This window comes from Rutidosis leptorrhynchoides, chromosome 2 (genome assembly GCF_046630445.1).
Source record: "Rutidosis leptorrhynchoides isolate AG116_Rl617_1_P2 chromosome 2, CSIRO_AGI_Rlap_v1, whole genome shotgun sequence".
Classification (NCBI taxonomy): Eukaryota; Viridiplantae; Streptophyta; class Magnoliopsida; order Asterales; family Asteraceae; genus Rutidosis; species Rutidosis leptorrhynchoides.
In genome coordinates this window covers 563,496,881-563,568,969 of record NC_092334.1, presented here as the reverse complement: position 1 = coordinate 563,568,969, position 72,089 = coordinate 563,496,881, and the positions used below count along the sequence as shown (strand labels likewise).

Below are 72,089 nucleotides of genomic sequence, written 5' to 3'. Positions count from 1 at the left end.
CTATCCCTATAGATCCCAATCCCCAAAATGTATTGTGCTTCTCCAAGATCCTTAATATAGAAGCATTTATTTAGCCAAGTTTTAACACCTTCCATTGACAGAATATCATTTCCAAATAACAATATATCATCCACATATAGTACAAGGAACATGATAGTGCTCCCACTAGCTTTCTTGTATACACAAGCTTCATCACCATTTTTAATGAAGCCAAATTTCTTGGCCTCCTCATTAAAATGATGATTTCACATTCTAGATGCTTGTTTCAATCCGTAGATTGACTTCTTTAACTTGCATACCTTTTAGGATATTTCGGATCAATAAAACTTTCAGGCTGAACCATATAGACATCTTCCTCAAGATGTCCATTTAGGAAAGCGGTTTTGACATCCATTTGCCATATTTCATAATCATAATGAGCAGCAATGGCAAGTAATATCCTAATAGACTTTAGCATTGCCATAGGCGAAAAAGTTTCATCATAGTCAACCCCTTGAGTTTGAGTGAAACCTTTTGCTACAAGTCTAGCTTTATATGTATCCAAGTTTCCATGTATGTCGGTTTTCATTTTGAAAAGCCATTTACAATCAACTAGCCTTGAGCTAGTAGGTTGTTCAACAAGTTCTCAAACTTGGTTGTCATACATGGATTGCATCTCAGCGTTCATGGCTTCCTGCCATTTATCCTTATCAATCCTTGATAAAGCATCTTGGTAGTTTGTTGGTTCATCCAAATCAACCACATAGCAACCATCCATGAGAAACCCATATCTCTCAGGAGGATTACTAATCCTACCAGATCTGCGAACGTCTTGTGTATTTTGATCATCCATTTGATCACTCTCCGCATTTTCATGTTGAGTGCTAGTGTCAACTAATTATGTATCATCTACTTGATCTTGAACCTCTTCAAGATCTATCTTCCTTTCACTATTTCCTTTCATTAGGAACTTAGTTTCAAGGAATTCAGCCTTTCGAGCAACAAATACATTTTGCTCGGTTGGATCATAGAAATAGTATCCCATATCATCCTTGGGATATCCTATGAAGATACACTTCGTGGATTGAGCATTCAACTTATTAGGGACGTAACGCTTAGGATAAGCTTCACATCCCCATGCCTTTAAGTATGATAGAGTTGGAGGTTTTCCAAACCACATCTCATGAGGAGTTCGTTCAACTTTCTTGGTTGGGGCCATATTTAGAATACGAGCCACGGAGCATAGACAATAACCCCAAAATGATAAAGGAAACGAGCTTCTAGCCATCATAGATCGAACCATATCCATTAGGGTTCGGTTCCTCCTTTCAGAAACTCCATTAAGTTGGGGTGTTCCAGGAGGAGTGAGTTGCGAGATAATCCCACAACTTTTAAGATGATCTTAGAAAGCATCGCTTAGGTATTCACCTCCTCTATCGGTACGAAGTACCTTGATTGTCTTATTGAGTTGATTTTGTACTTCATTTTGATATTCCTTGAATGCTTCGAAAGTTTCGTCCTTATGTCTTAACAAGTAGACATATACGAAACTACTAAAGTTATCAATGAAAGTGACAAAGTATCTTTCACCTTTCCTAGTCATGGGCTTAAAGGGTCCACATACATCCGAATGTATTAATCCCAATAAGTCTTTAGCCCTTTCATAGGTCCCTTTGAAAGGTGCTTTAGTCATTTTGCCTTGTAAACAAGATTCACATACATCAAACGAGTCTAGTTCATTTGATTTCAAAAGTCCATTCTTTTGAAGTGTATGCATTCGATTCTTGTTTATGTGACCAAGGTGACAATGCCATAAGTAGGAATCACTCAAATCCCTTTTGAGTTTCTTGGTGTTTGCATGGAACATTGAGTTATTGAATGATGTGTCATCATGAACCAATTCATAAATACCATTTAAAGGCGAAGCCTTAAAATAGAACACATTATCCAAATAAACATGGATATCATCATTAATGAAATTAAGATTAAAACCATATTATTTCAAACGGGATACAGAAATAATGTTTCTTGATAAATCGGGTGCATACAAAACATTTTTCAAAATAAGTTCCAAACCACTTGGAAGCTTTAAAACAAAGTCTCCTTGAGCTTTCACTTGCACCCTTGCTCCATTTCCCATGAAGAGACTTGTTGTTCTCGCATCTTGATTACTTCTTTTGAACCCCTGCAAAGAATTGCAAATATGAGTTCCACATCCTGTGTCTAATACCCATGTATTAGAAGAAGTAATACTAAGCTCAACGTATACCATATATACATTACCTGAGGTTTGCCCTATATCCCTCTTTTCTTTCAACTCCTTAAGGTAGATCGGGCAGTTGCGTTTCTAGTGACCCATCTCATCGCAACCAAAGCACGGATCTTCCTTGAGGTTAGCTTTACCAGCAACCTTTTGCTTCTTGTTATTGTTGGTTGGGGTAACCATCTTCCCTTTTCCCTTGCCCTTGCCTTTGCCTTGGTAGGCGGGTCCTTTCCTCTTAGCCGTCTTTGGCTTAGAAGTGTTATTGTTTTTGGACCCGCCTTCATTGATCATAAACATGGGTGAAGAACTTTTACCCATGCTCGCTTCGGTCGTCTTAAGCATGGCATGTAATTCGCCAATGCTCTTATCCCATCCATTCATGTTGTAATTCATTACAAATGTGCCAAACCTCTTTGACAAAGAATTAAGGATAAGGTCCGTGGCTAATTCATTAGACACGTTGCAGTTCAGACAGTTTGCTCGATCAATTAGGCTTTTCATCTTAAGGACATAAGATGAAACGGATTGGGAGTCGTCCATCCGACATGCATGAAGCGCTCGAACCGTTTCGAAGCACTCGACACGAGCTTGTTGAAGGAACATCTCCTTCAATTGTGTGATCATGTCATATGCACTATGATGCTCGAAATCCTTTTGGAGTTCTGGTATCATAGTCCCAAGCATGAGGCAAGAAACTTGCACCGAATCGGTGCAATATTTCTCCCAATAAGCCATGCCTTCCGTATCATCTTCGTCCGGTTGATCGAAAATGGGGTCTTCCAACACATACGCCCTGTCCTCTAGTTTGAGGACAATTCTTAGATTGCGAAACCAATCCATGAAGTTCGTATGGTTGAGTTTTTCCTTTTCGAGGATAGACCTCAACGATAGGTTGTTTAAGTTGATTGGTGCGTTTAGAATGTTGTTGTTATTGGCAGCCATCTACAAAATTTAACAAAGTTGTTTAAGTATCAATTTTAATTTAACAATCAATACCCTTTAAATCCAATTGATATTTAATATATTTTAGAATCCAACGGTAAACTAAATTTCGGTTAGGTGACCTTTATCCCGTCATTTGATTTAGCTAGGTAGTCATTATATGACAATTGCAATCCTTTTGCAACTTCTAAGTTATGGGATCATGCAATCCTTTTGCATGGCATATTTATCCCATCAACGCCTATTTGTTCCTCATGCTTCGGTGACCCTAAGTTCATGATTCCCAAATCAAGTCGTCCTACTTGTGTAAACGTGTAAATTTAACATACAAGTGGTTAGGTGACCTTTATCCCACAAGTGTGCGAAATTCACCTTAATCATATTAGTTTGTTCATAATGGTTAGGTGACCTTTATCCCATTAAGAGTTCCCTAATATTTTTAAGTGTCATACAAAAGGATGGCGTTTAACTTGTTTGCCTTGTTAATAAGGGATGTTGATTTTTCATTAATTCTAGTTTGAGAAAACTTTTACACCATACACCAACATGCATTTAGTGTATGGTACATTTGAAATCCATTTTCATGTCATGTAATAAAGCCAATTTTATTACTTTGATATAAACCATTTTATTATGTTTTAATAACCAATTATTAAAATCCATTTAGTCATTTTTAATTTAACCAATTAAATTATAGTTTGTCCTTTGCATGTTGTTAATAATTCCTAATTTAACCAATTAAATTGTCATTTTGCATGTCGATAATAATGTCTAATTTAACCACTTAAATTGTCATTTTGCTTGTTGTTAATTTGTGATTTACATGTAGCAACCAAACATACAAACACAATAAACAACCATGCATGCAAAACAAATATGTTCACAATCAAGCCAATTTGGTAGACATTTGTTTAGCCGAAAACAAATGCCATCGGTAAAGGGGTTATAACACAAAGTAGGAGATTTTAAATCTCCCACTTAAATCTTGCATCAAAATGCTTCTTCTTGTGTTCTTCAAGTCTTCATTATCTTCATCATTTTACAAAATATATCCTAATACATTTTGTCTAAAAAATGAAATTACAACCTAATCTATTTTACATACCAAATATAAAATAAATTACATAACCAAAATAATATTATTACAAACCAAATTGAATGAATATTACAACCACATGAATGAATTAATATTACATACCAAATGAATAATTAATCACCCAAACACGCAAACTTCCAAACACAAGGTCAAGGCTTGATTGTGAACTTCAACATACAACCAATATGACTAAAATGGAAGAGCCCAAACCTACTTTTGGGTCTTTCCAAATTCGGCCAAAATTAGAACCCACCCAAAACCCAAAGTGTTTGCATTTTACTTGCATGCATGTTCATAAAATGCAAAGATATAGTGGGTTTTAATAATCATCTCGAAGCATATTTCAACAAGTTCGGCTCTAGATACCATTGTTAGGATTTAACAAGTTACAAAATATACTTAAACATTTTAAGAATCAAATTAAAGCGGAAGCATGTAAGTACCAATTTTAGACTTGTTATACTTTAACCAATTAAAATTAAATCCCAATTAGGATCAAGTTGTGAAACATACTTACAAACTACAAGCAAGAAAAGAGTTTATACCTATTCCAAGCTTGGTAGTAAGTGATGAAGATGATGATGAAGAATAGAGCTTCAAATGGATGAAACCTCAAGTAGTTATACCTCAAGCTAACCACCAACACCTTTGCTTTTAGTTAGGATTTAATTGTAACACTTGAATGAACTTGCAAAATAAAATTGTACCCTTCTTTTCTCCTAAAAGGTCACGGCAGCAACATCAAAGGAGAGCAGAAAAATGCAGTTTTTTTGATGTGTTTTCTTGTGTACTAGCATGTGTGTGTGTTGTTACAAGAGCCAAGACACAAGTATATAAAAATATGGAAAGCATGGTCAAGGAATCTAAGTCATAAGCATGTGTACTTCAACTCCAAGGCCACTACCATCTTGCTTATAAAAAATTAGTTTTATAAAAGTATTAGTTTTTATAAAACCATTTTTATAAACTTCCATAATTAAATGTATATATATATATATATATATATATATATATATATATATATATATATATATATATACATTTTATATAAAACCAATTATATAAAATGTAACATAACATTATTAATTATTTAACCTATAAATAATTAAACTCTTATTATATAAAATATTCCATAATTTATATATACACATCAAGTAATATTTCAGAAAACCATTTTTCTTAAAGTTCAAGTGTCGCGTATTTAATCAACGATCTAATCGCTAAGATTAAATACTTATAAGGTGTCGGTAAGCTTGTTATTGGGTATGACCCGACTTGGATCAAAACATATTAGCCACGTTATTTTAATATGTCTCTCGGGCATACGAAAAACCTTCAATCTCCCACTTGCACAAGAAACATAAGAAATTAATGCAAGTGATGGATACCACCTAACGACCGTCCATCACCCCCAATATGTTATGACTTTGTGCCATTCAATAACATCATCCCTTTCGAGTTCCCATCTCGAATATGAATAGGTGAATCTTTCATTTATCCTTTCATCCTAGATGTCATGTTAAATCCAAGAGATACAGAGTGATCACTCTCTTATAGATTTAACTTTATCAGGCGTTAGACATCTGACTCTCAACGAATAAGAGGGATAAATTCCATCTTGACTACACACGTCCTAGATATATAATTTGTATCACACCTGAGTTCTTACTTATAAAGTACCATATTTCAGAATAGCGAAGGGAAGAATCAAGGCACAATACTTAGTAAATATCTGAAACCAATATGTATCTCAGGTCAGAGGATACAATGATATTCGCCTTTACTCAAGATTACATGTGATCAACTACAAAGGCTCCATTTAGTGAATCTTGAGGGCGGGTCTTCCAATATTTGTATCCCACAAATATCTATGAACCTTGGTTGCAACCTTGCCCCACATTCATCCCGTGAATGCATACCAATCCAAGTTCATAATAGTCTAAACCTCACACTTGTTCCCACAAATGTGATCGACTACAGAATTTAGAATAATTACTTATTCATGGATAAAATATGCAAAATAGGAACATGACTCAAAAAAAATTAATACCATAATTATATTAATGAGTTTGAACAATTTCGTTCCGTTACAATACTTAAAACAGATCATGGCCAATAACTAGAATATCGAAGCCCTAATGCACAAACATGTCCATTATGTTTTGCTCCATGTAAGAGCTTCGTGAGAGGATCTGCTATATTAAGATCCGTGTGAACTTTGCGAATACATATCTTTCCCTTTTCAACTTCATCCCTTATGTAGTTGAATCTCCGCTCAATGTGACAGGTCTTTTGGTGAGCACGAGGTTCCTTGATTTGAGCAATCGCACCCACGTTGTCACAAAAGATCTCAAGAGGGTCCTGAATGGAAGGGACTACTCTTAAGTCGCCAATGAATTTCTTCATCCATGCAGCTTCCTGAGCTGCCAATGAGGCGGAAATGTACTCTGACTCTGTAGTGGATAAGGCAACAACATCCTGTTTTGAACTCTTCTAAGAGACTGCACCTCCATTTAAAGTGAAGACATAACCGGATTGTGATCGAGAATCATCTCGATTAGTTTGGAAACTCGCGTCCACGTAACCTTTTACAGCGAGTTCTTCCTCACCAGACCCGTATATAAGAAACATATCCTTAGTCCTCCTAAGGTATTTCAATATGCTTTTAACCGCAATCCAATGACAGTTTCCTGGGTTATTCTGGTATCTACTTGTTAAGCTAAGAGCGCATGACACATCCGGTCTAGTGCATATCATTGCATACATGATTGACCCAATAGCAGATGCGTATGGGACTTTCTTCATTCTCTCTTGTTCATCTTTTGTGGTAGGGCACTGAGATGAACTGCGAAGCGTTCCCTTTTGAATAGGTACCAAAGCTTTCTTACAGTTCACCATCTTGAACCTTTTCAAGATCTTTTCAATGTATGCACTTTGATTCAAACCTATCAGTTTCTTGGATCTATCCCTATAGATCTCAATCCCCAAAATGTATTGTGCTTCTCCAAGATCCTTAATAGAAAAACATTTATTTAGCCAAGTTTTAACACCTTCCATTGCCGGAATATCATTTCCAAATAACAATATATCATCCACATATAGTACAAGGAACATGATAGTGCTCCCACTAGCTTTCTTGTATACACAAGCTTCATCACCATTTTTAATGAAGCCAAATTTCTTGGCCTTCTCATTAAAACGATGATTCCACATTCTAGATGCTTGTTTCAATCCGTAGATTGACTTCTTTAACTTGCATACCTTTTTAGGATATTTAGGATCAACAAAACCTTTAGGCTGAACCATATAGACATCTTCCATAAGATGCCCATTTAGGAAAGTGGTTTTGACATCCATTTGCCATATTTCATAATCATAATGAGCAGCAATGGCAAGTAATATCCTAATAGACTTTAGCATTGCCACATGCGAAAAAGTTTCATCATAGTCAACTCCTTGAGTTTGAGTGAAACCTTTTGCTACAAGTCTAGCTTTATATGTATCCAAGTTTCCATGTATGTCGGTTTTCATTTTGAAAAGCCATTGAGCCAGTAGGTTGTTCAACAAGTTCCCAAACTTGGTTGTCATACACGGATTGCATCTCAGCGTTCAAGGCTTCCTGCCATTTATCCTTATCAATCTTTGATAAAGCATCTTGATAGTTTGTTGGTTCATCCAAATCAACCACATAGCAACCATCCATGAGAAACCCATATCTCTCAGGAGGATTACTAATCCTACCAGATCTGCGAACGTCTTGTGTATTTTGATCATCCATTTGATCACTCTCAACATTTTCATATTGAGTGCTAGTGTCATCCAATTGTGTATCATCTACTTGATCTTGAACCTCTTTAAGATCTATCTTCCTTTCACTATTTCCTTTCATTAGGAACTTAGTTTCAAGAAATTCAGCCTTTCGAGCAACAAATACATTTTGCTCTGTTGGATCATAGAAATAGTATACCATATCATCCTTGGGATATCCTATAAAGATACACTTCGTGGATCGAGCATTCAACTTATTAGGGACGTAACGCTTAGGATAAGATTTATATCCCCATACCTTTAAGTATGATAGAGATGGAGGTTTTCCAAACCACATCTCATGAGGAGTTCGTTCCACTTTCTTGGTTGGGGCCATATTTAGAATACGAGCTGCGGAGCATAGACAATAACCCCAAAATGATAGAGGCAACGAGCTTCTAGCCATCATAGATCGAACCATATCCATTAGGGTTCAGTTCCTCCTTTCAGAAACTCTATTAAGTTGGGGTGTTCCAGGAGGAGTGAGTTGCGAGATAATCCCACAACTTTTAAGATGATCTAGGAAAGCATTGCTTAGGTATTCACCTCCTCTATCGGTACGAAGTACCTTGATTGTCTTATTGAGTTGATTTTGTACTTCATTTTGATATTCCTTGAATGCTTCGAAAGTTTCGTCCTTATGTCTTAACAAGTAGACATATCCGAAACTACTAAAGTCATCAATGAAAGTGACGAAGTATCTTTCACCTTTCCTAGTCATGGGCTTAAAGGGTCCACATACATCTGAATGTATTAATCCCAATAAGTCTTTAGCCCTTTCATAGGTCCCTTTGAAAGTTGCTTTAATCATTTTGCCTTGTAAACAAGATTCACATACATCAAACGAGTCTAGTTCATTTGATTTCAAAAGTCCATTCTTTTGAAGTGTATGCATTCGATTCTTGTTTATGTGACCAAGGCGACAATGCCATAAGTAGGAATCACTCAAATCCCTTTTGAGTTTCTTGGTGTTTGCATGGAACATTGAGTTATTGAATGATGTGTCATCATGAACCAATTCATAAATACCATTTAAAGGCGAAGCCTTAAAATAGAACACATTATCCAAATAAACATGGATACCATCATTAATGAAATTAAGATTAAAACCATATTGTTTCAAACGGGATACAGAAATAATGTTTCGTGATAAATCGGGTGCATACAAAATATTTTTCAAAATAAGTTCCAAACCACTTGGAAGCTTTAAAACAAAGTCTCCTTGAGCTTTCACTTGCACCCTTGCTCCATTTCCCATGAAGAGACTTGTTGTTCCCGCATCTTGATTACTTCTTTTGAACCCCTGCAAAAAATTGCAAATATGAGTTCCACATCCTGTGTCTAATACCCATGTATTAGAAGAAGTAATACTAAGCTCAACGTATACCATATATACATTACCTGAGGTTTGCCCTGCATCCCTCTTTTCTTTCAACTCCTTAAGGTAGATCGGGTAGTTGCGTTTCCTGTGACCCATCTCACCACAACCAAAGCACAAATCTTCCTTGGGGTTAGCTTTACCGGCAACCTTTTGCTTCTTGTTATTGTTGGTTGGAGTAACCATCTTCGCTTTTCCCTTGCCATTGCCTTGGTAGGTGGGTCCTTTCCTCTTAGCCGTATTTGGCTTAGAAGTGTTATTGTTTTTGGACCCGCCTTCATTGATCATAAACATGGGTGAAGCCCTTTCACCCATGCTCGCTTCGGCCGTCTTAAGCATGGCATGTAATTCACCAATGCTCTTATCCCATCCATTCAAGTTGTAATTCATTACAAATGTGTTAAACCTCTTTAACAAAGAATTAAGGATAAGGTCTGTGGCTAATTCATTAGACACGTTGCAGTTCAGATAGTTTGCTCGATCAATTAGGCTTTTCATCTTAAGGACATAAGATGAAACGGATTGGGAGTCGTCCATCCGACATGCATGAAGCGCTCGAACCGTTTCGAAGCACTCGACACGAGCTTGTTGAAGGAACATCTCCTTCAATTGTGTGATCATGTCATATGCACTATGATGCTCGAAATCCTTTTAGAGTTCTGGTATCATAGTCCCAAGCATGTGGCAAGAAACTTGCACCAAATCGGTGCAATATTTCTCCCAATAAGCCCTGCCTTCCGTATCATCCTCGTCCGGTTGATCGGGAATGGGGTCTTCCTACACATATGCCCCGTCCTCTAGTTTGAGGACAATTCTTAGATTGCGAAACCAATCCATGAAGTTCTTATGGTTGAGTTTTTCCTTTTCGAGGATAGACCTCAACCATAGGTTGTTAAAGTTGATTGGTGCGTTTGGAATGTTGTTGTTATTGGCGGCCATCTACAAAATTTAACAAAGTTGTTTAAGTATCAATTTTAATTTAACAATCAATACCCTTTAAATCCAGTTGATATTTATTAAATTTTAGAATCCAACGGTAAACCAAATTTCGGTTAGGTGACCTTTATCCCGTCATTTAATTTAGCTAGGTAGTCATTATATGACAATTGCAATCCTTTTGCAACTTCTAAGTTATGGGATCTTGTAATCCTTTTGCATGGCATATTTATCCCATCAACGCCTATTTGTTCCTCATGCTTCGGTGACCCTAAGTTTATGATTCCCAAATCAAGTCATCCTACTTGTGTAAACGTGTAAATTTAACATACAAGTGGTTAGGTGACCTTTATTCCACAAGTGTGTGAAATTCACCTTAATCATATTGTTTGTTCATAATGGTTAGGTGACCTTTATCCCATTAAGAGTTCCCTAATATTTTTAAGTGTCATACAAAAGGATGGCGTTTAACTTGTTTGCCTTGTTAATAAGGGATTTTGAGTTTTCATTAATTCTAGTTTGAGAAAACTTTTACACCATACACCAACATGCATTTAGTGTATGGTACATTTGAAATCCATTTTCATGTCATGTAATAAAGCCAATTTTATTACTTTGATATAAACCATTTTATTATGTTTTAATAACCAATTATTAAAATCCATTTAGTCATTTTTAATTTAACCAATTAAATTATAGTTTGTCCTTTGCATGTTGTTAATAATTCCTAATTTAACCAATTAAATTGTCATTTTGCATGTCGATAATAATGTCTAATTTAACCACTTAAATTGTCATTTTGCTTGTTGTTAATTTGTGATTTACATGTAGCAACCAAACATACAAACACAATAAACAACCATGCATGCAAAACAAATATGTTCACAATCAAGCCAATTTGGTAGACATTTGTTTAGCCGAAAACAAATGCCACCGGTAAAGGGGTTATAACACAAAGTAGGAGATTTTAAATCTCCCACTTAACCTTGCATCCAAATGCTTCTTCTTGTGTTCTTCAAGTCTTCATTATCTTCATCATTTTACAAAATATATCCTAATACATTTTGTCTAAAAAATGAAATTACAACCTAATCTATTTTACATACCAAATATAAAATAAATTACATAACCAAAATAATATTATTACAAACCAAATTGAATGAATATTACAACCACATGAATGAATTAATATTACATACCAAATGAATAATTAATCAACCAAACAAGCAAACATCCAAACACAAGGTTAAGGCTTGATTGTGAACTTCAACATACAACCAATATGACTAAAATGGAAGAGCCCAAACCTACTTTTGGGTCTTTCCAAATTCGGCCAAAATTAGAACCCACCCAAAACCCAAAGTTTTTGCATTTTACTTGCATGCATGTTCATAAAATGCAAAGATATAGTGGGTTTTAATAATCATCTCGAAGCATATTTCAACAACTTCGGCTCTAGATACCATTGTTGGGATTTAACAAGTTACAAAATATACTTAAACATTTTAAGAATCAAATTAAAGCGGAAGCATGTAAGTATCAATTTTAGACTTGTTATACTTTAACCAATTAAAATTAAATCCCAATTAGGATCAAGTTGTGAAACATACTTACAAACTACAAGCACGAAAAGAGTTTATACCTATTCCAAGCTTGGTAGTGAGTGATGAAGATGATGATGAAGAATAGAGCTTCAAATGGATGAAACCTCAAGTAGTTATACCCCAAGCTAACCACCAACACCTTTGCTTTTAGTTAGGATTTAATTGTAACACTTGAATGAACTTGCAAAAAAAAATTGAACCCTTCTTTTCTCCTGAAAGGTCACGGCAGCAACAGCAAAGGAGAGCAGAAAAATGCAGTTTTTTTGATGTGTTTTCTTGTGTACTAGCATGTGTGTGTGTGTTGTTACAAGAGCCAAGACACAAGTATATGGAAATATGGAAAGCATGGTCAATGAATCTAAGTCATAAGCATGTGTACTTCAACTCCAAGGCCACTACCATCTTGCTTATAAAAAATTAGTTTTATAAAAGTATTAGTTTTTATAAAACCATTTTTATAAACTTCCATAATTAAATGTATATATATATATATACATTTTATATAAAACCAATTATATAAAATGTAACATAACATTATTAATTATTTAACCTATAAGTAATTAAAGTCTTATTATATAAATTATTCCATAATTTATATATACACATCAAGTAATATTTCAGAAAACCATTTTTCTTAAAGTTCAAGTGTCGCGTATTTAATCAACGATCTAATCGCTAAGATTAAATACTAATAAGGTGTCGGTAAGCTTGTTATTGGGTATGACCCGACTTGGATCAAAATATATTAGCCATGTTAATTTAATATGTCTCTCGGGCATACGAAAAACCTTCACTATTACCCAAGTTCAACATTTGGAACAAGATAATAGATCACAACATCTAATGATTGAACATAAATCTGCTCAAATAGAAAAATTGATGTTGAGTGCATGAGGGAGTGTTTAAGAATGTTTATAGCTTTAATCTCCAGTTCGGTTTACCGTGAATAACCCTTATCGAGATGATGATCTACGAAAGGGTGATCAAAGATACGTTCACCATCGATGACAGTTGCCGCAACAATGGCCACTAAAGGTGGTTGCATAGGGTTTATGTTCATAGAACATACCTGTTACCGTAAGAGTGTTTTCTGGATGCAATCTAAAGTACGAGTAATATAGAAAACGTTATGTTGTGTGAAGGAGGTTTAAGGTCGTATTTATAATAAAACCCTAACCCTAGATTGCCTCATAATTATGTTCTAGATCATAACGAATAACAACCATAAATAATGGGTTTATAGTTGAAAAGGATCACGTTTAATTATGGATAAAATCATATCCGATTGCTTTCGTGTGCGCTAAGCAAAACCCGCGTGCGCACCTCCTAATCAGATACTCTGGCAATATTCTGGACGTGTGCCCGCACGTGATACGCACGAGCATCATGCGCGTAGGTACGCGTATTATTAAGTCCCCCCAGTTTAATATGATGTGCGATCACCATGGCGCATCATGTTAAACTACTACACAGGAGTACTGAAAATATCATATGTTTAATCTTCGTATTTGATTAAAATAATGATTTCAAGTAACCAAATCGTTTGGCCAAGATTTTACCATCATGTTCATTAATTACTTGACAGCCGTTGGCAATCAAACATCTGCTATTTAGTTTGGGAAACAGCTGCAGTGCAGATAATCATGACAAGCTGTCAAATCAAGGTTTGCGTAACCATCAGCCAATGCTAACCTGCACCACACCGTAACCTATCCCATACAACATTCTTATCGTTAACCGTTCATTTAACTTGTCATTTGTTCAGATCATGACACGTGTACGGTGCTTATTAAATCACTTGTTTTGGAGCCCTAATTGTTTCCGATTATAAATAGGATCCATTCTTTTACCATTTAGGGTAAAAATTTAAAATCAACTTCGTTTCCATCTTCGCTCCCAAAAATCTCTGATCAAGTTCCGGCAATCACACAATTACTCAAGTCAGTTTACTCTCCGCTTAAATCTCTTTATCATGTCAACTTCGTTTACCAGTGTATCCATTTTTCATGTTCACTCGATATTATCAACCCTTGACCAAGAGTCAATGAAATGCATCATCGAATGGCATCCACCCATTTTCGACTTTAATTTCACCCTTCCTAAGGCAAACGAGCGAGCCCACAAACTACCCTCTGACATGATTGCTGTGTATGATCAAACTCTCGAGGTAGGGAAAGTCTGAATTCCCCCAAACACCTTTTTCATGAGAGTTTTATCTGCTTACAACATAGGATTAGGTCAATTGCATCCGTACAGTGCTACTCGTTTATCCCTGTTTGAGATGTGGTGTTGGACTAACAATCGCGAGCCCTCTTTGGCGGTTTTTCAAAATATCTTTCATTACCAAGTAAGCGAGCATGACTGATACAGTTTTTCGATCGGTTGCCTTTACAGCCGGTCAAAAGAAAGGTTTGCGGAGTTCCTGGAAAGATTCCTTTTATTTTGTTGAAAACAAGTTTGTTCCCCCTGAATTTGCTAACATCCTACAACGGCACACCGGTTCAAACACCTCTATGAATTGACCCCCACCTATGGACCAGGCTGAGCAGGAACAGTTCAACCTATGCTATGGAAAAAAGTTGAAACTTCGCATCTATCCAAATGAAGTCATGTTTCTTACCAAAGTGTCATCCAACTGGTCGTTTGTTGGTACCCAGCCGGTTATCATGCTTAGGGAAAAGGGGATATTCTGAATTTGCCTAAATTAATTAATTTGGTGATGATTTACTGTAGTGCATGCTAACCTTTGTGTGCTTTTTTGTAGTGATGAATGCTCCTGGCATTATTTTTGGACGATGACTTTAAAGGCTATACCATCAAGAAGGAAGGTGTTGATCAAGACGCGGTCATGGGGGATGCTGATCTTCTAGTAAACGAGGAGGTAGCAGATGAGGCTACATCGAAGCGCAGCTCCTCTGTGCACCTCAACCATCCCATTAAGAAGATTAAAGTCGCAAGTTCTTCCGAAGGTAAAATATAACTTAATTTATTTTTCTAAAGTTAATATCTTTCATTTTTCATGCCTGATCGTGGAATTTTCTTGCCAGTTGTGTATATTGATGAGGATGTGGTACCTACCGTTCCTGCTATTGTTCCATCTACTGCCCATGCGCCCCCTGTGCCCTCAGTCGCTAACGTTCAACCAATCACCCCAGTTCCACTTATCATGATTGCTCCTTCTTCTTCAACTCCTGCTACCGGTCGAGCTACCACCACTCCTTTTGTCCGAGCGTCGATTTTAAACGACAATCGATACGTGCCAATTCAAGTGGACAACTTGGCTGCTATTTTAAATGTGTCCAAGCGCGTCGCGCTTGAGCAAAATCTGTATATGCAGGGATGTGCTCCTACCGTCATAAGGCAAGAGTTAGAGAAGATGATGCCGAATCAAAAGCTAAACTTCGATACGCAGCTATCATTTTTAACATGGGCAAGGGACTGCGATAGGTTAAGCACTGAGCACACTCATCGCGTAGATATCCACATGTCCGGGCAGTTGCAGAAGAGGGTGCAGGTTCTTGAAACACAGCTTAAAGTGGCCAAAAATGCGCTGAAAATAGCTGAGGCCACCATTGAATCTTTGAAAAAGGAGAAAGTTGATCTTCTATCCTTGTAGGTTGATTATGAAGAGGAAAACAGGGTACTAAGGGAAGAGCTTGCTGTTGCTACCTCTAATGTTGATTTGCTAATGTGACGCCCCGTACAAAACCATCATGTACGGTTCATCAACAACATGATTATTACAAGGTCAAACACTATATGCTGTTTGAAAACCAGTTTTGCATTCATAAAAAGATAGCATTTTATAAAAGATAACGTGCTTCCTATGAATAGAAGCGTTAACATAAGTATGTGACCCAAAGGTCGTTACAAAGTCATTGTTTGAAAATAACATAAGTTACGAATGCAAAATAAAAGTTTTGTGATTGAGACATCTCTAAGTAATGCAGTGGAAATCTAACACAGCAGGTCTATAACAGCAAGTCTATAACACCAAGACAGCAATTCTAACAGCGGAAGCAACATCGTCTAAGCACCTGAGAAATACACGCTTTAAAGTCAACACGAATGTTGGTGAGCTATAGTTTGTAATCAGTAAAGTAATGTAGACCACAAGATTTCAGTGCTTCAATCAACAGTTTAAATCAGTATGAAAAGTATATGCTTAACCGTGGGCACCCGGTAACTAGACTTAACGTATGTATATCACCCCCTAAAAGTGCACTTGGCGAGTGCGTTTGTCCTCGAAGTATTAAACACCCGTTGTCTGTTAGCGCGACTAGCCCGAGTGGGGTTGTCAAACCCTATGGATCCATATCTAAGATTCGCGTTCACGGTTAGGAAACCAATGATTAAACGTTATCGAGCTAAGGGGAATCTTTGTGCCGTTTTGTAACCCACACATATATAAAGTTTAAGTACTCGTGTCTAGTATGTAAAACGTAAAAAGCGCATGTATTCTCAGTCCCAAAAATAGTAAAAGTAGTAAAGGGATGCTATAACTCACAGTGAATAAGCAGTAAAAGTCGATATGAAACGTATGCAAGTAGTAAGTCGGTCCGAAAGGTCGTCAACCTAAGTCAAAGGTCACTAGGTCAGTATGTTATCCCCAAAAGTTTAAAAGTGAATAAATTACGTTTAAGTGTCATCATCAACATCATCATCATTCATCAAAGCTAAAGTAAGTTTAACAAGAATAGAGATCGAAACAAAAGGCTGACTTTGGACAGCTGTTATGACCTCTATACAAATCGAAAAGATGCGTAGTCAGTGGCCATGGCTCCGTATGTGAGTCCTATAACTGCTGACCAATTTTCAGAACCTAACTCATCTTCGTTTGACCGTGGAGACGGTTTAAGTGCGAGTAGGTCAAAAATTTCAGCATAACGTTACAAAGGCATAGTGACTTTCGGAAGGAAATAAATCCTAAACCGTATATCGGATTGATGTTCTGCGAGGTGTATATAAAATAGCTTTATTTTTACAACGAAATACTATTAAATATGATACAATTTTTATACAAGATATTTATTTATTTATAGAATGGATATACTTAAACCTTGCTACAACACTTATAGGCAGTGTACCTAATCGTACAGTATTGTAGTTTTTAGTAAGTCCGGTTCGTTCCACAGGGAAAAAAAATCTTTAAAGTAAAGCTTAACGCTATATTAGTTTTATTTTATAAAAATACAAATATATAAATAAGTAATATTGTTATTATAAAAAGGGGGTTTTTACCGTTTAATGACCGGTTTGTCGATTTTAAAACTTTAGTCGCAGTTAAAACAAAAATGTAAAATATTAAATAAATAAAAGAATTAATTTAAAGCGTAAAATAAATAACGATAATGAAATTTTGATAAATAAAAGTGCGATAATTAAAAAGTACGATAATTAAAAGTGCAATTAAATACAATAACAATAAATAAAAGTACGATAATTAGAAGTGCAATTAAATATAAAATAAAGGAAATTAAATATGAAATAAAATAATTATGCTTATTTAAAGTTCCGTAATCATGATGTTTGACGTGTTGATTTTAGTTTTATGCCCATGGGTTAATTGTCCTTTGTCCTGGATTATTTAATATGTCCGTCTGGTTTTTGTCCATAACAGTCCATCAGTCATAAATATAAAGTGCGAGTGTCCTCGTCAAATTATCCTTATACCTGAAGTTAAATATTCCAACTAATTGGGGACTTAAACTGTAACAAGGTTTTGTTACTTTGTTTAATAATTACACCAGGATATCGACTGCGTGTAACCCAAGGTTTTAATACTTTGTTATCAATTATGCCAAGTGTCCTTGTACATAATTTCACCCCTGTTTTAATAATTCTCATGACTATTAATCCATTCCCGTGTCCGGTTAAATGAACAATTATTCGTACATATAAATACCCCGCCCATCGTGTCCGATCGAGTGTATATGGTTATTTATAGGGACGTCTAATTGTAAATCTTTATATTAAAATTAACAAATTATCATTTAGTTAAACAAATATAAAGCACATTAATAGCCCATAGTCTAATTTCCACAAGTGTCGTTCTTTTGTCCAAACCCCAATTATGGTACAAAGCCCAATTACCCAATTTTAATATTTTTAGCCCAACATCATGATTACTTCGGATTAAATAAGCATAATAATAACTTAGCTACGAGACATTAAATTAAAAAGGTTGAACATAACTTACAATGATTAAAAATAGCGTATCGTTACACGGACAGAATTTTGACTTACACCCTTACAACATTCTCTAACATACCCTTATTATTAGGATTAAAATTAAAATTAAAATTAAAATTAAAATATAAATATAAATATAAATATTTACGTATAGATATAGAGAGGATGGATATATTGATATTTTTTTACGTCGAACTGCGCTGGCTTTTATAGGAATTTTCGTCCAGGGGAGCTCCGCGACTCGCGGCCCTTTCCTTTTTCAAACTCCGCGAGTCGCGGAGTTTGTTTTTACAGCTCACCAAGCCTTGGCTCCTAGCTTGTCGACGGATTATATAAATAAATATAATATATAAATAGTTTTAGTAATTATTTAAATATTATATTATATTTATGTGCATAGTTGACTTGTAATTTTTAGTCCGTTGCGTCGAGCGTTGAGAGTTGACTCTGGTCCCGGCTCCGGATTTTTGAACGTCCTTGCGTACAATTTAATATCTTGTACTTTGCGTTTTGAATCTTGTACTCTTGTAATTTCGAGACGTTTCTTATCAATAATTGGAACCTCTTTGATTGTATTTTGTACTTTTGAGCTTTTTGGTCATTTGCGTCTTCAATTCGTCGAATCTGTCTTTTGTCTTCACCTTTTATTATTTAAACGAATATCACTTGTAAATAGAACAATTGCAACTAAAAGCTTGTCTTTCTTGAGGAATAATGCTATGAAATATATGTTCGTTTTTAGCATTATCAAATATTCCCACACTTGAGCGTTGCTTGTCCTCAAGCAATATAGTCTTGAAATACTAGAATCACTTCTTTATTCTTCACACTTTGTACATCAGTGATTTCAATACGACGGTATAAACAATGGTAGTAACGATATGGTTTACAGTCTCACATGACTATAAAAATTTAGATCCATTAAGGAAATTGGATCTTTATGAAAGCATTTGATCTTTTGAAAATTAAATCTAGTTTTTTACCCTAGATAAGTTTTCCGGAATAACCCTTCACCGGTGTTTGCAAATTCTTTTTGTGGGTTTGGTGGGTTTTAGATTTGAAAATTTTGGCTCAAAACTTATGATTTTGTGTCACCCACTTGCTAACCTTGTATTAGGAAAGCAACACGTCCAGTATACTTGCTCCGTATATTACCTTTCGGTAAACTACCGTCCGGTTGTAAAGGAAAACGTTGAACAAGCAACTGTTAAGGCAATGTCCCATGACATGCTTTTGATTATGGTCTATAACGTGTCGGACGCAATTACTATCCTTTGTAGGAGCAATAGTAAAGCTCACCCTTATAATTTTTTGGTCTGGCACAAGGTCCTGTCTTCGACCATGCTATGCAACCACCGTTCTTACGGTTGACACCCGATTTGGTTCAGGTGACCTAATGAATTCCAGGTGAATTCCTAGGATTTTACGTTCAATGGTAATGAACGCATTGAAAATAGGTTTTCAGAAAACAAATCGGTTTGTAATTTTGATCAAAATATTTTCTCGTTCAAGCTCGAGTTTAGATATCATTGAATTCCATGAGTTTGAATTCTCAATCTTTAAGGTTAATCTCTAGGATTGAGTAATATCAGTCTTAAAAGCTGATTTTTAATCTTTAAGGAGATTATCCTTTCTGGGGATCTGATTCATTAGTCTTATCCAGCTAATTTGCATGGTGCCCCCCATTGTACGAGATAAATTCTTCTCATGGTTAGGATAAATCTGACCACTTGGCTACCCTGTTTTATGCTGAGGTCCGTGGATTTCCTGCTGATTTTAGTGATGAATTTTCTAGATTTTTCGTCAACCTACAGCTGGTCTGGACGACAACTTCATGACCTAAATCAAGAAGCGCGTTTCTTTTTCGAAAGACTTTACTTCCTTTAAATGATGGAATTGATTCATCGTGTAGATCCATCTTTCTTACAGTAAATTAGGTAAAACAGTTAATTATCGTCCAAAACAAAAGTATTTTCAATTATTTGTACAAAAATATGTGATATATATTTTGAATAACTTGGTGAAAATTTCCCACACTTGGCTTTTATTTTCCTTTTTGTTCTCCTCTATTCCATTCTTAAATGAATTCTAACATTTTTTTTTTGTTTCTCAATTTATGTCCTTTCCAAGGTAACAATAATTTCGGTGTTAACACCTAGTTTTATCGTTCGTAAATATGTATAAACATGATTTTGAGTTCATTTAATTGAAAATTTTTAAAAATTTTACTAGAATTGGGTAGTCAGTATATAAGACTAGGGCTGTTCTTTATTATCAGAGAGCACTAGATTCTAATACAACTACTGCTTTACTAGTATTTTTAATGGTAACCAAGTGTTTAAGATAAAAATTTTAAAAATCCGAAAGAATTTAACCCCTTCCCACACTTAAGATCTTGCAATGCCCTCATTTGCAAGAAATCAGTAACCATTTAAATTATTGAGGGTGATTAGCGTAGAAATGATTAAATTTTACCAAAGTTTCCAAACATATTTGTGTTTGTTTGCTGAATGATAAATGGTGCACATCATTTGTTCATTCCGTCTTGTTGTTATTTCACATATATTTTGTATCTTGTGGTCAAAATTAGTTGCTTTTGCTGAACTTAATGCCAGTCTTTGAAAATTCGTTGTTTTACCCTGTTGTGTACATAAGATAAACTGCAAACATATATACATATTTTTGAAGTTTGGTATATTACCCCACATTCAAAAATTATTAAAATCTAATAATAAAAGTTAGTAAATTATAAAAACTAATACAATTCCAACATAAGTATTAAATGTATCAACATTATAAATAATAAAATAAATAAAACTAAGTAGACTAGGGATGATACTGATACCAGTAGGGGTTCCATGCATAACTATATGTGTTATAAAATGCTTCAGCTGGGTTATAAGTAGGATACGGTGGTTGCATCTCTATAGACCAGGGAGGAAATATGGGCGATGGAGTAGGAATATAGTTTCTACCTACATATTGGCAATGAGCTATGATTTGGTTTTGATGAACTTGCCAATCTTCAAATGCTCGATGTCTAGCATTTTCATACTCTTGTGAAGCTATAAACCTTTGCATTTCTGTCATTTCATTTCCCCCTCCCACATTACCTGGCTGTTGATTTCTCTCAACCTGTGGATGTCTTCCATTATATCTTACTGCGGCGTTATTTCGCCTTTTCAAAACCTTTGCACCATGATATACATTTAAACCAATTTTATCGCGCGGTTCTGGTTCTTCGATTAATAATCCCCCCCGACTTATATCCACATTGAGATATTCAGCAATCAAAGTAATAAATATACCACCTCCTATTATACTGTGCGGTCTCATCCCTCTAACCATAGCTGATAAATAATAACCCACACAATAAGGTATACTTACAGTGCTTTGTGGGTCTCGAATACACATGTGGTAAAACAAATCCTGTTCATTTACCTTTTCCTTATTCTTACCTCGTTGTGTAATCGAATTGGCTAAAAACCTATCAATTACTCTTAACTCTGCTCTATCTATATCCAAATAAGAGTAATTTCCTCCTTTAAATCGGTGATGGCTAGTCATTTGACTCCATACACCATGCGTATCAAAATTTTCATCAATTTTCCTACCATTTAATATCAACCCTCGACAATCAGCAGATGCTAACTCCTCAGGTGTATATATACGTAAGGCCTGAGCCATGTCTAGTAAAGACATGTGGCGCATCGAACCTCCTAACAAAAATCTAATAAAAGATCGATCGGTTAAACTAGCTACCCGATCATTTATTTCTATACTACACAATAATTCTTCACACCATACTTTATATACAGGTCTACGCAGGTTGAATAATCGTACCCAATCGTTAAAAATAGAATTACCATACCTCTGTGTAAGTAATTCTCTAATTGGCTCGGCCAATTCTACAGCTTCTAACGGTTCCCATTCTATTACCCTAGGTACTTCAACAGCTTTAGAATGAAGAGTATGCAAGCCCCTTTGGTATTTTGGATAATCTATCCAACGTCTGTCAAATCTCAAGTTCGGGTGCAAATCTTCCACGTGCATATCTGAAAATGTCATAACTGGATGAGGTATATCTTGTTTGTAATAGTTATCAACATCCTGTTGTTCCGCATTCTCAGGAGGAGAATTGCGAGCTTGGGATGAAGATTCACCCCTTTCAGTCTGCAAAACACATCAAACACAATTTTTTGTGCATCCAACTATGCATTAGTGTCAGCAATATCATTAATCAAAATAATTACAATGACATGATCAATTTATATCAAACTTATGCTCATTTTCATATTTTTATCAATTCTACACTTTTTCAAATAAGCATATACGAAAATGTTCGCCAAGTTCATAAGCATTCAACTCAAATAACATGTCAAAATAATCATTATTAGCAAATAAACAAGTTTTAAATGGCATTATCTCTCAAAAATCAAGTTCATGAATTTTAGACTTGAAAAAGTCCACTTTAATTCTCAAAAATCATGTTTAGGCTCAAAGTTTGGATCATTTAACTACCTAAACATGTTACACTACTCAATTTAGCAATAATTCATGACAAAAATCGGTCATAACCTGTTTATATCAAAAAGCCCCAAATTTGCTCAAGAACACAAACCCTAGATTACTCAAAATTTGAAGTTTAATGCTTCTAATCATGTTAAATAGCATCAATCTAGGTTATACAAGCATAATACATAAGCAATTTAAGCATAATTACACTAAAAAGCATCAAAATCGAAATGGGTATAAAATTTGCTCAATAACACTAATTTTCGTATTAAATGGTGTTTAGGTGTAGAAATTTACCGTTTTCTTGAGTAATTCCTTGATAGCATCCTTCTCAACATTATTTTAGTAAAAAATTTGATGATTAATGGTGAAAAAATTCGGATTTTAGAGGTGATTTTCGGGTATTTTCGCAGTTTTTGTGGGTGGTAGTGTGCAACTGATCTGTTTCCAGCGTTTTTTTTTTTTTTTTCTGAATCTTGGTCTCTCCGCGACTTGCGGTGTTTGACCCTTACAAACTCCGCGTGTCGCGGCCTTTTTTTTTTTAAACCTTAACTTATAAAACAAATATAAAATAAATTTAAAATTTTGTTTTCTTTTGTTTTAGGACGAGGTCGTTTCGGATCGATGTCCTAGTCCGTCCTTCGACAAAATTTTAAAATTTGTCTTTTTCAAGCGATTGTTTTAAAAGCTTAGATTTTTGGGTTTTTTTTTAATGTTTTTGGCATACTTTAATTCAATAAGATTAAAATAATGATAATAAAAGTTCTCGCCCCTCCCTCGGGTAAACCAATTTCGGTTCAAAGACCTAGTCTTCAACTTACGACGAATTTTAAAAATCATATTTTTAACTTAGCGACATAAAGTAAATTTTTGTTTTTAAATTCACACAACTTAAATTTAAAATTCAAAATTCATATTTAAAATTAAAAATTCACACCAAACTTAATTAAAAATTCATATTATAAATTCACTCCAAACTTATATTATATTTTTGTTTTTATACATACAAACTTAAAAATATCAATTGTTCAAATATTTACAATTTTAAATATATTAATTTAAAAAGTTTACAATATTAATTTAATATTTATATATTAATTTAAAAAAAACATGGTAAAAATAAAATTAAACATCTTTTTGGTCTTTTATCCCACTTTAATCAATCAAATATTATCAAAAATATACGCCCCTCTTTTTGGTAAAGTAATTTCGGTTCAATGACCTAATTTAACTCATGACGAATTTTTGAAATATTTTGGGTTGATTGATTAAAGATATGTATACCTTAAGAATAAACGTTAAATTTTGCAGTGATGTAATAAATTTTTGAATGATATCAATAATTTCGATCGCCAAACCTAATTTTATTCAATACCAATTTAATACTTTATAGCGAACAAATTAGCGTTTATTATCAAAAGGTTAAAAATAAAAATAAAAATAAAAACTATACATACTTACCTGTGAGATAGTATTCTTAGTGATACGATCTATCCCACTCATAAGATAGTCTGTTTAATTGATTTTCCATAGCTACATAGGCGTAACCTAGAGCATTCAGTGTTTTTTCTTCTAAACATATGAACGGTCCGTCTCTGCATAAAGTAACAAATTCGGTGTTTGAATAGGTTTGATTATTTGAACATTTACCTCCATGTGACCATTTTCCGCATTTGTGACATCTTTCAAGGTGTCGTGCTCTTCTTTTTGCTGCGGATTTTGATTTTCCTTTACCAAATTATAACTTATTATCTTCGCATCTGGATTCTTTTCTTACTCCGTCCAATCTTTCTCTGATTAATGATACTATTTCACTTGGAAGTGTGTCATTATTACATTTAGTGATCAAAGCGTGTAGCATTAGACCATGGTTTAGTTCACAGGAAGTCTTCATTTCGTAAAAACCTAAAAAAATAAAAATTCAGAATGGGGGGAGAAGACTAGTTCTTTAGGGTCTCCTAGGGAAAGACCATTCGGGTTCCATTTTCGAGAACTACATGAAAACAGAAAATCTAACTCTAACAGAAATACATAAAATCCTTTAAAGACTTGATTCTCCCCACACTTAGTTAGCTGTGGTATCGAAATTGTGATTAACTTCGTTGTCAACTTCCATTGGACTATCTATGTAATGTTTAACTCTGTGACCATTAACCTTAAATTCAATCCCATTTAAATTTATTAATTATATCGTTCCGTATGGGAAAACTCTTTTGACTATGAATGGTCCAGACCATCTTGATTTCAATTTTCCAGGAAATAGCTTGAATCGTGAATTGAAAAGAAGAACTCTGTCTCCTTCTTTGAATTCTTTTGAACTTCTGATTCTTTTATCATGCCATTTCTTCGTTCTTTCCTTATAGATTAAGGAATTTTCATATGCTTCATGTCTTAATTCTTCTAATTCGTTTAATTGACTTAACCGTAGACGTCCAGCTTCATGTAAATCAAGATTACATGTCTTCAAAGCCCAAAATGCTTTATGTTCAATTTCTACTGGAAGATGACATGCTTTTCCGTAAACAAGTTTAAAAGGTGTGGTTCTAATTGGAGTTTTGTAGGCTGTTCTAAAAGCCCAGAGTGCATCCTCCAACTTAATGGACCATTCCTTCGGATTTGATCCTACGGTTTTTTCTAGAATACGTTTTAAAGCTCGGTTGGTATTTTCAACTTGTCCACTCGTTTGTGGATGATATGAAGTGGAGATTTTATGAGTTACTCCATATCTTTTGAGAACTTTCTCAAGTTGATTATTACAGAAATGAGTTCCCCGATCACTTATTAAAGCTTTCGGTGTTCCAAACCTTGCAAAAAGACGTTTTAAAAAGTTGACTACAACTCGTGCATCGTTAGTTGGGAGAGCTTGTGCTTCCGCCCATTTAGATACATAATCAATGGCTACGAGAATATAGAGATTATTATGAGATTTTAGAAATGGACCCATAAAGTCAATACCCCAAATGTCAAATACTTCACATACTTGAATGACATTTTGTGGCATTTCATCACGTTGACTTATTTTTCTGGCCCTTTGACAAGCATCACAGGATTTGCAGAGAAGGTGTGCGTCTTTGTAAATTGTAGACCAATAGAATCCAGCATCATAAACTTTTCTTGCTGTTAGTTGAGGCCCATAATGCCCTCCTGTTGGTCCTGTGTGACAATGGTTTAAGATTTTACTAGCTTCATCTCTGAATACACATCGGCGTATTATTCCATCTGGACAACTTTTAAACAAATGTGGATCTTCCCAAAAATAGTGTTTTATATCACTGAAGAATTTCTTTCGTTTTTGGTATGATAATCCTTTTTCAAGGAATCCACATACTAAGTAGTTTGCATAGTCTGCAAACCATGGTATTTCATTATAATCTATCTTCAATAGATATTCATCAGGAAAGTTGTCTTGTATGGCCGATTCATTTAGAACTTCTAATCCGGGATTTTCAAGACGAGAAAGATGATCAGCGGCGAGATTTTCTGCTCCTCTTTTATCTCGGATTTCAATATCGAATTCTTGTAAGAGTAAGATCCAACGGATTAATCATGGTTTAGCATCTTGTTTCGAAAATAGGTATCTAAGAGCATAATGGTCGGTATAGACCACCGTTTTTGCTAGAACGAGATATGAGCGAAATTTGTCAAAAGCAAAGACAATAGCAAGGAGTTCTTTTTCAGTAGTTGTGTAATTTGTTTGTGCTCCTTGTAACGTCTTACTAGCATAATATATAGGTTGAAATCGTTTTTCAATCCTTTGTCCTAAAACGGCTCCCATTGCAAAATCACTTGCATCGCACATAATTTCAAACGGTAGATTCCAATTTGGTGTTATCATGATCGGCGCATTAGTGAGTTTCTCTTTAAGAATATTAAAAGATTTGATACATTCATCTGCAAAGATGAATGGAGCATCCTTTTCTAGGAGTTTATTCATAGGAGTGGCAATTTTAGAAAAATCTTTTATGAAACGTCGGTAAAAACCGGCATGCCCTAGAAAACTCCTAACTCCTCTAACATTGGTGGGATGTGGAAGTTTAGCAATTACATCTACTTTAGCTCTATCCACTTCAATTCCTTCCTTTGAAATTTTATGACCAAGAACGATGCCTTCTTTAACCATGAAATGGCATTTCTCCCAATTAAGTACTAGATTTGATTGTTCGCATCTAATAAGCATTCGTTCCAGATTAACTAGACATGATTCAAAAGTATCACCGAAGACTGAAAAGTCATCCATGAAAACTTCCATGCATTCTTCTATCATGTCGTGAAAAATCGCCATCATGCACCTTTGAAAGGTTGCAGGGGCGTTGCAAAGTCTAAATGGCATGCGTTTGTAAGCAAAAGTACCATAAGGGCACGTGAAAGTGGTTTTCTCTTAGTCCTCGGGTGCTATTGGAATTTGAAAATATCCGGAAAAACCATCGAGAAAACAATAGTAACTATTTCCGGCTAATCTTTCCAACATTTGATCAATGAAAGGTAAGGGAAAGTGATCTTTTCTGGTGGCGTCATTTAATTTTCTATAATCAATACATACACGCCATCCTGTTACAGTCCTAGTAGGAATAAGCTCATTTTTCTCATTTGTGATAACAGTCATGCCACCCTTCTTAGGCACGCATTGAACTGGGCTTACCCATGGACTATCAGAAATTAGAAAAATTAAACCTGCATCTAGCAGTTTAATAATTTCTTTTTTAACAACATCTTGCATATTAGGATTTAGTCTTCATTGGCGTTGCACATACGTTTTATGACCTTCTTCCATAAGGATTTTATGTGTGCAATACGAAGGACTTATTCCTTTGATATCATGAATCTTCCATGCAATAGCTGGTTTATGAGCTTTCAACACAGAAATGAGTTGTGATTTCTCATTTTCAGTAAGAGAAGACGATATTATTACAGGTAACTCAGATTCACCATGTAAATAAGCGTATTCCAAATGGTTTGGAAGTGGCTTTAACTATAATGTTGGAGGTTCTTCTATCGATGATTTGTATCGATATCTGTCTTCTTCTTTTAGCATTTGAATTTCTTCTGTTGTTGGTTCATATCCATTTGCTATTAGTGTAGCTAACATTTCAGCTTCATCAATTGGTTCAGTTCCTTCTCCTAAAGAACATTCTCCTGTTCCTTGTAATTCTGGAAATTCTTCTAACAATTCTGCATGTGAATCTATAGTTTGAATATAATAACATGTATCATCTGCAAATTGAGGTTGTTGCATTGCTCTATCAACTGAAAAGGTAACACTCTCGTCCTCTATACTTAGGGTCAGTTTTTTTACCAAACACATCTATCATTGCTTTAGCCGTGTTTAAGAATGGTCTTCCTAATATGAGAGGAACTTGAGAATCTTCTTCCATGTCCAGAACAACAAAATCTACTGGAAATACTAAAGTACCAACTTTAACAAGCATGTTCTCCATTATCCCTCTAGGATATTTTATTGATCGATCGGCTAGTTGTATGCTTATTCTTGTTGGTTTCAATTCTCCAAGGTCTAGTTTAGCGTATAGTGAATACGACATTAAATTTATACTAGCACCTAAGTCTGCCAATGCTTCTATTAAACTAAGACTACCCAGAAAACATGGAATTGTGAAACTTCCTGGATCAGATAATTTTTCTGGTATCTTATTCAACAGCACTGCTGAACAATTAGCATTCATAGTAACAGCCGAGAGTTCTTCCATTTTCTTTCTTTTCGTGATCAGATCTTTCAAAAATTTAGCATATCTAGGCATTCCTGAAATCACATCAATAAAAGGAAGATTTACATTTATCTGTTTAAACATATCCAAGAATTTGGATTGCTCGGCTTCAAGTTTCTCTTTTTTTATTTTACTTGGGTAAGGAAGTGGTGGTTGGTATAGTTTAACATAAGGTTTAGCCTTAACTGTGTTATCTTCAATAACCTTTTCAACTACCGGTTCTTTTTCCTTATCTTGCTCAGGTTGTGGTTCTTGTGGAGTAGGAATAGCTTCATCAGAAGTTACAAGTATTTCAGGTGGTTTAAGTGTTGTACCACTTCTTGTGTGTGTGTGTGTATATATATATATATATATATATATATATATATATATATATATATATATATATATATATATATATATATATATATATATATTTAGCTGTTTCATTTCGGGGGTTAGCATTTGTATCACTAGGTAAACTTCCCGGTTTTCTTTCACCTATTAACCTTGCTAGGTTACTTACTTCTTGTTCCAGATTTTGAATAGAAGCTTGTTGATTTCTAAATGCTTGAGCATTTTGTTCATTAGTTTGTTTCTGAGATGTGAAAAACTGCATTTGAGTTTCTACTAGCTTCGTCATCATATCTTCTAAATTTGGCTTTTTATCATCGGTTTGTGGTGGTTTGTTTTGAAAATTAGGTCTTTGCTGATTGTAAGTATTATTTGATATTTGTTGATTGCTAGGACCTTGTTGATTGTTGTATGAAATATTTCGATTATAATTCTGGTTTTGATTGTAAATCGGTCTTGGCGGTTGATAATTATTCTGATAATTATTTTCAGGCCTTTGGTTTATGTATGAAATATTCTCTCTTTGTTCCATTGTTAGCTCAATACTAAGACAATCTTTTGTCAAATTTGGTCATCCACACTGCTCACAACTAATTCGTATTGAGTGGATATCTTTAGTCATCTTTTCCATTCGTCTCTCGACAGCATCTATCTTTGCTGAAATGGAATCTAAGTCATGGCTAGAATCGGCTCTAGCTGCTTTAGATGATCTAACGATATCTTTTTCTTGGTGCCACTCATGTGAGTGGGAAGCAGTGTTATCAATAATTTTGTAAGCATCAGTTTCTATTTTCTTCATAATAGAACCACCAGCTGCTATGTCTATGTCTTTCCTCGTAGTGATGTCGCATCCTTGGTAGAATATTTGTACTATTTGACAGGTGTCTAAACCATGTTGCGGACATCCTCTTAATAACTTTCCAAATTTTGTCCACGCCTCATATAAAGTTTCATTTGGTTTCTGTGTGAACGTAACAATTTTCCTTGAAGTCTTACGGCTTTAGATGCTGGAAAGAATTGTTTAAGAAAATTTTCAACTAAAACATCCCATGTATCAATTGCCCCTTCAGGTAACGATTCCAACCAATCTTTGGCTTCTCCCTTTAAAGTCCAGGGAAATAACATGAGATATATCTGTTCATCCTCAACTTCTCTTATTTTAAATAGTATGCAGATCCTATTAAAGGTACGAAGATGTTCGTTTGGATCTTCCTTCGGCGCACCACTAAATTGGCATTGATTAGTCACCATGTGTAGAATTTGTCCTTTAATTTCATAATCTGGAGCATTAATGTCAGGATGAGTAATTGCGTGACCTTGGCCAGTGCGTTTAGCTCTCATTCGGTCTTCCATACTTAAAGGTTCAAGATTTTCCATAATTGGATTTGTTGAATCTGAATCACTAGAGGATTCTGATTTAATGGTTCGTTCCTCAACAATCTCTGTTTGAATGATTGGTGGTTCTGGAGGAAAAATTAATAGTTCAGGATCTATGAATTGTCCCTGAATATTCTCCGGATTCTCAATTGTGAGGTCGGGTTCAAAAAATGGATTATCAAAAATTTGAATTGGAGTACTTGGTCGACTGGATGACGATTCTAAAGGAAAATCAACGGCGGTAATATTTGCTAAATGTCTTGATCGAGTTACAGGTGGTGAACGTACAAAAGGTGGTGAACGTCTTGCTCGGCGCATTCACTGAATATCCTATTAGTTTTTAAAAGGAAAGAAAAATTATATAAGTTATCCAATTAATAGACTTTTCTGATTTTGCCCACGTTTCGAATAGCCAATAGATGCAGCAGAGGGGCAGGATTCGTTTGGTCTCAATATAATTGAGTACTATTTGGCTCCAATAACTCGGTCCACGTACAAATCCAACTATTACTACGAACCAGAAAATTTTGATGTCTATTAATTTAACCACTTAAAATAAATTTTCGTAATTTTAAGAAATTTAGAGAAGAAATAGAATAAAAATCTATGTCCTAAAACTAGAATGTCGAGAAATAAGAAAGAAAAAGAGCGCGTCGAAAAAGGTCGAAAAAGAAAAGGGTTGAAAAATAAAAGGTGTCGAAAAATAAGAAAGAAAAAGAGTGACTTATGAAACTTAAAAATACTCGATTAACCCAACCTTATTACTATCACTAACTTAAAATTAAAATTGCAAATTGAGATTACTAATTGGAGTGATAATCGATACATAGGTAAAAGGCGTCGAAAAATAAAAAAATAGCGCGTCTAAACTTAAAAAGGAACTAAAAACTAAAAACTAAAAGTTGCGTCTAAAAATATTAAAGCTTACAAGTAAAACTATATCCCAAATGGAAATAACTTAAAAAGGTACTAAAACTTAAAAAGGCGTCGCAAAATTCTAAAGCACCTAAATCTTAGTCTAAAGAAAAAGCACTTAAGGGATTTTATGGCAAAGCCTAAAAATCTAGAAATAAAAATAACTATGGAAAAAACTATGTTTAAAAACTAAATACGAGCGAAAAACACAAATATTACGCTAAATAATTAAAAAGGAACAAAATATAAAAATATACTAAAAGTTGTAAAAATTACAATTTTTATAAAAATATTATTTTTATATTATTTATTTATTAAAACTATTAATTTTATATTTTAATTAAACTAAATAAAACTAAATAAAACAAAATAAACTAATTAAAACTAAATATTATAATAAAAATACCCTAATTAGGGTTTAGAATTAATAATAATAATAATTATCCCGTAATTAATGGTGTTAGGGTTTCTGTGTACCCGTGTCAGGGTTCCTCCGCGAGTCACGGTTCTCGAAGCTGGAAAACTCCGCGAGTCGCGGGATTTCAAATTTCAGATCAGGTTGTTTCGTTTGACAGGTTCAACGTAATTATATATATATATATATATATATATATATATATATATATATATATATATATATATATATATATATATTTTAATAAATAAAATATTTATATAATAAAAACTTATACTTAAAAACTAAAATAGAAATATTTTATAATTTTATAAATAAAAATCTTAAAACTAGATTTATATATATATATATTTTTTCTTTCGTTTTTTTTTTCGGTTTTTAATAAAAACAAAATATTTAAATAAGACTTATATTTTTATAAAATAAAAATAAAGAAACTTTATAAAACTTAAATATTTAACAAACTCTTAAAAATATTTATATTTTTTTTTCTTTTCTATGTTTTCGAATATTTAAAACGTATTTTTACAAAAACGTATTTTTATAAAAGTAAACTAAAAATAAAAATCTTTTTTTTTATATTAGCGTTGCGCTTCCGGCTTTTAAGCTAGATTTTAAGCTCCCCGGCAGCGGCGCCAAAAATACTTGATGTTCTGCGAGGTGTATATAAAATAGCTTTATTTTTATAACGAAATACTATTAAATATGATACAATTTTTACACAAGATATTTATTTATTTATAGAATGGATATACTTAAACCTTGCTACAACACTTATAGACAGTGTACCTAATCGTACAGTAGTGTAGTTTTTAGTAAGTCCGGTTCGTTCCACAGGGAAAAAAAAATCTTTAAAGTAAAGCTTAACGCTATATTAGTTTTATTTTATAAAAATACAAATATATAAATAAGTAATATTGTTATTATAAAAAGGGGGTTTTTACCGTTTAATGACCGGTTTGTCGATTTTAAAACTTTAGTTGTAGTTAAAACAAAATGTAAAATATTAAATAAATAAAAGACTTAATTTAAAGCGTAAAATAAATAACGATAATGAAATTTCGATAAATAAAAGTGCGATAATTAAAAAGTACGATAATTAAAAGTGCAATTAAATACAATAACAATAAATAAAAGTACGATAATTAGAAGTGCAATTAAATATAAAATAAAGGAACTTAAATATGAAATAAAAGAATTATGCTTATTTAAACTTCCGTAATCATGATGTTTGACGTGTTGATTTTAGTTTTATGCCCATGGGTTAATTGTCCTTTGTCCTGGATTATTTAATATGTCCGTCTGGTTTTTGTCCATAACAGTCCATCAGTCATAAATATAAAGTGCGAGTGTCCTCGTCAAATTATCCTTATACCCGAAGTTAAATATTCCAACTAATTGGGGACTTAAACAGTAACAAGGTTTTGTTACTTTGTTTAATAATTACACCAGGATATCGACTGCGTGTAACCCAAGGTTTTAATACTTTGTTATCAATTATGCCAAGTGTCCTTGTACATAATTTCACCCCTGTTTTAATAATTCTAGTGACTATTAATCCATTCCCGTGTCCGGTTAATGAACAATCATTCATACATATAAATACCCCGCCCATCGTGTCCGATCGAGTGTATATGGTTATTTATAGGGACGTCCAATTGTAAATCTTTATATTAAAATTAACAAATTATCATTTAGTTAAACAAATATAAAGCACATTAATAGCCCATAGTCTAATTTCCACAAGTGTCGTTCTTTTGTCCAAACCCCAATTATGGTACAAAGCCCAATTACCCAATTTTAATATTTTTAGCCCAACATCATGATTACTTCGGATTAAATAAGCATAATAATAACTTAGCTACGAGGCATTAAATTAAAAAGGTTGAACATAACTTACAATGATTAAAAATAGCGTATCGTTACACGGACAGAATTTCGACTTACACCCTTACAACATTCGCTAACATACCCTTATTATTAGGATTAAAATTAAAATTAAAATTAAAATTAAAATATAAATATAAATATAAATATTTACGTATAGATATAGAGAGGATGGATATATTGATATTTTTTTTACGTCGAACTGCGCTGGCTTTTATAGGCATTTTCGTCCAGGGGAGCTCCGCGACTCGCGGCCCTTTCCTTCTTCAAACTCCGCGAGTCGCGGAGTTTGTTTTTACAGCTCACCAAGCCTTGGCTCCTAGCTTGTCGACGGATTATATAAATAAATATAATATATAAATAGTTTTAGTAATTATTTAAATATTATATTATATTTATGTGCATAGTTGACTTGTAATTTTTAGTCCGTTGCGTCGAGTGTTGAGAGTTGACTCTGGTCCCGGTTCTGGATTTTTGAACGTCCTTGCGTACAATTTAATATCTTGTACTTTGCGTTTTGAATCTTGTACTCTTGTAATTTCGAGACGTTTCTTATCAATAATTGGAACCTCTTTGATTGTATTTTGTACTTTTGAGCTTTTTGGTTGTTTGCGTCTTCAATTCGTCGAATCTGTCTTTTGTCTTCACCTTTTATTATTTAAACGAATATCACTTATAAATAGAACAATTACAACTAAAAGCTTGTCTTTCTTAAGGCATAATGCTATGAAATATATGTTCGTTTTTAGCATTATCACGGATTTAGGAGAGGCCTAAATGAAAAGTCATTTACTCGAAACGAACTATCTGAAAATCAATTTTCCAGAAGTCCAGGAGTCTGATCAGACCCCAAAAAACAGTAAATAAGTTCTCCGGTGGGATTCTTGGTGCTTGATGTTCATCACGGTTCTCATCTTTGATGCTTGTAACTTCAAGTGTACAACTCATTGATGTGTTAGCATCACTTTGACCAAGATTCAACCATCAACACACAATATGTTAAGACCAAGTAAGAATACAACTCACTTAAGAGTTTTAGAAGGATGATGAACCAAGGTTACATCATATTCTTAGTCTTAACACAAATACAAGTTCTATTTACAACTAAAGCTACAAACTTTCCTTCAATCAAACAAGTATGAACACAATCTTCATTAAATAAAGTAATGGAACCCTAAGCTAGAGAGCTTGGATCCTTTTCACACAAGTAATGAGATTACAAAGCTAGAAAGCTTGAATCTTTGGTGTTCTTGAAGATCTTGAAACATAAAGCTTAGATCTTCAAGTTACATGAAGATCATAAACACAAGTTTTGATCTTTATAACAAAATAATGAGATCATAAGTTAGAAAACTTAGATCCAACAAAAGAAATGAAGATTCAAAGCTAGAAAGCTTGAATCTTGGTTGTTCTTGAAGATCCTTGAAGCATGAAGCTAGATCTTCAAGTTACATGAAGATTACAAACACAAGTTTGAATCTTTACATCAAAATAAAGAGATTAAAAGCTACAAGATTTAGATCTAACAAAATAAGTGAAGATTCAAAGCTAGAAAGCTTGAATCTTCCATGTTCTTGAAGGATTCAAATCCAAGTTTGAATCTACAAGATATAACAATATCTAAAAGCTAAAGAGCTAGACCCTTTGATGATGATGATGATGATGATGTCGTGAATGAGAAGGGAAGAAGAAGAAGAAGAAAGTTTAAAACTTACACTTTTTAGAGTGAGAAAGACAAGAGAGAGAATTAGAGAGTAAGTGTGTGTAATTTTTGAATGAGATCAAGTGTGAAATGGGATGAATAAGCTTGGTATTTATAGAAGGTGAGGGTGTGGGAGGTGGTGGTGGCCGTGGGTTATGGGAGGGGACAAGGGGGAAACCTTTTTGCTTTTTGGTTAATGGTTATCTAAAGTTGGTGCTTATGTTAGGATCCCATGCAATATTATGGATTATGGTTAACAAAAATACTACTCCGTAGTATGTTTCCTCTAATAAATGGGCATTTGTCTTACATTAATATGGGTCACTAACTTATTAAAATTGGGCTAATTAAATAGTCCACTAGCTAGTGTAGGGTGGGCTAAAGTCCAACAAGGTAGAAAGTCCAACAAGACTAACTAGTGTGCTCTAGTAAATTACTAAGCGTAATTAAGCATCCAAAAACCCAAGTAATTGTTATTATAAAATAACAGTTAGTATTTCGTAGTCATAATATTCCGATTATGACCAAAGTTAAACGTGTACACAGTACGCAGTTCATTCTAAACGTCAAGTGACACTAACGGTCATAAAGGCTTCCGAGGATCAAGTTAAGTAACCTACGTACTTAAAGGCACATTTTCACATATAAACGAAAGTAATCCACATGTAGTAAGATCCCAGAGTATAATATAGCTCAGTACGCACAAATACGCAGTTTCGTGAAAGCACAAAGCACAAAAGCAAGTCGAAAAAGTCGGTTCGTTACAGCTAACCTTTGAGAGAAACGATCTTACCACCCAGGTTACTGAAGTGTCTGCGAGCCATGACGCCATTCGACGGACTTATGCAGATTTACGCGCGGCACTTCCAACCATTGCAACTCATGCGCTGAGCACCTCCATTGTTACAGAGCTTTACTCACAAGCTCTTAAGGTGACACAGGGCATTAGAGTGGGTGCGCTTCTGGGATCTGATCTCAAAGTACATTGAAGTACCTACTGTTATTCCCCAAATCATCACGGACCAACTTGAAGAGGATGCTTACGAGAAGCTACTTGAGTCCAGCAAGGCGCTGGAAAACATTTCGATCCAAACTCTTACCGATGCTGCCCTTGATCCTGCTGTTTCTGTGCAGGATCTTTCAACGATGAAGTTTTAGGTTGGCGAGCCAATGCTCGTCGTGTGGGGTTGCAAGGCGTGCTTTGCATGGCGCCTTGTAACACATTTTTGAACGCCATCTGGGAGTCTTGGGTGCGCCATAAGCTTTGATTGCTTTTGTCCCCTTGCGCTCAATGCCTTTGGGGGGGTGCTCCTTTTATTAGCGTGCTTCACGAGGCGTTTTTAGCATTAAGGGTATGCCCCCCATTTTTAGTTTAGTTGTTCATTTTCTGTTTCCACGGGGCAATCCGCCTGATCGCTGTGTGCGAGGGTTCGAAGGATTGCTACCGTTAGTGTAGGGCACCGTTCCAAACAAGCCATGTAGTTTAGATTTTAATTTTTCTGCAATTGTAATAGCTTGCGTGCTAACTTAACTTTTGTGCTATAAACATTTTTTTTTTGTAATGGTACCATGTAACCAATGCTATGCATTGTTTCTTTCATAGCGATAATAAGTAAAGTAATCCAATATCTTTCTCATTGTATTGTTCGCATCATTAAGCGTATTAAGTTCTTAGAACTTAAAGTTTTATTTGCATACAAACCAATGTATAACCGTTTATACTCCAAATATAATAACACTAACCAACACCAAACTATTGTGCACATAGCCAACGCTTATCATTGCATTATTAAGTAAATTATTCAGAGTCTTCCAAGTGAACCAACACTTAGGTTAGTGGGCAAGCAACCCCAATGCTTTTCGTTTATAGTCATTACTTGCAGTCTTCTAGTCTGTGAGAGTGCGTTGGTCTAGGCAAACCAATGCCTGCTACCCACCCTAAGATCTAGCCTTGTAACCAAACAGGCTTCTGCCACGCAAAAGCTAGAGATCATCCATTAAGGAGGCAGGATGCACGTAATAGCTGTCATATTGTGCGTTGAAATGTAACCAAACACTTCCATTCAAAAAATTAAATTTATTTATTGCAAAATAAATCAAATTCTCAAGTCATATCCAAATGAAAATTTATTGCAACCATGAAAGAAATACGATCTGTCTTAAAAGTAAACAAAGCAACATTTTAAAGGAACTAAAAAATGTAAATGTTTAAAAGTCGGGGTGATCAATCCCTAGTGCTGCAGCCTGACAATTATATGTAACATCTTTTCAAATTGGTTGCATGCTAAGTGCGGGGTATTCGTTCTTCATTTAATCCTGCTAGGATATAGGATCCCATTCTGCTTATTCCAATAACTTCATAAGGACCTTCCCAGTTTGGTCCCAACTTTCCAGTATTCTTTACCCGACTAGCCTCATTGTTACGCCACACATAATTTCCAACCCTGAATGACATAAGCTTAACGCGCTTGTTGTAGTACTTAGAGATCTTCTGCTTGTTAATAGCTTCTCGTATGGCAGCTATTTATTTACGTTCTCCTAGCATATCTAGATTAGCGTGCAAGCCTTCATCATTACTTGACTCGTCAAAGCTGCGTATGCGCTTCTTTGGAACCATTAATTCTGCGGGATTACTGCTTCAGTTCCGTAGACTAAGCTGAACGATGTTTCTCCTGTGCTGTTTTTATGAGTGGTACGATGCACCCACAAAACACTCGGGAGCTCATCGACCCACTCATTACCATACAAACCCGGGCGTGCCTTTATCCCCTTTACAATATCTCGGTTTATTACTTCACATTGGCCATTGGCCTGTGGGTGTGCGACCGAAGTGAAAGACTGCTTGATATTCAACTCCTGACACCAGCTCTTAAAAGGCTCGCCTTCAAACTGTGTACCATTGTCGCTGACAATTTCATTGGGGATACCAAACCTTCACAGAATATCTTCCCAAAAGAAGTTACGGATGCGCCTGTCGGTAATTGTTGCCAATGCCTTCGCCTCCACCCACTTGGTGAAATAATCAATTACCACCACTGATAATGCTAAAAAGGAACATATAATTAGTATCAATATCCTTCCAATATGTAAAGCTTTTAGTTACTATTATTCTATTTTTATGTAATAATCGTTTAAATAAATAAGTGCGAAGATAAAAGAAGAAAACGACGATTTGAAGACGCAAACGACCAAAAAGCTAAAAAGTACAAAGTACAATCCAAGTGGTTCAAATTATTGATGAGAAACGTCTAGAAATTACAAGAGTATAAGCCGCGAAACACAAAATACAAGATATCTAAGCGTACGTGTCATAACCCGTCCTTAACCATAAGAACGAGTTAGATAACGTATGATTTCATTGCGAGGTATTGACCTCTATATGCGACATTTTTAAAAGAACAACTGCATTTATTTTACATTACAAACCATAACTCTTATTTTAATACAAGCTTTAGACAATAAAAAGATGATTATCGTTTAGCGATAATCTTAGACTTACAAACTTTACATGTGATGATAACAATACGATTTCTAGCATATTTTACATTACAATTCCTCGGATATGCAGTTTTATTTTTGACACAAATATGCATACTCAAGATCTTGCTTAAATTCAACATGTTGCAGCGGAAGCTTTTAGTTATCACCTGAGAATAAACATGCTTAAAGCGTCAACATAAAGTTGGTGAGATATAGGTTTAATGCCGGTAGCAATATATATATATATATAGACCACAAGATTTCATATATAAACATTTTAATAAAAATATTCTAAGTGGTTGAGCACTTGGTAACCATACTTAACATTTAATCACGTCGCATATTCCCTTTATTATGAAATCTTACTACACCGTACCAAGTATAGTCACGAAACGAAGTACTGTGCAACCGTTGAATACTGGTCATCCAGTCCGGTTGGGGTTGTCAGGCCCGATAGATCTATCAACAGGATTCACGTTTACAATACCGCTGTAAATAATAGTTACCAAGCTACAGGGAAGTATGCCAGTGGTACAACTCAACGTAGAATATATTTTTCAGTTACTTGTGTCCATAACGTAAAACATAAAATACATGTATTCTCATCCCGAAATACTTAGAGTTTAAAAGTGGGACTATATACTCACTTTTGCCTTGAAGATATATATATTTTGACTTGGTCTCCGGTCGATATCACGAACCTATCCATATATAATTTATCAATATATTTTCATTTTAAACAATCGTCACATATATATACTTATAATACTTTTAATGTCTTCTTAGTCCGTAGTTAGCAATTCAATTTTTAATGGTTCATATTTAGGTGTTTAATAAATAAATAAAACCCCTATCGAAATAAATAAAACCCCCATCGTATTCGTATTGGTCAGGATTAATCTTGACCCACGGTACCGTGTTGTCAAATGACGTGTTGCGTACATAAAGTACCGGTGTTGTCAAATGACGTGTTGCGTACGTACATGAGGTCTTATGATTAATCTTCTCGTGTTGTTTACGGGTGATCCTGAAATATATAAAATTAAATTATGAGTACATATATATAAAATATCATGTTATTTTAGAAAGATGTGATTTATTTAATTTTTCTCCAATTATTTTCGTGACTAAACTAGTTTTGGATATCCGATCTTGTTTTAGTCATAGTTTCTTCGTTACAACTCCGTTTTCGTTGATTCAACTTGCCACTTCCTTGGATCGAGTCCTTCTTTAAGAATATGAACTGTAAATACCTTAGTTTGTATTCGAAATCACAGGTCATAGGTCAAATTTTGGTGAAACTTATGAAGTGAATCATTTTCCCTTATGTAAACAACATTAAATGATTATTTTTCTAAAAATACTTATACTTTGAGTTAAATCATGAAATTTTTATGTGTTATCATATTCATAGTAAATATCATTTTTCCAGAAAATAAACCTCCAATTCAAGGTTCAAAATAGTTTTTAATTATCCAACCCAAAACAGCCCCCGGTTGCACTCCGACGTCGTAAATTCAGTTTTTAAGGTGTTCTTTGAAAAACCAAGTTATACCTTGTTAAATTAGCATATATCTATGATATATTATAGGTCTTGAAGTATTTTAACAGTTAAGTTAGAAGGATCTATTTAGTTTGCAAACAAGTTTGAAATCATTCAAACTATGTTCTTGTTGTTAAAATTGTATACCATAAAATAAGATAGCTATTTATATATGAATCGAATAAGGTTATGAACAAAGTTACTACCTCAAGTTACTTGGACAAGGTTGCTGTAAAAGAGAAGTAAAAACCTAGAACCAAAAGAGTGATGGAGTTGAATGAGAGATTGGAAGTAAACTTGTGTTCTTGGAAGGATTCTTGAAGTGTTTTTGTAAGAGTTTTCTTATGATGATTAAGGCTTGTTTCTATGGCTAGATCTTCATGTTTTCTTGCTGAATTGATGAGGGTTCCTTATGGCTTTCAAGTAGGTGTGTTAGAGAGTAATTTGGAAGTGATAATGGTGAACTAGAATTGATATGGGGAAGGCCATATAAAACGTGAATGGGGGGGGACATGGACAAGTTTTCCTTTTGTTATTTTGTATGACTTTCAATGCTAGCATCCAATTTATAATTACCTTACACATAAGGCATGAACAAGGGCTGGTTGGTGGTGATTTGATGTGTATATACCAATAGTAAATACGTATAGAAGCTAGGTATGATACGAGTACATATACTCTAGATATACGTATAGAAATCTTGTGAAAACGGAACGAGGATTCAAATATAGCTATCTTTTGTGAATACACTTATATTGTTTTATGTATTTAAATCCTTAAAAGTGATTAAATACATTACTTATACGATATATGTATAAACATTATAGGTCATAAGTATTTATGTCAAATAACGTTACGTATGGTTATCGTTTTGAAAACTTAAGTTAGTAGTTTCAAAATATACTTATAACTTATTGTTATTAATACAAAATGAGGTATTACAACATTCTTAGATCATGTTAAATATGTATATATACATATATATACACAAACGTATAATTATCATATGTTATACAGTTCGTGATATCATCGGTCAACTAGACGGTCAAGCGTTGTGTAAAACTCTTTTCAAAAGATAATTCTCAACAATTTGGATTACTTATCATGTTGGTAAGTTTAATTTATATAAATATTAATCTTATAAGTATAGATTGATCAAAAAAGTCCGGGTCATTACTGTACCTACCCGTTAAATAAATTTCGTCCCGAAATTTTAAAATTGTACCTATTTTGCGTCATCGAGAAACAAGTGTGGATACTTTTGTTTCATCTGATCCTCTCATTCCCAAGTAAACTCAGGACCTCTTCAAGCATTCCAACGAACCTTAACGATCGGTATGTTGCTCTGCTTGAGCCATTTAACTTCACGGTCCATGATCTCGATTGGTTCTTCTATGAATTGTAGTTTCTCGTCAACTTGAATTTCTTCAATAGGAATGGTGAGGTCTTCTTTTGCAAGACACTTTTTAAGGTTCGAGACATGAAATGTATTATGTACTCCGGCGAGTTGTTGCGGTAACTCGAGTCGATAAGCTATCGGTCCGATGCGTTCGATAATTTTGAACGGGCCTACATACCTTGGGTTTAGTTTACCCCTTTTTCCAAAACGTATTACACCTTTCCAAGGTGACACCTTTAGCATAACCATGTCACCGATCTGAAACTTTAATGGTTTCCTTCGGACATCGGCGTAGCTCTTTTGGCGACTACGGGCTGTTTTCAATCTCTCCTTGATTTGTACTATCTTCTCAGTCGTTTCGTGTATGATCTCGGGACCAGTTAATTGTCGATCTCCTACTTCATTCCAACAAATAGGAGATCTACACTTCCTTCCGTACAATGCTTCGAATGGCGCAGCTTTAATGCTCGCATGATAACTATTATTATACGAGAATTCTGCTAATGGTAGATATTTATCCCATCCGTTTCCAAAATCGATCACACATGCCCTGAGCATGTCTTCAAGAGTCTGAATTGTTCTTTCACTCTGCCCGTCAGTTTGCGGATGATATGCGGTACTCATATCCAAACGAGTTCCTAGTGCCTCCTGTAGTGATTGCCAGAACTTTGAGGTAAATCTACTATCACGATCAGATATAATGGAAATAGGTATTCCATGCCTTGAAACTATTTCCTTTATATATAATCGTAATAATTTCTCCATTCTATCTGTTTCCTTTATAGGCAAGAAATGTGCAGATTTGGTAAGACGATCAACAATTACCCAAATGGTGTCGTATCCCTAGGCAGTCTTTGGTATCTTCGTGATGAAATCCATGGTAATACCGTCCCATTTCCATTCTGGAATTTCTGGTTGTTGAAGTAACCCTGACGGCTTCTGGTGTTCTGCTTTGACTTTGGAACAAGTTAAACATTCCCCAACATATGTTGCAACGTCTGTCTTTAAATTAGGCCACCAATAATGCGTCTTAAGATCTTGATACATCTTTCCAACTCCAGGATGTATCGAGTATCTTGTCTTATGTGCCTCGTTCAATATCAACTTCCTTAATCCACCCAACTTCGGTACCCAAATACGATTTGCAAAATATCGAGTTCCATCTTCCCGCATAACGAGTTGCTTCTCATACTTCTTCATTATTTCATTTCCTATATTTTCTTTAGTAAGTGCTTCTCGTTGAGCCTCTTTGATTTGTGAGTTGAGATTCATGCGAATTTTTATGTTCATCGCTCGAACTCGAATTGGTTCTCGTTCCTTTCTGCTTAAAGCATCGGCCACCACGTTCGCCTTCCCGGGATGATAACGAATTTCACAATCATAGTCGTTTATCAGCTCGACCCACCTACGTTGCCTCATGTTCAACTGTTTCTGATCAAAAATATGTTGAAGACTTTTATGATCAGTAAACACAGTGCATCTAACCCCATATAAGTAGTGTCTCCATATCTTCAACGCAAACACGTCTGCTCCCAGTTCTAGATCATGCGTCGTATAATTCCGCTCGTGAATCTTCAATTGTCGGGATGCGTATGCAATAAATTTCTTTCGTTGCATAAGAACACAACCAAAACCTTGTCGCGAAGCGTCACAATATATTTCAAAATCATCGTTCCCTTCAGGTAACAATAAAATAGGCACCGTAGTTAACTTCTTCTTCAGTAATTGAAATGCGTTCTCCTGCTCCAAGGTCCATTCGTATTTCTTCCCTTTTTGCGTTAATGCTGTCAACGGCTTAGCTATTCGAGAAAAATCTTGAATAAACCTTCTATAATAACCGGCTAAACCCAAAAATTGGCGTATCTGCATTGGTGTTTTAGGAGTCTCCCATTTTTCAATGGCCTCAATTTTAGCTGGATCAACCTGAATTCCTTTGCTACTAACAACGTGACCAAGAAATTGCACTTCTTTCAACCAGAAAGCACACTTAGAAAATTTAGCGTATAGCTGTTCTTTTCTCAACAACTCTAATATCAACCTTAAATGCTGCTCATGCTCTTGCTCACTCTTGGAATAGATAAGAATGTCATCAATGAAAACAATAACAAACTTATCTAAATATGGACTACAAACTCGATTCATGAGGTCCATGAATACAGCTGGCGCATTCGTCAATCCAAACGGCATGACCAAAAATTCATAATGACCGTAACGTATCCGAAAAGCAGTTTTCGGTATATCTTCTTCTTTGACGCGTAATTGATGATAGCCCGATCTTAGGTCAATTTTCGAGTACACACATGATCCTTGCAGTTGATCAAATAAGTCGTCAATTCTCGGTAATGGATACCGATTCTTGATAGTTAACTTATTTAATTCACGATAATCTATACACATCCTAAAAGATCCATCTTTCTTTTTAACAAATAGAATCGGAGCTCCCCACGGTGAAGTACTTGGTCGTATGAATCCACGATCCAGTAATTCTTTTAACTGACTCTGAAGTTCTTTTAACTCGGACGGTGCAAGTCTATATGGAGCACGGGCAACTGGTGCAGCTCCTGGTACTAAATCTATTTGAAATTCTACAGATCTAAATGGAGGTAATCCCGGCAACTCTTCCGGAAATACTTCAGGAAAATCTCTTGCCACAGGCACGTCATTGATGCACTTCTCTTTTTCTTTCTTTTCGACTTTATTAACATGTGCTAGAATAGCATAACATCCCTTTTCTAAACACTTCTTGGCTTTCAAACAGCTAATGAGTTTTAGCTTTGAGTTACCCTTCTCTCCATAAATCATCACCGGCATTTTATCCTTACAAGGAATGAGAATTGCCTTCTTGGCACACACAACTTTAGCTCCTACTTTGGACATCCAGTCCATGCCGACTATTACATCAAAACTTCCTAATTCTACGGGTATCAAATCAATCTTAAATGTTTCTCCGACTAAATTTATTTTACAATCACGGCAAATTTTATCGACTTTAATTAGTTTACCATTAGCTAACTCAATCATGTACTTAGCATCTAGAGGTAATGATGAACAATTCAATTTAGCGTGAAAGTCTCTAAACACTTAACTTCTATCAGCACCAGTATCAAATATAATAGATGCGGATAAGTTATTAATGGTAAACGTACCCGTAACAAGCTCCGGGTCTTCACACGCCTCTCTAGCATTAATAACAAATGCTCTTCCTCGTGCAGATCCATTATTCTTCTCTGGATTCGGACACTGGCTCTTATAATGACCCTGTTTTCCACACCCATAACAAGTAATGGTAGCCAAAGCAGTTCTATTTGCATTGGTGGCAGGAGTCTTGGTACCATTTGTATTTGTAACGAGAGCCCTACAATCTTCAGCAAGATGACCCTTTCGATTACATTTGTTGCATACCACGTTACAGTAGCCAGAGTGATGTTTGTGGCATCGGTTACATAAAGGATTTTGTCCTTTGTAACCAAAGCTTAAACCACTACCCGCACCTTGCGTGATTTCTTGTTTCTTAAAAGATTGTTGTTGGTTACCTCGATCATAATTTCCATTCCACTTTCTTTTGTTACCTGATACCTTCACATCAGTATTGGATACTTTCTTATCCATGATGACCTGATCCATTAGCTCGTTTGCCATGGTTATAGCTTCATGAATTGTCTTAGGTTTCGATGCTGTAACATTTGCCTTGACCTTTTTGGGCAAACCATCTTTGTACATTTCAATCTTCCGTTCTTCGGTTGGAACCAATTCAGGACATAGCAAAACTAATTCCATGAATCGCTGATTGTAGTTGGTGATTTCAGTACCAATAACCTTCAGACTTCGTAATTCATCTTCCAACTTCCTAACCTCGTTCCTTGGACAATATTCGTTGATTAACATTGTTTTGAATTCTTCCCATGGAGTATCATAAGCTATATCTCCTCCTACAGCCTTCACAAAATTTTTCCACCACGTGAGTGCACTATCTTGTAAAGTGCACGATGCATACTTGGTCATGTCCTTCTCAACACAACCACTGATTTTAAACACAGTCTCCATCTTTTCTATCCACCGGGTTAAACCGATCGGTCCTTCTGTTCCACTGAATGATGAGGGCTTGCAAGCTTGAAAAGTTTTGTAGGTGCATCCTACACGAGGATTTGGGTTAACTGCAGCAGCTCTTGCAGCCTCGACCCATAACATTCTGTCGTTCACTCACTGATTGATGAGTTCCTGGATTTCTTGTTTCGTCATTCGGTTCAATCGCGCCATAATCTTCAATAAGAATGAAAAAAAATAATTATTCACATGGAATATTATAGATGTAGTATGTATTTACAGTACATCGTAGCTTATTAATAATATGAACCAGTTATTATTATAAAAGCCTTTTCTTCTTATTAGCATTTTATAATTATATCTAGGGTAGTACCTACCCGTTAAAGTTCATACTTAATAGCTTAGTACGAAAATCAATTACTACCACCCAAATAATACTTAACCATGGAAAATTATTGCATTTCACACTTCACTATTTTACATATGCTTATCTTACATCGAACATTAAGCAAACCACACTAATAATATTATACAAAACATTATATGATCCCATGGTTTAATACGGCAGCGCATCGTTTGGTCTATTTTCTAGGACGTTTAGGTTCAAAGAATCGCTTAACGCTTATCCTGGCTGTCTGCCTATATTTTGGCGGTGTCTCCCTATATTTTGGCTGTGGGGCTGAAGAACTAGATGCCGGGATAGAACAAATAGGAATAGCGGGAATAGGGGTGGTAGTGTCTAGTGGAGTTGGTGCCACATCATCCTCTTCGGGATTTGAATTTTCTAATTCATTAGCCTTTCGTTTCTTTCCTAGTTCGAACTTGTCTTTCGTAATTTCCTGTATTTCTTCCTCGGGTTCACTTTCCTCCTCGGGTTCACTTTCCTCCTCGGGTTCACTTTCCTCCTCGGGTTCACTTTCAGGGTTCTCTATAGTCGGTTCATCCGGAATTTGTGAGTCTTCCCCAAAGATATTATTTTCGTCATCGGATAGGTTAATGACTGGAACACCATCTGAAGATTCTGGTTCAGAGTCGCTGAATGTGATAACAAGTTTTGAGCCCGACATCTATCACACAACAACTAACCCATTAGTACTACATAATATTTACATATGAATTTTAACCAACAATGATAAGCAATGGTTTTTAAATCAGACCCGGTCAAAGTCCAGACTTACTAATGTATCCTAACGACTTATCAGTTAGACACACTAATGCAAACCTGGTTCGCTAAGACCAACGCTCTGATACCACATGTCATAACCCGTCCTTAGCCATAAGAACGAGTTAGATAACGCATGATTTCATTGCTAGGTATTGACCTCTATATGCGACATTTTTAAAAGAACAACTGCATTTATTTTACATTACAAACCATAACTCTTATTTTAATACAAGCTTTAGACAATAAAAAGATGATTATCGTTTAGCGATAATCTTAGACTTACAAACTTTACATGTGATGATAACAATACGATTTCTAGCATATTTTACATTACAATTCCTCGGATATGCAGTTTTATTTTTGACACAAATATGCATACTCAAGATCTTGCTTAAATTCAACATGTTGCAGCGGAAGCTTTTAGTTATCACCTGAGAATAAACATGCTTAAAGCGTCAACATAAAGTTGGTGAGATATAGGTTTAATGCCGGCAGCAATATATATATATATATATATATATATATATATATATATATATATATATATATATATATATATATATATATATATATATATAGACCACAAGATTTTATATATAAACATTTTAATAAAAATATTCTAAGTGGTTGAGCACTTGGTAACCATACTTAACATTTAATCACGTCGCATATTCCCTTTATTATAAAATTTTACTACACCGTACCAAGTATAGTCACGAAACGAAGTACTGTGCAACCGTTGAATACTGGTCGTCCAGTCCGGTTGGGGTTGTCAAGCCCGATAGATCTATCAACAGGATTCGCATTTACAATACCGCTGTAAATAATAGTTACCAAGCTACAGGGAAGTATGCCAGTGGTACAACTCAACGTAGAATATATTTTTCAGTTACTTGTGTCCATAACGTAAAACATAAAATACATGTATTCTCATCCCGAAATACTTAGAGTTTAAAAGTGGGACTATATACTCACTTTTGCCTTGAAGATATATATATTTTGACTTGGTCTCCGGTCGATATCACGAACCTATCCATATATAATTTATCAATATATTTTCATTTTAAACAATCGTCACATATATATACTTATAATACTTTTAATGTCTTCTTAGTCCGTAGTTAGCAATTCAATTTTTAATGGTTCATATTTAGGTGTTTAATAAATAAATAAAACCCCCATCGAAATAAATAAAACCCCCATCGTATTCGTATTGGTCAGGATTAATCTTGACCCACGGTACCGTGTTGTCAAATGACGTGTTGCGTACATAAAGTACCGGTGTTGTCAAATGACGTGTTGCGTACGTACATGAGGTCTTATGATTAATCTTCTCGTGTTGTTTACGGGTGATCCTGAAATATATAAAATTAAATTATGAGTACATATATATAAAATATCATGTTATTTTAGAAAGATGTGATTTATTTAATTTTTTTCCAATTATTTTCGTGACTAAACTAGTTTTGGATATCCGATCTTGTTTTAGTCATAGTTTCTTCGTTACAACTCCGTTTTCGTTGATTCAACTTGCCAATTCCTTGGATCGAGTCCTTCTTTAAGAATATGAACTGTAAATACCTTAGTTTGTATTCGAAATCACAGGTCATAGGTCAAATTTTGGTGAAACTTATGAAGTGAATCATTTTCCCTTATGTAAACAACATTAAATGATTATTTTTCTAAAAACACTTATACTTTGAGTTAAATCATGAAATTTTTATGTGTTATCATATTCATAGTAAATATCATTTTTCCAGAAAATAAACCTCCAATTCAAGGTTCAAAATAGTTTTTAATTATCCAACCCAAAACAGCCCCCGGTTGCACTCCGACGTCGTAAATTCAGTTTTAAGGTGTTCTTTGAAAAACCAAGTTATACCTTGTTAAATTAGCATATATCTATGATATATTACAGGTCTTGAAGTATTTTAAAAGTTAAGTTAGAAGGATCTATTTAGTTTGCAAACAAGTTTGAAATCATTCAAACTATGTTCTTGTTGTTAAAATTGTATACCATAAAATAAGATAGCTATATATATATGAATCGAATAAGGTTATGAACAAAGTTACTACCTCAAGTTACTTGGACAAGGTTGCTGTAAAAGAGAAGTAAAAACCTAGAACCAAAAGAGTGATGGAGTTGAATGAAAGATTGGAAGTAAACTTGTGTTCTTGGAAGGATTCTTGAAGTGTTTTTGTAAGAGTTTTCTTATGATGATTAAGGCTTGTTTCTATGGCTAGATCTTCATGTTTTCTTGCTGAATTGATGAGGGTTCCTTATGGCTTTCAAGTAGGTGTGTTAGAGAGTAATTTGGAAGTGATAATGGTGAACTAGAATTGATATGGGGAAGGCCATATAAAACGTGAATGGGGGGGGGGGGGGACATGGACAAGTTTTCCTTTTGTTATTTTGTATGACTTTCAATGCTAGCATCCAATTTATAATTACCTTACACATAAGGCATGAACAAGGGCTGGTTGGTGGTGATTTGATGTGTATATACCAATAGTAAATACGTATAGAAGCTAGGTATGATACGAGTACATATACTCTAGATATACGTATAGAAATCTTGTGAAAACGGAACGAGGATTCAAATATAGCTATCTTTTGTGAATACACTTATATTGTTTTATGTATTTAAATCCTTAAAAGTGATTAAATACATTACTTATACGATATATGTATAAACATTATAGGTCATAAGTATTTATGTCAAATAACGTTATGTATGGTTATCGTTTTGAAAACTTAAGTTAGTAGTTTCAAAATATACTTATAACTTATTGTTATTAATACAAAATGAGGTATTACAACATTCTTAGATCATGTTAAATATGTATATATACATATATATACACAAACGTATAATTATCATATGTTATACAGTTCGTGATATCATCGGTCAACTAGACGGTCAAACGTTGTGTAAAACTCTTTTCAAAACATAATTCTCAACAATTTGGATTGCTTATCATGTTGGTAAGTTTAATTTATGTAAATATTAATCTTATAAGTATAGATTGATCGAAAAAGTCCGGGTCATTACAGTACGAAAAGTCGTTCGAAAATCCAGAACCGAGACATGAACCAACTATCAACGTGTGACTCAACGGAGCTAAAATTACAAGTCAACTATGCACATGAATATAATATTATATATAATTAATTATATATATATATATTATATATTATTTTAATCAAAGAGCCCACGTTTAATTCATTTGGTGAGCTGGAATCCGAAGCTCCGCACTCGCGGAGCTGTGAAGCACAAAACCTCCACACTCGCGGAGCTGTACAGTTCAAAGTGGACCTATAAAAGGCCGCGCATTCTGATCAATTTCCTTACACTTTTTTCTTTTTCTTTCTTCAATCTATCGATATATATATATATATATATATATATATATATATATATATATATATATATATATATATATATATATATATATATATATAATTTTAAAGTTTAATTTAATAATAATAATAATAATAATAATAATAATAAGGTTATTGTAAGAAATGTTCTACGGGTTTTAAAGTCGGAACTCTGTCCGTGTAACGCTACGCGATAAATAATCACTGTAAGCTATGTTCTTCCTTTTTAAATTAATGTATCGTAACTAAGTTATTATTATGCTTATTTGAGCCGAAGTAATCGTGATGTTAGACTAAATATTAAGATTGGGTTATTGGATTTTGTACCATAATTAGGGTTTGGACAAAAGACCGACACTTGTGAACATTAGACTATTGACTATTAATAGGTAGGGGGTATTGTCTAATTGAATGATAACTCATTGGAACCTGTCGAACCTATCTTCAAATTAGTTAATTTAATAATTATTAAATTGATTACGAATGTCCTATTTAGTGACGTTTATACGACATCATTTACAATCATTTAATTAATCAATTGGATTGGGTAATTGATTATTCATTATGGCCAAAGTGAATAAACTAATGTATCATGGACTAATTAAAACAGGGGTGGATTACATACAAGGATAATTGATGTAATTGTTAACAAAGTATTAAAACCTTGAATTATACGCAGTCGATAACCTGGTGTAATCATTAAACAAAGTATTAAAACCTTGTTACAGTTCGAATCCCTAATTAGTTAGAATATTTGACTTCGGGAATAAGATTAATTTGACGAGCATTTTATAATTATGACCGATGGACTATTATACACAAAAACCAGATAGGTATCAAATAAATCCAAGACAAAGGACAATTAACCCAGATAAATAAATTAAAATCAAAACGTCAAACATCATGATTACGGAAGTTTAAATAAGCATAATATTTTTATTTCATATTTCATCGTACCTTTATTTACTGTCATTTTAATTACTGCAATTTACTTTATCGCAATTTAAATTCTGTCATTTATATTATTGTCATTTATCTTTACGCTTAATTTAAAATCGACAAACCGGTCATTAAATGGTAAAACCCCCCTTTTATAATAATAATAATACTACTATATTAACAATATATATATATATATATATATATATACAAATATAATTGTTTAAAAATATAGTGTACGCAATAAGTCGTCTCCCTGTGGAACGAACCGGACTTACTAAAAACTACACTACTCTACGATTAGGTACACTGCCTATAGTGTTGTAGCAAGGTTTAAGTATATCCCATCTATATAAATAAATAAAACATTGTGTAAATTGTATCGTATTTTGTAATAAAAATAATAGTATTACGTACTACACCGCTGCACACATCAACCACCAAGAATTTTATTCCTCCTGAGCAAGTAATGATGGTGTAAATACTGTAAAAGCGCATATATTGCAAAGTATTACACAAGTGTTTTATTTCGAGCGTACCTGAGCATGCAGTAATATGACCGATAATGTCGATGGCCCACTTGCTGAATGGCCATGATGCCGTTATTGGTATCATGGGATGCCGTGGTGCTCGACTTATTAGCACGTGCTATTGACATGATTGGCATGTCCTTACAATTTCTGCTGCGTTGCTGTGAATGGAGGGCCAGTAATACCCTATACACATCACCTTTGCAGCAATCGTTCTGTACCCAGAGTGTAAAGCACAAGAGCCTTCGTGAACTTCTCAAAGCACCACTTTAGCTTGATTAGGTCCAATGCACAACAGGCTTGGGCCTAAATAAGATTTCCTGTATAAAACACCTTCGATTAATGCATACATGGGAGCTTTTATGCGGATCTTTCGCGCTTCTTTTTCATCTGCTGGGAGTTCACCCTCGGTTAGGAATTTCACCAATAGTATCATCCAATTTGGGCTTTCCTCGTCGATGGGCGCAAAAAGTGATTTCTCATCAATAGATTTTTCTGTTAACACGTTAACCCATACGTTTTTGCGTAGATGATCGAAAGCTAGAACAACTAACTTGCTTAATGTGTCCGCTTTCTTGTTCTGCCCCTTTGGTATCTGCATTAACCTAAAAATATCAAATTCGTTCGCTAATTTATGTACCATTTCCATGTATCGTTGCATGGAGGCTTCATGTGCCCCAAACGATTCATTGACCTGGTTAGCGACCAACTGCAAGTCAACATATGTGTCCAAGTGCTTTATTCTGAGTTGTTGCGCTATGTAGATTCTAGACAGTAATGCTTCATACTCGAACTCATTGTTGGTCACAGCAAATGTGAATCAGAGTGCATATGTATGCTCCTCTTCGTCGGGACTTGTAAGGACCAATCCAGCGCCAGCGCCTTCAGGCCCACAAGCTCCATCCGTATATAGTTCTCAGACCTGATTCTTTTCACATCCAGTTGTAGTACTTTCTGCGAGTGCCTCTACTTCTCCCGTTGTTTCAGCCAAATAATCTGCAAGTATCTGGCCTTTTACCGCCGTACGCGGGGAGTAATTGATTTCATGCTCTCCCAATTCAATGGCCCATTTGGCCAATCTACCCGAAACCTCAGGCTTGTACAATACCTGTCATCACATGTTATCAGCTGATGTGCAAAACGTGATATATGAATTGTTGTATGAAATAGTATGGAAAAATACCGATTAAAGATTGCTACACATGAAATGTCCCGTTCTTATTGATTAAAGTCGTAATCATTCAACAATTCAATCCACCTACGCTGCCTCATATTCAGTTGTTTCTGATTAAATATGTGTTGAAGACTTTTGTGGTCGGTATATATAATACTTTTGACCCCATATAAGTAGTGCCTCCAAGTCTTTAATGCAAAAACAACCGCGTCTAATTCCAAATCATGCGTCGTATAATTTTGCTCGTGAATCTTCAATTGTTTAGACGCATAAGCAATCACCTTCGTCCGTTGCATTAATACACAACTGAGACCTTGCTTTGATGCATCACAATAAATCACAAAATCATCATTCCCTTCAGGCAATGACAATATAGGTGCCGTAGTTAGCTTTTTCTTCAATAGTTGAAACGCCTTCTCTCGTTCATCCTTCCATTCAAATTTCTTCCCTTTATGCGTTAATGCAGTCAAGGGTTTTGCTATTTTGGAGAAATCTTGGATGAATCTTCTGTAGTAACTAGCCAATCCTAAAAATTGTCGTATATGCTTCAGAGTTTTTGGGGTTTCCCACTTTTCAACGGTTTCGATCTTTGCCGGGTCCACCTGGATACCTTCTTTGTTCACTATGTGACTGAGGAATTGAACTTCTTCCAACCAAAATGCACACTTTGAAAACTTAGCGTACAGTTTTTCTTTCCTCAATACTTCTAGCACTTTTCTCAAATGTTCTTCGTGCTCTTGATCATTCTTTGAGTAAATAAGTATGTCATCGATGAAAACAATGACAAACTTGTCAAGATATGGCCCACACACTCGGTTCATAAGGTCCATGAACACAGCTGGTGCGTTAGTCAATCCAAACGGCATAACCATAAAATCGTAATGACCATAACGCGTCCTAAAAGCAGTTTTTGGAATATCATCCTCCTTTACTTGCATTTGATGATATACAGAACGTAAATCGATCTTCGAATAAACCGACGAGCCTTGTAGTTGATCAAATAAGTCGTCATTTCTCGGCAGTGGATAACGGTTTTTGATGGTAAGTTTGTTCAACTCTCTGTAGTCAATACACAACCTAAATGTACCATCCTTCTTCTTGACAAACAAAACAGGAGCTCCCCATGGTGATGTACTTGGTCGAATGAAACCACGTTCTAATAGTTCTTGCAGTTGGCTTTGCAGTTCTTTCATCTCGCTGGGTGCGAATCTATAAGGAGCACGAGCTATTGGTGCAGCTCCTGGTACAAGATCTATTTGAAATTCAACAGATCGATGTGGAGGTAGTCCCGGTAATTCTTTCGGAAATACATCGGGAAATTCTTTTGCGACGGGAACATCATTGATGCTCTTTTCTTCAGTTTGTACTTTCTCGACGTGTGTTAGAACAGCATAGCAACCTTTTCTTATTAGTTTTTGTGCCTTCAAATTACTAATAAGATGTAGCTTCATGTTGCCCTTTTCTCCGTACACCATTAAGGGTTCTCCTTCTTCTCGTACAATGCGAATTACATTTTTATAACATACGATCTCTGCTTTCACCTTCTTCAGCCAGTCCATGCCAACTATTACATCAAAACTCCCTAACTCTACTGGTATCAAATCAATCTTAAATATTTCGCTACCCAGTTTAATTTCTCGATTCCGGCATATATTATCTGCTGAAATTAATTTACCGTTTGCTAATTCGAGTAAAAATTTACTATCCAACGGCGTCAATGGACAACTTAATTTAGCACAAAAATCTCTACTCATATAGCTTCTATCCGCACCCGAATCAAATAAAACGTAAGCAGATTTATTGTCAATAAGAAACGTACCAATAACAAGCTCCGGGTCTTCCTGTGCCTCTGCCACATTAATATTGAAAACTCTTCCGCGGCCTTGTCCATTCGTGTTCTCCTAGTTCGGGCAATTTCTAATAATGTGGCCCGATTTTCCACATTTATAACAAACTACATTGGCATAACTTTCTCCGACACTACTTGCTCCGCCATTACTCGTTCCGACACCATTTGTTCCTTTCGTTTTGTTAACCCCTGGTCCGTAGACCTCACACTTCACCGCGCTATGACCATTTCTTTTACACTTGTTGCAAAATTTGGTGCAGAACCCCGAGTGATACTTTTCACACCTTTGGCATAGCTGCTTCTGATTGTTGTTGTTGTTGCGGTTGTTATTGTTGTTGGGATGATTGTTGTTGTTGTTGTTGTTGTTGTTGTTGTTGTTGTTGTTGTTGTTGTTGTTGTTGTTGTTGTTGTTGTTGTTGTTGTTGTTGTTGTTGTTGTTGTTGTTGTTGTTGTTGTTGGGCCGTTTGTTGTAGTTGCGATTGATGTTGCGATTGTTGGGATAATTGTTGCGATTATTATTGTAATTGCTGTTGTTGTTGTATTGGTGATTCTTATCACCGTTTTCCTCCCACTTTCTTTTGACTTGCTTCACATTGGCCTCTTCAGCCGTCTGTTCTTTAATTCTTTCCTCAATCTGGTTCACTAGTTTGTGAGCCATTCTACATGCCTGTTGTATGGAGTCGGGCTCGTGTGAACTTATATCTTCTTGGATTCTTTCCGGTAATCCTTTCACAAACGCGTCGATCTTCTCTTCCTCATCTTCGAACGCTCCCGGACACAATAGGCACAATTCTGTGAATCGTCTTTCGTACGTGGTAATATCAAATCCTTGGGTTCGTAACCCTCTAAGTTCTGTCTTGAGCTTATTGACCTCGGTTCTGGGACGGTACTTCTCGTTCATCAAGTGCTTGAATGCTGACCACGATAGTGCGTACGCATCTTTTTATCCCACTTGCTCTAGATAGGTATTCCACCATGTTAACGCAGAACCTGTGAAGGTATGCGTAGCGTACTTTACTGTGTCCTCTTCAGTACACTTACTTATGGCAAACACCGATTCGACCTTCTCAGTCCACCGTTTCAATCCGATCGGTCCTTCGGTTCCATCAAATTCCAAAGGTTTGCAGGCAGTGAATTCTTTGTAGGTGCATCCTACACGATTTCCTGTACTGCTAGATCCAAGGTTATTGTTGGTATGTAGCGCAGCCTGTACTGCGGCTATGTTTGAAGCTAGAAAAGTACGGAATTCCTCTTCATTCATATTCACGGTGTGTCGAGTAGTCGGTGCCATTTCCTTCAAAATAGTCAAATGGAACAAGTTAATCATACCGAATATTAAGAGTAGTTAATAGTATTTTGTAGCATAATATGAACTCATTTATAAAAGCTTTTTCTTCATATTAGCGGTTTATAAGTTTAAATTCGGGTAGTACCTACCCGTTAAGTTCATACTTAGTAGCTAATATACAATTCAACTACTACAATTCTATATGAAAAACTGATTATAATAATATTTCGCGTTCAAACTTTTATACAATATTTTACAAACTTACAATACCGCTTATTTTACATAAAGCATGAAATATAGCACACAATAACTTTGATACAAGATAGTTGTGAAGATAATTCTAGCTAGTACACAAGTCGTTCAGCAAAGGCAATAAAGACACGTAATTCATACGTCCAGAAACAAGTCATGCATTCTGGTTTTACTAGGACTACTTCCCATCCTTGGTCTTGTGGAACATAACCGTTATGGCCATTGATAAGACATCGTGTTGTAACGTTGTCAAAGGGACGAGGGTTACGTAATGACCAACAGTCTCGTAATAACCTAAAAACCTCATTTCTTACCCCAATTACCGACTCCGTCACTTGTGGGAATGTTTTGTTTAATAGTTGTAGCCCGATGTTCTTTTTCTCACTTTGGTGAGAAGCGAACATTACTAACCCGTAAGCATAGCATGCTTCTTTATGTTGCATGTTAGCCGCTTTTTCTAAATCATGAAGTCCTATATTCGGATACATTGAGTCAAAATAATTTCTTAACCCGTTGCGTAAAATAGCATTTGGGTTCCCCGCAATATATGCGTCAAAGTAAACACATCGTAACTTATGGGTTTCCCAATGTGATATCCCCCATCTTTCAAACGAAAGTCTCTTATAAACCAAGACATTCTTGGAACGTTCTTCGAATGTCTTACAAACTGATTTCGCCGTAAATAGTTGTACCGAAGAATTCTGACCGACTCTAGACAAGATTTCATCAATCATGTCTCCGGGTAGGTCTCTTAAAATATTGGGTTGTCTATCCATTTTGTGTTTTTATACTGTAAAATAGACAAGAGTTAGATTCATAAAAAAAAATACATATTAATACAAGCAATTTTTACATATATCATAAAGCATAAGCACACTATATTACATATATTACACCACACGAATATAACTATCTTATTCCGACTCGCTCATTTCTTCTTCTTCGGTTTTGGTTCGTTTTGCCAAGTTTCTAGGGATATATGATGTTCCCCTAATACGAGCTGTCGTTTTCCACAACGGTTTAGAAAAACCTGGTGGTTTAGAGGTACCCGGGTCATTGTTACAACTTAAGGGCTTCGGGGGTTGACGATACATATAAAGTTCATCGGGGTTGGAATTTGATTTCTCTATTTTTATGCCCTTTCCCTTATTATTTTCTTTTGCCTTTTTAAATTCAGTTGGGGTAATTTCTATAACATCATCGGAATTCTCGTCGGAATCCGATTCATCGGAGAATTGGTAATCCTCCCAATATTTTGCTTCCTTGGCGGAAACACCATTGACCATAATTAACCTTGGTCGGTTGGTTGAGGATTTTCTTTTACTTAACCGTTTTATTATTTCCCCCACCGGTTCTATTTCCTCCTCCGGTTCCTCCTCTTCCGGTTCTGATTCTTCTTCCGGTTCTTCTTCGGGAACTTGTGAATCAGTCCAATATATATTCGACTCTTCGTTATTATTAGGTGAGTCAATGGGATTTGTGCTAGAGGTAGACATCTATCACACAATATCAAACATGTTAAGAGATTAATATATCACATAATATATACATGTTAATAATATATAGTTTCCAACAAAAATGTTAAGCAATCATTTTTAAAGAAAACACGGTCGAAGTCCAGACTCACTAATGCATCCTAACAAACTCGATAAGACACACTAATGCAAATTTTCTGGTTCTCTAAGACCAACGCTCGGATACCAACTGAAATGTCCCGTTCTTATTGATTAAAAACGTTTCATATTAATTGATTTCGTTGCGAGGTTTTGACCTCTATATGAGATGTTTTTCAAAGACTGCATTCATTTTTAAAACAAACCATAACCTTTATTTCATAAATAAAGGTTTAAAAAGCTTTACGTAGATTATCAAATAATGATAATCTAAAATATCCTGTTTACACACGACCATTACATAATGGTTTACAATACAAATATGTTAAATCGAAATCAGTTTCTTGAATGCAGTTTTTACACAATATCATACAAACATGGATTCCAAATCTTGTCCTTATTTTAGTATGCAACAGCGGAAGCTCTTTGAAATGTCCCGTTCTTATTGATTAAAAACGTTCCATATTAATTGATTTCGTTGCGAGGTTTTGACCTCTATATGAGACGTTTTTCAAAGACTGCATTCATTTTAAAACAAACCATAACCTTTATTTCATCAATAAAGGTTTAAAAAGCTTTACGTAGATTATCAAATAATGATAATCTAAAATATCCTGTTTACACACGACCATTACATAATGGTTTACAATACAAATATGTTACAACAAAATAAGTTTCTTGAATGCAGTTTTTACACAATATCATACAAGCATGGACTCCAAATCTCGTCCTTATTTAAGTATGCGACAGCGGAAGCTCTTAATAATTACCTAAGAATAAACATGCTTAAAACGTCAACAAAAATGTTGGTGAGTTATAGGTTTAACCTATATATATCAAATCATAATAATAGACCACAAGATTTCATATTTCAATACACATCCCATACATAGAGATAAAAATCATTCATATGGTGAACACCTGGTAACCGACATTAACAAGATGCATATATAAGAATATCCCCATCATTCCGGGACACCCTTCAGATATGATATAAATTTCGAAGTACTAAAGCATCCGGTACTTTGGATGGGGTTTTTTAGGCCCAATAGATCTATCTTTAGGATTCGCGTCAATTAGGGTGTTTGTTCCCAAATTCTTAGATTACCAGACTTAATAAAAAGGGGCATATTCGATTTCGATAATTCAACCATAGAATGTAGTTTCACGTACTTGTGTCTATTTTGTAAATCATTTATAAAACCTGCATGTATTCTCATCCCAAAAATATTAGATTTTAAAAGTGGGACTATAACTCACTTTCACCGATTTTTACTTCGTCGGGAAGTAAGACTTGGCCACTGGTTGATTCACGAACCTATAACAATATATACATATATATCAAAGTATGTTCAAAATATATTTACAACACTTTTAATATATTTTGATGTTTTAAGTTTATTAAGTCAGCTGTCCTCGTTAGTAACCTACAACTAGTTGTCCACAGTTAGATGTACAGAAATAAATCGATAAATATTATCTTGAATCAATCCAGGACCTAGTGTATACGTATCTTAGTATTGATCACAACTCAAACTATATATATTTTGGAATCAACCTCAACCCTGTATAGCTAACTCCAACATTCACATATAGAGTGTCTATGGTTGTTCCGAAATATATATAGATGTGTTGACATGATAGGTCGAAACATTGTATACGTGTCTATGGTATCTCAAGATTACATAATATACAATACAAGTTGATTAAGTTATGGTTGGAATAGATTTGTTACCAATTTTCACGTAGCTAAAATGAGAAAAATTATCCAATCTTGTTTTTTACCCATAACTTCTTCATTTTAAATCCGTTTTGAGTGAATCAAATTGCTATGGTTTCATATTGAACTCTATTTTATGAATCTAAATATAAAAAGTATAGGTTTATATTTGGAAAAATAAGTTACAAGTCATTTTTGTAAAGGTAGTCATTTCAGTCGAAAGAACGACGTCTAGATGACCATTTTAGAAAACATACTTCCACTTTGAGTTTAACCATAATTTTTGGATATAGTTTCATGTTCATAATAAAAATCATTTTCCCAGAATAACAACTTTTAAATCAAAGTTTATCATAGTTTTTAATTAACTAACCCAAAACAGCCCGCGGTGTTACTACGACGGCGTAAATCCGATTTTACGATGTTTTTCGTGTTTCCAGGTTTTAAATTATTAAGTTAGCATATAATATAGATATAGAACATGTGTTTAGTTGATTTTAAAAGTCAAGTTAGAAGGATTAACTTTTATTTGCGAACAAGTTTATAATTAACTAAACTATGTTCTAGTGATTACAAGTTTAAATCTTCGAATAAGATAGCTTTATATGTATGAATCGAATGATGTTATGAACATCATTACTACCTCAAGTTCCTTGGATAAACCTACTGGAAATGAGAAAAATAGATCTAGCTTCAAAGGATCCTTGGATGGCTTGAAAGTTCTTGAAGCAGAATCATGACACGAAAACAATTTCAAGTAAGATTTCCACTCGAAATAAGATTGTTATAGTTATAGAAATTGAATTAAAGTTTGAATATGATTATTACCTTGTATTAGAAAGATAACCTACTGTAAGTAACAAAGGTTTCTTGATCTTAGATGATTACTTGGAATGGATTTAGAAAACTTGGAAGTAAACTTGCAATCTTGGAAGTATTCTTGATTTTATGAAACTAGAACTTTTGGAATTTATGAAGAACACTTAGAACTTGAAGATAGAACTTGAGAGAGATCAATTAGATGAAGAAAATTGAAGAATGAAAGTGTTTGTAGGTGTTTTTGGTCGTTGGTGTATGGATTAGATATAAAGGATATGTAATTTTGTTTTCATGTAAATAAGTCATGAATGATTACTCATATTTTTTCTAATTTTATGAGATATTTCATGCTAGTTGCCAAATGATGGTTCCCACATGTATTAGGTGACTCACATGGGCTGCTAAGAGCTGATCATTGGAGTGTATATACTAATAGTACATACATCTAAAAGCTGTGTATTGTACGAGTACGAATACGGGTGCATACGAGTAGAATTGTTGATGAAACTGAACGAGGATGTAATTGTAAGCATTTTTGTTAAGTAGAAGTATTTTGATAAGTGTCTTGAAGTCTTTCAAAAGTGTATGAATACATATTAAAACGCTACATGTATATACATTTTAACTGAGTCTTTAGGTCATCGTTAGTCGTTACATGTAAATGTTGTTTTGAAACCTTTAGGTAAACGATCTTGTTGAATGTTGTTAACCCATTGTTTATTATAACAAATGAGATGTTAAATTGTTATATTATCATGATATTATGATATATAATATATCTTAGTATGATATATATACAGTTAAATGTCGTTACAACGATAATCGTTACATATATGTCTCGTTTCGAAATCATTAAGTTAGTAGTCTTATTTTTACATATGTATTTCATTGTTAATACACTTAATAATATATTTACTTATCATTTAACATAATTAACCAAGTGTATCAATATCTTAATATGATTCATATGTACCTAGTAAGACGTTGTTATAACGATAATTGTTATATATATCGTTTTCGAGTTTCTTAAATTAATAGTCTCATTTTTATGTATATAACTCATTGTTAAAATACCTAATGAGATACATACTTATAATAAAATCATGTTAACTATATATATAACCATATATATGTCATCGTATAGTTTTTACAAGTTTTAACGTTCGTGAATCACCGGTCAACTTGGGTGGTCAATTGTCTATATGAAACATATTTCAATTAATCAAGTCTTAACAAGTTTGATTGCTTAACATGTTGGAAACATTTAATCATGTAAATATAAATCTCAATTAATATATATAAACATGGAAAAGTTCGGGTCACTACAGTACCTACCCGTTAAATAAATTTCGTCCCGAAATTTTAAGCTGTTGAAGGTGTTGACGAATCTTCTGGAAATAGATGCGGGTATTTCTTCTTCATCTGATCTTCACGCTCCCAGGTGAACTCGGGTCCTCTACGAGCATTCCATCGAACCTTAACAATTGGTATCTTGTTTTGATTAAGTCTTTTAACCTCACGATCCATTATTTCGACGGGTTCTTCGATGAATTGACGTTTTTCGTTGATTTGAATTTCATCTAACGGAATAGTGAGATCTTCTTTAGCAAAACATTTCTTCAAATTCGAGACGTGGAAAGTGTTATGTACAGCTACGAGTTGTTGAGGTAACTCAAGTCGGTAAGCTACTGGTCCGACACGATCAATAATCTTGAATGGTCCAATATACCTTCGATTTAATTTCCCTCGTTTACCAAATCGAACAACGCCTTTCCAAGGTGCAACTTTAAGCATGACCATCTCTCCAATTTCAAATTCTATATCTTTTCTTTTAATGTCAGCGTAGCTCTTTTGTCGACTTTGGGCGGTTTTCAACCGTTGTTGAATTTGGATGATCTTCTCAGTAGTTTCTTGTATAATCTCTGGACCCGTAATCTGTCTATCCCCCACTTCACTCCAACAAATCGGAGACCTGCACTTTCTAACATAAAGTGCTTCAAACGGCGCCATCTCAATGCTTGAATGGTAGCTGTTGTTGTATTAAAATTCTGCTAACGGTAGATGTCGATCCCAACTGTTTCCGAAATCAATAACACATGCTCGTAGCATGTCTTCAAGCGTTTGTAACGTCCTTTCGCTCTGCCCATCAGTTTGTGGATGATAAGCAGTACTCATGTCTAGACGAGTTCCTAATGCTTGCTGTAATGTCTGCCAGAATCTTGAAATAAATCTACCATCCCTATCAGAGATAATAGAGATTGGTATTCCATGTCTGGAGACGACTTCCTTCAAATACAGTCGTGCTAACTTCTCCATCTTGTCATCTTCTCTTATTGGCAGGAAGTATGCTGATTTGGCGAGACGATCAACTATTACCCAAATAGTATCAAAACCACTTGCAGTCCTTGGCAATTTAGTGATGAAATCCATGGTAATGTTTTCCCATTTCCATTCCAGGATTTCAAGTTGTTGTAGTAGACCTGATGGTTTCTGATGTTCAGCTTTGACCTTAGAACACGTTAAACATTCTCCTACATATTTAACAATATCGGCTTTCATACCTGGCCACCAAAAATGTTTCTTAAGATCCTTGTACATCTTCCTCGTTCCAGGATGTATTGAGTATCTGGTTTTATGAGCTTCTCTAAGTACCATTTCTCTCATATCTCCAAATTTTGGTACCCAAATTCTTTCAGCCCTATACCGGGTTTCGTCTTCCCGAATATTAAGATGCTTCTCTGATCCTTTGGGTATTTCATCCTTTAAATTTCCCTCTTTTAAAACTCCTTGTTGCGCCTCCTTTATTTGAGTAGTAAGGTTAGTGTGAATCATTATATTCATAGATTTTACTCGAATGGGTTCTCTGTCCTTTCTGCTCAAGGCGTTGGCTACCACATTTGCCTTTCCCGGGTGGTAACGAATCTCAAAGTCGTAATCATTCAACAATTCAATCCACCTACGCTGCCTCATATTCAGTTGTTTCTGATTAAATATGTGTTGAAGACTTTTGTGGTCGGTATATATAATACTTTTGACCCCATATAAGTAGTGCCTCCAAGTCTTTAAAGCAAAAAAAACCGCGCCTAATTCCAAATCATGCGTCGTATAATTTTGCTCGTGAATCTTCAATTGTCTAGACGTATAAGCAATCACCTTCGTTCGTTGCATTAATACACAACCGAGACCTTGCTTTGATGCGTCACAATAAATCACAAAATCATCATTCCCTTCAGGCAATGACAATATAGGTGCCGTAGTTAGCTTTTTCTTCAATAATTGAAACGCCTCCTCGTGTTCATCCTTCCATTCAAATTTCTTCCCTTTATGCGTTAATGCAGTCAAGGGTTTTGCTATTTTGGAGAAATCTTGGATGAATCTTCTGTAGTAACCAGCCAATCCTAAAAATTGACGTATATGCTTCGGAGTTTTTGGGGTTTCCCACTTTTCAACGATTTCGATCTTTGCCGGGTCCACCTGGATACCTTCTTTGTTCACTATGTGACCGAGGAATTGAACTTCTTCCAACCAAAATGCACACTTTGAAAGCTTAGCGTACAGTTTTTCTTTCCTCAATACTTCTAGCACTTTTCTCAAATGTTCTTCGTGCTCTTGATCATTCTTTGAGTAAATAAGTATGTCATCGATGAAAACAATGACAAACTTGTCAAGATATGCCCCACACACTCGGTTCATAAGGTTCATGAACACAGCTGGTGCGTTAGTCAATCCAAACGGCAAAACCATAAACTCGTAATGACCATAACGCGTCCTAAAAGCAGTTTTTGGAATATCATCCTCCTTTACTCGCATTTGATGATATCCAGAACGTAAATCGATCTTCAAATAAACCGAGAGCCTTGTAGTTGATCAAATAAGTCGTCAATTCTCGGCAGTGGATAACGGTTTTTGATGGTAAGTTTGTTCAACTCTCTGTAGTCAATACACAACCTGAATGTACCATCTTTCTTCTTGACAAACAAAACAGGAGCTCCCCACGGTGATGTGCTTGGTCGAATGAAACCACGCTCTAAAAGTTCTTGTAATTGGCTTTGCAGTTCTTTCATCTCGTTGGGTGCGAGTCTGTAAGGAGCACGAGCTATTGGTGCAGCTCCTGGTACAAGATCTATTTGAAATTCAACGGATCGATGTGGGGGTAATCCCGATAATTCTATCGGAAATACATTGGGAAATTCTTTTGCAATGGGAACATCATTGATGCTCTTTTCTTCAGTTTGTACTTTCTCGACGTGTGCTAGAACAGCATAGCAACCTTTTCTTATTAGTTTTTGTGCCTTCAAATTACTAATAAGATGTAGCTTCGTGTTGCCCTTTTCTCCGTACACCATTAAGGGTTTTCCTTTTTCTCGTATAATGCGAATTGCATTTTTGTAACAAACGATCTCTGCTTTCACTTCTTTCAACCAGTCCATACCGATTATCACATCAAAACTCCCTAACTCTACTTGTATCAAATCAATCTTAAATGTTTCGCTAACCAGTTTAATTTCTCGATTCCGACATATATTATCTGCTGAAATTAATTTACCATTTGCTAATTCGAGTAAAAATTTACTATCCAAAGGCGTCAATGGACAACTTAATTTAGCACAAAAATCTCTACTCATATAGCTTCTATCCGCACCCGAATCAAATAAAACGTAAGCAGATTTATTGTCAATAAGAAACGTACCCGTAACAAGCTCCGGGTCTTCCTGTGCCTCTGCCGCATTAATATTGAAAACTCTTCCGCGGCCTTGTCCATTCGTGTTCTCCTGGTTCGGGCAATTTCTAATAATGTGGCCCGGTTTTCCACATTTATAACAAACTACATTTGCATAACTTGCTCCGACACTACTTGCTCCGCCATTACTCGTTCCGACACCATTTGTTCCTTTCATTCTATTAACCCCTGGTCCGTAGACCTCACAGTTCGCCGCGCTATGACCATTTCTTTTACACTTGTTGCAAAATTTGGTGCAGAACCCTGAGTGATACTTTTCACACCTTTGGCATAGCTGCTTCTGATTGTTGTTGTTGTTGCGGTTATTATTGTTGTTGGGATGGTTGTTGTAGTTGCTGTTGTTGTTGTTGTTGTTGGGCCGTTTGTTGTAGTTGCGATTGATGTTGCGATTGTTGGGATAATTGTTGCGATTATTATTGTAATTGCTGTTGTTGTTGTATTGGTGATTCTTATCACCGTTTTCCTCCTACTTTCTTTTGACTTGCTTCACATTGGCCTCTTCAGCAGTCTGTTCTTTAATTCTTTCTTCAATCTGGTTCACTAGTTTGTGAGCCATTCTACATGCCTGTTGTATGGAGGCGGGCTCGTGTGAACTTATATCTTCTTGGATTCTTTCCGGTAATCCTTTCACAAACGCGTCGATCTTCTCTTACTCGTCTTCGAACGCTCCCGGACACAATAGGCACAATTCTGTGAATCGTCTTTCATACGTGGTGGAGGCAGTTTTTGGAATATCATCCTCCTTTACTTGCATTTGATGATATACAGAACGTAAATCGATCTTCGAATAAACCGACGAGCCTTGTAGTTGATCAAATAAGTCGTCAATTCTCGGCAGTGGATAACGGTTTTTGATGGTAAGTTTGTTCAACTCTCTGTAGTCAATACACAACCTAAATGTATCATCCTTCTTCTTGACAAACAAAACAGGAGCTCCCCATGGTGATGTACTTGGTCGAATGAAACCACGTTCTAATAGTTCTTGCAGTTGGCTTTGCAGTTCTTTCATCTCGCTGGGTGCGAATCTATAAGGAGCACGAGCTATTGGTGCAGCTCCTGGTACAAGATCTATTTGAAATTCAACAGATCGATGTGGAGGTAGTCCCGGTAATTCTTTCGGAAATACATCGGGAAATTCTTTTGCGACGGGAACATCATTGATGCTCTTTTCTTCAGTTTGTACTTTCTCGACGTGTGTTAGAACAGCATAGCAACCTTTTCTTATTAGTTTTTGTGCCTTCAAATTACTAATAAGATGTAGCTTCATGTTGCCCTTTTCTCCGTACACCATTAAGGGTTCTCCTTCTTCTCGTACAATGCGAATTACATTTTTATAACATACGATCTCTGCTTTCACCTTCTTCAGCCAGTCCATGCCAACTATTACATCAAAACTCCCTAACTCTACTGGTATCAAATCAATCTTAAATATTTCGCTACCCAGTTTAATTTCTCGATTCCGGCATATATTATCTGCTGAAATTAATTTACCGTTTGCTAATTCGAGTAAAAATTTACTATCCAACGGCGTCAATGGACAACTTAATTTAGCACAAAAATCTCTACTCATATAGCTTCTATCCGCACCCGAATCAAATAAAACGTAAGCAGATTTATTGTCAATAAGAAACGTACCAATAACAAGCTCCGGGTCTTCCTGTGCCTCTGCCACATTAATATTGAAAACTCTTCCTCGGCCTTGTCCATTCGTGTTCTCCTAGTTCGGGAAATTTCTAATAATGTGGCCCGATTTTCCACATTTATAACAAACTACATTGGCATAACTTTCTCCGACACTACTTGCTCCGCCATTACTCGTTCCGACACCATTTGTTCCTTTCGTTTTGTTAACCCCTGGTCCGTAGACCTCACACTTCACCGCGCTATGACCATTTCTTTTACACTTGTTGCAAAATTTGGTGCAGAACCCCGAGTGATACTTTTCACACCTTTGGCATAGCTGCTTCTGATTGTTGTTGTTGTTGCGGTTGTTATTGTTGTTGGGATGATTGTTGTTGTTGTTGTTGTTGTTGTTGTTGTTGTTGTTGTTGTTGTTGTTGTTGTTGTTGTTGTTGTTGTTGTTGTTGTTGTTGTTGTTGTTGTTGTTGTTGTTGTTGTTGTTGTTGTTGTTGTTGTTGTTGTTGTTGTTGTTGTTGTTGTTGTTGTTGTTGTTGGGCCGTTTGTTGTAGTTGCGATTGATGTTGCGATTGTTGGGATAATTGTTGCGATTATTATTGTAATTGCTGTTGTTGTTGTATTGGTGATTCTTATCACCGTTTTCCTCCCACTTTCTTTTGACTTGCTTCACATTGGCCTCTTCAGCCGTCTGTTCTTTAATTCTTTCCTCAATCTGGTTCACTAGTTTGTGAGCCATTCTACATGCCTGTTGTATGGAGTCGGGCTCGTGTGAACTTATATCTTCTTGGATTCTTTCCGGTAATCCTTTCACAAACGCGTCGATCTTCTCTTCCTCATCTTCGAACGCTCCCGGACACAATAGGCACAATTCTGTGAATCGTCTTTCGTACGTGGTAATATCAAATCCTTGGGTTCGTAACCCTCTAAGTTCTGTCTTGAGCTTATTGACCTCGGTTCTGGGACGGTACTTCTCGTTCATCAAGTGCTTGAATGCTGACCACGGTAGTGCGTACGCATCATCTTATCCCACTTGCTCTAGATAGGTATTCCACCATGTTAACGCTGAACCTGTGAAGGTATGCGTAGCGTACTTCACTTTGTCCTCTTCAGTACACTTACTTATGGCAAACACCGATTCGACCTTCTCGGTCCACCGTTTCAATCCGATCGGTCCTTCGGTTCCATCAAATTCCAAAGGTTTGCAGGCAGTGAATTCTTTGTAGGTGCATCCTACACGATTTCCTGTACTGCTAGATCCAAGGTTATTGTTGGTATGTAGCGCAGCCTGTACTGCGGCTATGTTTGAAGCTAGAAAAGTACGGAATTCCTCTTCATTCATATTCACGGTGTGTCGAGTAGTCGGTGACATTTCCTTCAAAATAGTCAAATGGAACAAGTTAATCATACAGAATATTAAGAGTAGTTAATAGTATTTCGTAGCATAATATGAACTCATTTATAAAAGCTTTTTCTTCATATTAGCGGTTTATAAGTTTAAATTCGGGTAGTACCTACCCGTTAAGTTCATACTTAGTAGCTAATATACAATTCAACTACTACAATTCTATATGAAAAACTGATTATAATAATATTTCGCGTTCAAACTTTTGTACAATATTTTACAAACTTACAATACCGCTTATTTTACATAAAGCATGAAATATTCTAGCTAGTACACAAGTCGTTCAGCAAAGGCAATAAAGACACGTAATTCATACGTCCAGAAACAAGTCATGCATTCTAGTTTTACTAGGACTACTTCCCATCCTTGGTCTTGTGGAACATAACCGTTATGGCCGTTGATAAGACAGCGTGTTGTAACGTCGTCAAAGGGACTAGGGTTACGTAATGACCAACAGTCTCGTAATAACCTAAAAACCTCATTTCTTTCCCTAATTACCTACTCCGTCACTTGTGAGAACGTTTTGTTTAATAGTTGTAGCCCGATGTTCTTTTTCTCACTTTGGTGAGAAGCGAACATCACTAACCCGTAAGCATAGCATGCTTCTTTATGTTGCATGTTAGCCGCTTTTTCTAAATCATGAAGTCCTATATTCGGATACATTGAGTCAAAATAATTTCTTAACCCGTTGCGTAAAATAGCATTTGGGTTCCCCGCAATATATGCGTCAAAGTAAACACATCATAACTTATGGGTTTCCCAATGTGATATCCCCCATCTTTCAAACGTAAGTCTCTTATAAACCAAGACATTCTTGGAACGTTCTTCGAATGTCTTACAAACTGATTTCGCCATAGATAGTTGTGCCAAAGAATTCTGACCGACTCTAGACAAGATTTCATCAATCATGTCTCCGGGTAGGTCTCTTAAAATATTGGGTTGTCTATCCATTTTGTGTTTTTATACTGTAAAATAGACAAGAGTTAGATTCATAAAAAAAATACTTATTAATACAAGCAATTTTTACATATATCATAAAGCATAAGCACACTATATTACATATATTACACCACACGAATACAACTATCTTATTCTGACTCGCTCGTTTCTTCTTCTTCGGTTTTGGTTTATTTTGCCAAGTTTCTAGGGATATATGATGTTCCCCTAATACGAGCTGTCGTTTTCCACAACGGTTTAGAAAAACCTGGTGGTTTAGAGGTTCCCGGGTCATTGTTACAACTTAAGGGCTTCGGGGGTTGACGATACATATAAAGTTCATCGGGGTTGGAATTAGATTTCTTTATTTTTATGCCCTTTCCCTTATTATTTTCTTTTGCCTTTTAAATTCAGTTGGGGTAATTTCTATAACATCATCGGAATTCTCGTCGGAATCCGATTCATCGGAGAATTGGTAATCCTCCCAATATTTTGCTTCCTTGGCGGAAACACCATTGACCATAATTAACCTTGGTCGGTTGGTTGAAGATTTTCTTTTACTTAACCGTTTTATTATTTCCCCCACTGGTTCTATTTCCTCCTCCGGTTCCTCCTCTTCCGGTTCTGATTCTTCTTCCGGTTCTGATTCTTCTTCCGGTTCTTCTTCGGGAACTTGTGAATCAGTCCAATATATATTCAACTCTTTGTTATTATTAGGTGAGTCAATGAGATTTGTGCTAGAGGTAGACATCTATCACACAATATCAAACATGTTAAGCGATTAATATATCACATAATATATACATGTTAATAATATATAGTTTCCAACAAAAATGTTAAGCAATCATTTTTAAAGAAAACACGGTCGAAGTCCAGACTCACTAATGCATCCTAACAAACTCGATAAGACACACTAATGCAAATTTTCTGGTTCTCTAAGACCAACGCTCGGATACAAACTGAAATGTCCCGTTCTTATTGATTAAAAACGTTCCATATTAATTGATTTCGTTGCGAGGTTTTGACCTCTATATGAGACGTTTTTCAAAGACTGCATTCATTTTAAAACAAACCATAACCTTTATTTCATCAATAAAGGTTTAAAAAGCTTTACGTAGATTATCAAATAATGATAATCTAAAATATCCTGTTTACACACGACCATTACATAATGGTTTACAATACAAATATGTTACAACAAAATAAGTTTCTTGAATGCAGTTTTTACACAATATCATACAAGCATGGACTCCAAATCTCGTCCTTATTTAAGTATGCGACAGCGGAAGCTCTTAATAATTACCTGAGAATAAACATTCTTAAAACGTCAACAAAAATGTTGGTGAGTTATAGGTTTAACCTATATATATCAAATCATAATAATAGACCACAAGATTTCATATTTCAATACACATCCCATACATAGAGATAAAAATCATTCATATGGTGAACACCTGGTAACCGACATTAACAAGATGCATATATAAGAATATCCCCATCATTCCGGGACACCCTTCGGATATGATATAAATTTCGAAGTACTAAAGCATCCGGTACTTTGGATGGGGTTTGTTAGGCCCAATAGATCTATCTTTAGGATTCGCATCAATTAGAGTGTCTGTTCCCAAATTCTTAGATTACCAGACTTAATAAAAAGGGGCATATTCGATTTCGATAATTCAACCATAGAATGTAGTTTCACGTACTTGTGTCTATTTTGTAAATCATTTATAAAACCTGCATGTATTCTCATCCCAAAAATATTAGATTTTAAAAGTGGGACTATAACTCACTTTCACCGATTTTACTTCGTCGGGAAGTAAGACTTGGCCACTGGTTGATTCACGAACCTATAACAATATATACATATATATCAAAGTATGTTCAAAATATATTTACAACACTTTTAATATATTTTAATGTTTTAAGTTTATTAAGTCAGCTGTCCTCGTTAGTAACCTACAACTAGTTGTCCACAGTTAGATGTACATAAATAAATCGATAAACATTATCTTGAATCAATCCAGGACCCAGTGTATACGTATCTCAGTATTGATCACAACTTAAACTATATATATTTTGGAATCAACCTCAACCCTGTATAGCTAACTCCAACATTCACATATAGAGTGTCTATGGTTGTTCCGAAATATATATAGATGTGTTGACATGATAGGTTGAAACATTGTATACGTGTCTAAGGTATCTCAAGATTACATAATATACAATACAAGTTGATTAAGTTATGGTTGGAATAGATTTGTTACCAATTTTCACGTACCTAAAATGAGAAAAATTATCCAATCTTGTTTTTTACCCATAACTTCTTCATTTTAAATCCGTTTTGAGTGAATCAAATTGCTATGATTTCATATTAAACTCTATTTTATGAATATAAATAGAAAAAGTATAGGTTTATAGTTGGAAAAATAAGTTACAAGTCGTTTTTGTAAAGGTAGTCATTTCAGTCGAAAGAACGACGTCTAGATGACCATTTTAGAAAACATACTTCCACTTTGAGTTTAACCATAATTTTTGGATATAGTTTCATGTTCATAATAAAAATCATTTTCCCAGAATAACAAATTTTAAATCAAAGTTTATTATAGTTTTTAATTAACTAACCCAAAACAGCCCGCGGTGTTACTACGACGGTGTAAATCCGATTTTACGGTGTTTTTCGTGTTTCCAGGTTTTAAATTATTAAGTTAGCATATAATATAGATATAGAACACGTGTTTAGTTGATTTTAAAAGTCAAGTTAGAAGGATTAACTTTTATTTGCGAACAAGTTTAGAATTAACTAAACTATGTTCTAGTGATTACAAGTTTAAACCTTCGAATAAGATAGCTTTATATGTATGAATCGAATGATGTTATGAACATCATTACTACCTCAAGTTCCTTGGATAAACCTACTGTAAATGAGAAAAATAGATCTAGCTTCAAAGGATCCTTGGATGGCTTGAAAGTTCTTGAAGCAGAATCATGATTACTTGAAAGTTTGAATATGATTATTACCTTGTATTAGAAAGATAACCTACTGTAAGTAACAAAGGTTTCTTGATCTTGGATGATTACTTGGAATGGATTTAGAAAACTTGGAAGTAAACT

At 35.0% G+C, this 72,089-nt stretch overlaps 1 protein-coding gene across 1 annotated transcript; it reads right to left on the bottom strand.

Annotated features, from left to right (window-relative positions):
* Window positions 1-37,677: 37,677 nt before the first annotated feature.
* LOC139889746 (uncharacterized) lies at window positions 37,678-51,671 on the bottom strand. Its single transcript, XM_071872681.1, has 2 exons — window positions 51,553-51,671; window positions 37,678-37,966 (listed from the first exon to the last, which is right to left on the bottom strand). Exons 1-2 carry the CDS (start codon window positions 51,669-51,671, stop codon window positions 37,678-37,680), a joined length of 408 nt encoding a protein of 135 aa, XP_071728782.1.
* Between the last annotated feature and the right edge of the window lie 20,418 nt (window positions 51,672-72,089).

Coding starts and splice junctions, on each gene's coding strand:
- LOC139889746 (XM_071872681.1), bottom strand. CDS start 51,671: ATGTCAATAGCACGTGCTAATAAGTCGAGCACCACGGCATCCCATGAT. Junction 37,967..51,552: donor TCATATTACTGCATGCTCAG/GTACGCTCGAAA, acceptor TGAAATTGTCAG/CGACAATGGTACACAGTTTG.